At 41.6% G+C, this 72,089-nt stretch overlaps 2 protein-coding genes, 2 long non-coding RNA genes and 1 other non-coding gene across 8 annotated transcripts; 3 read left to right on the plus strand and 2 right to left on the minus strand.

Moving 5' to 3' along the window:
- Window positions 3,862–4,339, plus strand: LOC110431627. Its single transcript, XR_002449043.1, has 3 exons — window positions 3,862–3,952; window positions 4,042–4,125; window positions 4,256–4,339. It is a non-coding gene; the product is annotated as an uncharacterized LOC110431627 (long non-coding RNA).
- On the plus strand, window positions 19,432–22,007 carry LOC110435015. 3 transcript variants are annotated; one of them, XR_002452668.1, is made up of 3 exons: window positions 19,432–19,877; window positions 20,499–20,665; window positions 21,709–22,007. It is a non-coding gene; the product is annotated as an uncharacterized LOC110435015 (long non-coding RNA). The 3 variants fall into 3 exon arrangements; XR_002452666.1 differs by lacking the exon at window positions 19,432–19,877 and having other exon boundaries at window positions 19,884–20,665; XR_002452667.1 differs by lacking the exon at window positions 19,432–19,877 and having other exon boundaries at window positions 19,884–20,665; window positions 21,714–22,007.
- Window positions 23,204–29,335, plus strand: LOC8062849 (hippocampus abundant transcript 1 protein). 2 transcript variants are annotated; one of them, XM_021458329.1, is made up of 15 exons: window positions 23,204–23,220; window positions 23,493–23,737; window positions 25,434–25,545; window positions 25,716–25,828; window positions 25,949–26,071; window positions 26,181–26,416; window positions 27,206–27,281; window positions 27,785–27,871; window positions 27,979–28,059; window positions 28,154–28,186; window positions 28,276–28,329; window positions 28,428–28,469; window positions 28,626–28,704; window positions 28,820–28,890; window positions 28,961–29,335. In XM_021458329.1, the coding sequence occupies exons 2-15, from the start codon at window positions 23,564–23,566 to the stop codon at window positions 29,021–29,023; spliced, it is 1,344 nt and encodes a 447-aa protein (XP_021314004.1). In that variant the 5' UTR covers window positions 23,204–23,220; window positions 23,493–23,563; the 3' UTR covers window positions 29,024–29,335. The 2 variants fall into 2 exon arrangements, with proteins under 2 accessions (XP_021314004.1, XP_002465000.1); XM_002464955.2 differs by lacking the exon at window positions 23,204–23,220 and having other exon boundaries at window positions 23,357–23,737.
- On the minus strand, window positions 32,610–35,214 carry LOC110431960 (DDB1- and CUL4-associated factor 8-like). Its single transcript, XM_021451826.1, has 5 exons — window positions 35,024–35,214; window positions 34,342–34,593; window positions 34,100–34,243; window positions 33,287–34,012; window positions 32,610–33,033 (listed from the first exon to the last, which is right to left on the minus strand). Exons 1-5 carry the CDS (start codon window positions 35,153–35,155, stop codon window positions 32,791–32,793), a joined length of 1,497 nt encoding a protein of 498 aa, XP_021307501.1. The 5' UTR covers window positions 35,156–35,214; the 3' UTR covers window positions 32,610–32,790.
- Window positions 49,891–49,963, minus strand: TRNAA-AGC. The gene has a single exon. It is a non-coding gene; the product is annotated as a tRNA-Ala (tRNA).

Raw genomic sequence — 72,089 nt, forward strand, 5'->3', positions numbered from 1 at the left:
TTATGTTATACATATTGATGTTTTTTTTCTACAAGGCCACTCACAATGCAGACTCTATCATAGAGTCTAAAGTTATTTATTACCTCGAACAATGTGGACTTGGAGTCTAAATAAGACTTGGAGTCTTATTTTTTCTACCTCTTTCTTCAATAAATATGCTGCCACATCAGCAAAATATCATAAATAATATGTAATTAAGTGTCTTGAACTCTGTGATAGAGTCTTGCATTGTGAGTGCCCTAAAGTTAGTCAAAGTTAAACAAGTTTGACTGGCACGGATTCTAGAAATTGAAGCTTTCAGGACACAGGGCTGACACCACGGCCACAGTTGGCCCCTGTTTACTTGCGCACTCACAGCCACGTGTAGCGTCTGTACAGCGTGGCAAACAAACATATGGATCTCTGGCCTCGTGGGGATGAGGAGGATCAGATGAATTTTCTAGTAGTAGTAGCCAGTAGTGGCTGCATAGCCCATGCTCTGTTGCCGGTGGACCTGGCTTCAGACCTTCAGTGTTCTGCAGAATAGATGATTGCCACGTCGTGGTGCATCTTATGGAGCAGTACTGTACTACGTATTTGAGACGTACTGGTAGCCGGGAACAGGCACGAAGCCAGCGGTGGGGCTAGGGGGGCTCCAGCCTCTCTACCGCTGCTGGCCTAGTGAAATTTCTAGTGTTTTTCTTCTAATTTTAGACATAAATTTATAAAGTAGGGTGGGCTGAGAAATTTATTTTTTAGATATATTTTGTGAATTTCATTATTGGTCTATATTTTTAATCTAAGACTACTTTAAACTAATATATTTTTTTATTACAAGAGATAATAGTAGAGCTAAGTTGATGTAGAATTTTTGTTCAGCCCCCTAAATTTTTTTCTGGCTTACTCCTCGACGGAGGCCAGGTGCACCGAACGTGCGCCGTCGTTTGATGTGGGGAATGGAACACTGGGAAACAAACAAGTGGAGTGGTGGGCAAACAAATGGAAATATCTTGTAGACAGCTCAGTAGTCAGTACTATGCACCTTGTCGTGGTCCTCAGACTCAAAAAAAAAAAAAAGCCCGACAGTGCTAGTAATTCCGGAGCCTGTCAAATTTATCTCAAGTTCCTTTTTCAAAAAAAAAACCAAGTTAACTATCCTACTCTTGACACAATTCATAAAGAATAACAATAATATTTACGTTATCAAATAAGTATTAGTGAATACGCTATGAAATGTAGTTTCATTTTTTATGTGATACATTGTACGTGTTAGGCTTTGTTTAGTTCCAAAATTTTTCAACGTTCCTCGTCATATTGAATTTTGCGGCCCATATATGAAGTATTAAATATAGATAAAAAAAATTAATTGTACAGTTTGTCTACAATTTGTGAGACGATCTTTTGAGTCTATTTAGTCTATGGTTGAATAATAATTGTAAAATATAAACGAAAGTGCTACAGTAGCCAAATCTAAAAAATTTTCATGAACTAAACAAGACCTTGATACTCTTGTGGGTTTTGGACTGAAGAGGGCTTCAACTTGGGAAGATTTCACAGGAAGGAGAGGACAGTACTAGAGCAGGCGGCTCCAAGGCGATCCTCAGGCCAAAAGCCTACGCAGATCCCAAACTATGAAAGTTTAGGAGAACTGTCAGTGTAAAGATCATTTTGTCCGTGTATATGCAAAGAATATTATTTGTAAAACCTAAGTTGAAAGGGAGGGCATAATGATCAACGAGAAGTGTGTTTTCTCGTCCTAGGAGTCCCTGTTGATATCTTGACAGCCGCAGCGACATGATGTCACTACAAGAAATTCCCTTATACGTGATGGTTTGATTGTGACCTTCTAACAAATCATCACAGAATGTAGTCATCCATGACGGTCCAAATCCCAGGTGATGATGCATGACGATTGGTTGAATTAATGTCATAAGTGGAACGTCACGGATCATTTTACGGATCAATTTAGTCATCTAAGAGCATCTCCAACAGTTTGGCAAAAACTGTTTGGCAAATCTTGACTTTTGGCAAGTTGATAAAAAGAATGGCAAGTCAAACCCTCTTGTGCGCTAATAGAAAGTTTCTTGTATACCGGTGGAAAGGAAAGTTTCATGTGCGCTAGTAGAAAGTTTGGAAAACCTCTTGTACGCTAATAGAAAGTTTCTTGTATACCGGTGGAAAGTTTCTTGTTTACCATTGGAAAGTTTTCTGTGCACCAGAGAGATGCTCTAAGACGAACTCATTGGATGTTGATGTAAGCATGGGACCCACCTGTCAGTGAGGGATTTAAATAGGGAAGGTAAATGCAAAAAAAAGTGACACAAGTGGGATTCCAACCGTGGCCGTTTGCACCGTTCCCAACTGCACAAAGCTAACCAATTGGTCATCGATTGTAATATGCATAATGTTGACTTGTTTTGTCTTTTGTTCCCATCTAAGGCCCAGCCCTGCCCAGTGACACAACCCTAACCTAACTCCCTCCACTCCCCAGTCCCTTCCGCGCTCAGCCTGGCGGCGCCCGCGCCCCTATCCCTTCTCACCCCCGTCTGCTATCTCTCTCCGCCTCTCTCCCGAGGAGGCGATGCAGGCCGCCAGCCATGGCGGCGCGGGACGAGCGCCCCTCCCCCGATGCGGCGGTGTGGAGCCGGTGCGGCGGCGCTGGGGCGAGCACGCCCCCCTGGCGGCGGCGCAGGGCCAGCGCCTCCCCTTTCCCGGTGCGGTGGCGCGGCGGCGCCCCACAGGCGAGTGCGCCCTGGCCCCAGGTGCGGCCTCTCTCCCTTCCTTCTCTCCTTACTTCACCGGCTCCAGAGTCGAGCGCAGCGCTGGCGTGCTCCGTAGCGGTGGCTGTCGCCGGCGACGGAACGGCGCGACCGAACCCTAGGTGCGCCAACCCCTTCTCTTCTCTGCTTGTTGTCCAAACCCTAGGATGCCACGACTAACTCAGCTTCATAACATTGAAATGATTTCAAGTATGTTATGGCTGTCAGATTTGTCGTAGTGTGGTTAATCACCAGTGAACTTTGTGTTGCCTTGACATGTAACACACTGTTTTAAAATCTGCTTTGTAAATTTGCTGCTTAGGTTACCGTAACTGTACCTATGTGAAGACAACCTCACAACCTGATTCAACCTTGTAGGAAACTATGTATCCTCTACTGTCATATGATACAGGGTTTCTCACCTATTACTCTTCATTCTATGCTACATGGCTTAGTTCCCATAAAGCTTGCTGATTCGATTGACATTATACAATTCTAGGTGGAATAGTAATTTACATTTAGTTATTATATTAGATGCTAAATAATTATCCAGACGTCGCTTTCTAGCTGAAAAATAGTAAGCTGTCAGATTTGTAGTAGTGTGGTTAATCACCAGTGAGCTTTGTGTATGGATTTAGATTATGCAAGCAAGTTCAGTTACCTGATCGCAATTCACAATTTGACTATTTTTATTCTAAAATTGTTCCAGAGGTGTTGTACGTAAATTTATCACTAAATTTATGACTGGTGGCTTAAATGCAGAATTCATGGGTCCACGAAGACACAAATACACAGGTAAGGTAAATGGCATTTGCTTACTTCTTTCAATTTCTAATCTCTATGTGACTCTAGAGTCTAGAGAAAAGAACATCAATACTCATGGTTGATGGTTGGTGTGAAAACAGAAGCTTTAGAATATTGCTCATGCACTGTGAAGACCTGAAATAGTTTATTGCATTGGCTTCTATGTTTTTTGTAGGAAATATGATCTACCACATCAAGCATTTCATATTTAAAATTTTGAATAGTTTTCCCATATTAAAAATTTTGAATATTTTTCCCATATTTTTATAGTAAGAATTACCATGAATTTTCTCTTGGTTCAAGCTAACATTTAAAAAAACATTGTTCTCACTCTGTTTACAGGAGTGACCTCCAATTCAGATGCTGCACAGCTTGCAGAGACCCTTATACAGAATAACTGTAAGACCAAGGTATAACTATTATTAGTCTAAACTGTTTTAAATGATCATATTCTTCAAGCACACCAAAAATCTCTAAGAATGCAAAACTCATTAAACAGGTCGTTGGTGTGCCAGTTTCATTGAATGGTGACCTCAAGAACCAGTTCGTTGAAACAACAGTTGGATTTGATACAGTGTGCAAGGTAAAACACATAGTCTAGTAGACATTTTGCATAATGTGTCGATCATGATTCGTGAAGGGCTTGGAATCAAATATGACATATCACTGTCGATCTGTCACTAATGTCATTTTGTGTGGTAACTACTTTACAGGTTAATTCACAGCTTGTAAGCAATGTTTGCCTCGATGCAATCTCAGCTGGAAAGGTTAATTCCGCTCATATTTGTACCTCTTCACCATGGTTAGCTATTGCTCTCATTTTTGTTGAAATTAGTTGTCACTTCTTTATAATTGAACAATGTCCATGCACGATGTATGAAAATTATAGAGAAATTAGATGTAAAGTTGTAGACAAATTACTTGTGAAAATTAGCTGATGGCCTTTCTGTTTGGTTCTTCATTACAACATTAAACACTAGGAAAGAACGTGCAATAGGTACACATCTAAAAGTTCTTTTAGGTTGTGCAATGTATTTGCAGTTTTTTACCTATGGCACCTTTCCATATAACTTTGTTTAGACTGCTTTAGTGATAAATGGAACCTTTGGTTTTCAGGTGAGAATGAGCTTAGATGCAGAGTGGTGCAGCAAGAGGATCAAAATGCTCATGGTGGCTATTTTCGAAAGATTTTGTTATGCAAGCAAATCATATGAGTTGTGTTGTGCAAGCTACCCTCTTAGTTTTGTAGGTACTTGCGTGTAGCTTGCTTATTGCCTATGTATCTCCTATGAAAAATTGTACAAGTACAAATGTTGATGGTTTCAATGAAAAGATGAGCAATATTTTGTCAATTGTGAGAGTTCTTCCAATTTATGTCTGTTTAATGAGTGTGTTATAAAACCATGACGATTCAGTTCATCACCATAGTCTCTTCCTATAGTTGCCATCTGGTTCGTCCATGACGATCCAAAAAACCAACCCGTGACGTTCTATTTTGGTCCAAACAATGTATGACGAGGAATAGATGACGTTCCTAAGGACCGTCATAGATAGTTAACCGTGACGGATTTTTGCTTGTCCATGACAGAATCAAACCGTCATGTATAAGGGAATTTCTTGTAGTGTGTACTGTTGATATCTTGATTAATACCACTACCAGGAGCATTCATCAATTTCACCTTTGCATCTCTGTCAAGTTCACAAAAAACCCCAACAATGATGTCTTATAAAACAGCCGACTTTGACACAGGTGCTTGTATTTTTCTGCAGTGGTAGGCGACGTATATCAACAACGAGATGACTGTGATGACTTTATCAATCTCGAAATTTGTCAGTTTAACTTAATTCTTTGGAGGTGCTCATAGAAGTAGGGTGTGTGCGCGTACGTTCATAGAGGTGAGTGTGCACTCGTGTATGTGAGCGTCTACGTCTATAACTGGGTCTCACAAATAAAAAAAACTTCAAACATGATGGATTTTGTTCCTTTATTTTCATCTAATCGTGCTCTAAAAACGAGTTCCATTTTTTACTTTTTGTTAAGAAAAACAAGTTATGGGTTGAGCACTGTCCAAAGCTGCAAGGGTGTGTGCATATAAAAAACGGCTTTGTGAAAAAAATGATCTCCATTATAAAAAAAAAAGATAGATACTGTATAGGGTCTGCTAGACTTCGTAGTCATTTATCCTTGTTTACAATGGGCCGCATAGGAAAAACGGCCCGTTAGTCTCACACAATCCATCCCGAGGAGCGCACGACCGATTTTCTCTCTCTCGTTTAATTCTGCTTTTGCTTTATTTTTGTTTCTCTATATATATTCCTCCGTGCTTCTTCCTTTTCTTCTTGATAATCCTTTCACTGTCTTTGACGTCTATTTGTATTTCTATGTTTATTCATTTTCAACAATTTCTATTTTTTTCTCAGACCATCTCTATCTGATGCTGAAAACACCCATTTTCTTTGTTTGCACATTTTATACTGAAGGAAAAGTATTTTAAAATACGTTGGAAACAAATCATGTTTAATTCTAGAACATATTTTTTATTTAAATTGAGATATTTACTTTTTTAAGGAAAAGTTGAGATATTTTCTACTGAGTTGGTAATTTCTAAACGGAAATATATGGAACAAATCACAAATATTTCGTCTAGAATATCTTTTGCTGAAGTACAAACATTTTTTCCTTTCAAGCTACATATATAGTTCTAGGACGTTTTTACTCGGAGTTTTTTTTTTAAAAAAAAAACACCAAGATTACCTTGTAGCATTTGTGGACTAGTGAGCAGGAGTAGTACTTCTCTCTTTCTCCTATGAGAAGGTATTACCAAGAATTATCACAATTATATAAAACAAACCGCTGTAAAACTCTCAGTTGAACATGCATGATTAAAAGAGGAGTTACAACAAGCATCAGGAGTGCAGAGCAGCAGCACTTCCTGCTGGAACACAACACGCACGCCGTCACGACGAGAAAGCACAAATCTCAGCCATTCCGAAATCCCAGCCCGGAGCTCAGTTACCTCGGTTGATTTTATTCGCCGAAGTGGGATCACCACATGTGCTCTCGGTGCGCCGGCCTTTGCTCGCTCGCAGATCGCAGTCGCAGCGACGACGACGGCGCTCTACGATTCCTCCGGTATGCCGTCCAGCGCGGGCCTCGAGTCGTCGCCGCGCCGCGCACCGCCCGCGCCCTCCTCCGGCTCCGAGCGCGGCGGCGGCGGCGCGCGCACCACCTGCTGCCCTTCCAGCGACACGGCCGTGACTACAATATGGCGGCGGCGGCTCGGCGCGGCTCCGGCTCCGGCTCCGGCTCCGCTGCACTGCCTCCGCGTGACGCCCGCGGCGATGCGCTCCAGCTCGCCCCTGCTCACCACGATCTTGGCGCGGACGCCGCCTTCGCCGCCTCGTGACACGACGGTGACGCCGCCGCCGCCGCCGCTGTGAAGCGCTTGCCGACCACGCCGAGGGCTCCCGAAACGGAAGAAGCAGCTGTGCATGCTGGTGATGGCACGCAGCAGGTACCTCTCTTGTCTGTGGCGAACCGCGAACCTACTGGCCATGGCGCAGTTTGCTCGAACCTATATATAGACGCGTGATGTACGTACGCATCGGCCGTTGACGGTGGCGTAGCTACAATCTAGAGCAAGAATGATCTATTTTAAATATGTAAAACCAAATTATAGAGTAATATGTGTAACTTTTATAATTTTAAAGAGCTTGTCTACTATAGTTTAATCTCACCTCATGATCACGAGGCATGATCCGGCCGGCGGTATGATTCGTCAGTTGACTTTTGGGATTGAGAATGAAGCCGGTGAGGGTCAAATGAGGCTTTTTGGCTCGTCCCTCCGCTACCACATGACTGATGCATGGTTGGCGAGATGATTCCAGTTTATGTTCGACTGCCTGGATGCCCATGTCTACTACGTGATGCCACGACAGGTTGGTTGGCGCCGTTCTCGCCCAATGATTTGCATGCGTCGCCGCGCCACGAGCTTACCTGACGATAGATCATGCTTGTGTATGTAAGGAGACAGTTTTCATGATTGTGCATGCATCCTAGTCCACTCATAGCCTTGCATTATTGAACCCTGAACTCTTATTTACTCCCTCTATACCTAAAAATGATGTTTAGAGCACTCCCAACATAGGCTCTACGATAGTTTGTATCCCTACTTATTATGCTGCCACATCAATATTTTGATAATCTGAAAGATAATTAATTGAAGAAAGAGAAGGAAACTGAGTCTTATTTAGAGCAACTCCAGTAGAGCCCCCTACTTGAACTCTAATAGCTAAATATGAGTGCCTAAGTCAAAAATCCAACTCCAGCAGGACCCCTACTATGGATCCTAAATTTGTTGGCCAACAAAATCTTTCCACCAGCTCTATTCCTGTTGGGTCACCCCCAGCCCCTATCCCACCGTTCTCGTATGACTCTAGCAATGGACGCAGCGGCTCCTCCTCCCTCTAACGAGCAGCTGCCCCGCCGTGCTAGCCTCCTGCCTCTCCCCTCCGACGTGTGGCCCACTCGGGCTCTCTGGCTCCCCGTGGATCTCCGTTTACGCTCCTTAGGCTTGTTCGCATGGAGGATAGACACTAGCACTGGGGGAGAAGAAGAGGAAAGGTGGTTGCATGACAGGATCCGACCGCAGCCACATGAGCAAGCCCCACCGTTGCTCCACCCCGCACGGGCCATGGGTCGCTGCCTGTGCTCCTCCTTGTGGGTCTCTGTGTGTGTGGAGGATGGGGAGAGAAGTTTTGACCTAATGACAAATAGGTCCTCCATATTATTGTCTGCTCGGATGGATTTGGAGGCCTTTGTTTTGGAGCTACTGCTCGAGATGAAGCAAAATATTAAACCAACAAAAATAGAGGAAAACATCAAAATAAAAAGTAGAAGCTCTGATTTGGTTGCCCCTCGGCCACCCTGCCTGCGGTCGCCCCGGCTAGCTGCTTTGCCTAGTCGCGGTCGCCACCCGGCTAGCTGTTGTGCACTGGCCGCGCTCGCGGTGGCTCTACGCCTCTACCTTACCTGCCAAACGCCTGGCCTTGCCGCACGGCCACGCTGGCCCCGGCCGGCTAGCCGCGCGATGATGCTGGAGCAATAGCAAGCAAAGCGGAGGCAAACGAGCATGAGCACGGCAAGGCGATGACAACGGGGCAGCTCGCACGCGACGATATGGAGTCCGACAAGGGCAGGGTGCACGGGTCTGCCTGGTGTGCAGCTGTGTGAAGGAGCATAGGGCGGGCGTGAGGAAGATGCGAACTAGGTAGAAATTTTGGCCCTGGAGCGGCTCAAATTTGCCTCCAAATTAATTTAGTAGCTTTGATTCTTGATTTGTGGTTTGTTTTATCTGCTGAAATCTAGTGGAGTCAGGATCTAATTTCTAGATTTTTTTTGGGCAATGACTTTCTTGCTATCGGACGGCAAGGATGAGGACGAGGACTCACTGGCCGGACGGCCGCCCTGCATGTTGGGGGCTGAATACCGTCTTCCCCCGCTTGGTTGCTTCGGAGGATCACCTCCAGCCCGAACCTCCATCCGAGAAACCTTCGAGTACTGTAGTGCGGAGGATCTGGACAAGACTAATGTTAACGCATCTCGTGTGATACCGAGTGAATGCAGGGACCAAGTCGACGGCGGAGGTCGCGAGGAGAGAAGGAAGAGACCTTCGGATTTCCCCACGATGAAGGATGGGCGAAGGCAAGACAGAGGACGCGGCGGAGCCGACGAACCTTCGGCGTGCCTGAGCCGAGGAACCTTCGACACCTCCACGCCGAAGGTTCTGCGGCCGAACAGAGGATTCAAGCATCGTCGAGCTAGAGCCCCCGGCAAGGAGCGCGTGAGAAGCTCGTGGCGTGAAATTACTTAAGTGACTTGTGGTCAGTAGACTGTAACATAGGGATATGCCAGGATATTCCCCTACCGTTACGGGACATTTTTGTAATAGTCTTAGGTCGGTTTCCGAGCCCTATATAAGGGAAATGAAACCACACTTAAAAGGGAGAGAGCATTTCCCACCTACTGTCAAGTTCCTGCCCATTATCGCTAGGCCTCTAGCTGTAGCGCGTGAGAGGGCTCGTTGTGCATCGTGTTGCTGGGAGGTACAATACGTATTTCCCAACACTGCATCAACTCGCTTTGACCGGCAAGGACAAGGTTTGCGAGTATTGGTGGTGCAAGGGAAGGAAGAAGAGTGGGAGCAGAGGATCCAAATGGTGGACGCGTGAATGATTAGATAGACACTAAACCGAAAAGTTGCATTGTGAAAGCATAATTTCTTCATACAGTTTCCTAAGCTATATAAACTTTTTTGCCCTTATTAAATAGGTCGCATTCATTTTGGCGAGCCGAACCTAGGACATCGAGCCAATAACTTTAACCAAATAAATAAGAAAATCATTTAGTGACATTTATTTCAAATAATGACAGATGTGCATACAGTTTAGATGCGTATTGTGTCTTTTCCATAATGGGGAAATACGAATAATTTAAAGAAGATTTAAAAGATTATTTTAGGTTATTTTTCACTGAGGCATTTAGCTAGTAATTAATTAAATTATATGTATCTTGCTGTCAATTATATAATGCAAAATCTCTCAGAGGTGTTCATAGAAATAGGGTTTGTGAGTTGTGACATATGTTTATAGATGTGAGTATACGTACATATTGAGGTGTTTATAAGAGTAGGGTTTGTGACGTGTATTCATAGGTGTGAGTATATGTTGCGCGTCTACATCTGTACTTGTGTAATTAGAAAAAAAATATAAACTTGGTGGATCGATGTTTTGCTTTTATTTTCCAACCGGTTGCGGCCTAAGACACGATCCAACCAACCATAATCCGGTCAAGCATGATGCGCGCAGAAACCAGCCCATAGCAATTTGTAGGAAATCCTTTGGCCCAACATCTAGTTCATTCCCTGGCCCAATTAGCTAATTTTAATTTTCTTCTTCAGATTGACAGTATGTTCACGCCTGTTTTTGTTTTGAACGCAAATAATCTTCTTTCTTTTTTCACCAAGTTTTTTGTTATAGTGGTTTCTTTACATTGGGTCCCTCATTTGAATAGGATAAAGATTTTGGGATTTTGATTAAAAAGGTATATACACACCATCCAAATAGGGTAGATAGTAAAGCAGACTCTCAAAGTCTCAAAATCTTAGAATTTCCTTCACACTAGGCAATCCAGATTTCTAGAATCCCTAGTCACCCAAACGACATCTATAATGTATTTGATTTCTTTCTCTAAACCATGTTAACTTTTTTTATCTACTACAGTTTCTATTGATTTTTATGGAACATTGACCATTTCCACATACTTTCACTTTGTTGGAACAAAATGTTTGTTTATGCAATACATAAAATTACGCATACAGAACAAATCATACAAGCACAAACCCGCGGAACGAAAAAAAATCATGATGCCAAACATATGCTCAACAAGAACTATTCATATGAACAAAGAGATGAGCTATGTGGAAGTTCACAAGAAAATAGTTTCTAGATTCAGCCATTAAGGAGGAGTATTCTATCTTGTTAAGAAGACCGTTCTAGTTTTATGAGAAACCATTTCAAGCTAATAAAATGTTCAACTTCAGGGGAAAAAACAAAAGTGTAATAAAAAGTCGATATATGTTGGACATTACTACCTAATAAATCATGCAACTTGTGGAACAAAAATGCTGTGCACCTGAAACAAAAAATTGCGGATACATGACCTACACTATAAAATGATGGAGGAAAAAAACAGTATAGATTAATTAGAAGCTAAATACACACCGGCTGTACAAAATTATGCAAGATAGAAAAAAAATATTGGTTGATAGAACATAAAGCTATATAGGGTAAAATCAATCCACTTGCTTTGCAGGCCTAATCTTTTGGAGGTCTCTATAGGAGCAGAGTAAGTATGTGTGCATGGGTCTTTGTGTGACTAAAAAAATATGTAATAAGTAAGGTAGAGAAAAAATAAAAAAAAAGAGAAAAAGTTTCTGTAATAATTGAGGAAAAGTAATGAAAGAAAAAAAAGGAAGAAAAGCGAGAAAGTGGACCGTGACAAACCCCTCTACTATGCCTTGTGGGCGCTGCACTGATCTGAAATCTCAAATCCGTGACGTGGGTAACTCGGCAATCGGCAGTCCGGTCCGCAAGCCCGCGGAGAGCTCGAGACAGTGCATAAGGCAGTGTCAATGCTTAGTTTCACTATACGGTTTCTAAAAAGCCACATCAGTTAGAGTGGGATGAAACAATGAATAAAACTAGCCTTCACAATGCAGCGTTTCATTGTACCAATTCCAAAACTAAGTAAAACATTTAATTACTGTTGAATGAAGGGATCATATGCACCGCTGAATTTTGTAGCCATTCGCACTCAGGGACACACAAAGATAGCATATGATTATTCAGATAACCAGAATAGCAACATTCAACCTTCAGCATACGATTGTTTAAAGACAACTAGAACATACGACTGGAACATAGATAGTAAACTAAGATAGATAAAAAAAGTTCAAACAAGCTGAAGCCACAGCAAAGACGCATACTTTGTTTCTACATATATATTTTACAAAAATCCAAAACAAAAATATGGACATACTCGACCTCACCTGGGAGCGCCTGGGCGCCGTGGCAAAGGCCTGCAGGTGCCGGTCGTGTTCAGGTGCGGGCCCACGGGCTCCTTCCTGGATGGCGGCGCCTTCAACGGCCTGATGGGGCTCGGCAAGGAGAAGGTGTCCGTGGCCGGCATGCTCACCGCCAGCGGCCTCGTCGCGTCCGACAGCTTCTCCATGTGCTTCAGTGAAGATGTTGTCGGCCGCATCAACTTCGGCGACGCCGGCATCCGTGGCCAGGGCGAGATGCCCTTCATCTCCACCCCAGCTGCTCGTCTCGGCTGCACGGGAAGGGAAGGAGCACAGGCGGATGCGTAGGAAGGATTTGGGAAGAAGAAGAATGGCTGGAGAAGGAAAGATGGGTCTGGAAACGAGAAGGATGGCCAGGCGCGCGCACAGGATCAAGGATGATGAAACTTTCTCCCTCAGTGCTGGTTTCACACGGTTTCCCAGGAGTTGGAAACGGTGCACACTCGTTTCGTGGAGATGAAACGATTCCCCTCTCTCTCCTCCTCAGATCATGCAAAGATTCTATTTTTGCTGATGTGTCACCGTATTTAATGTGCATAAAATCTCCATGAAATGTCCATTGAGACTGGCCTAATATCCAGCCCGCCGCCCCAGAATCCGCAGCAGTTTTGCGTGCTGTCTGCCGTGCGCCCTACTACTCATCACACTCCCAATGCTAGAAACTACTCCCTCCGTCCCTGAATACTGCTATTTCTAGGAGAAAATTTTGTCCACATATACTGTTATTTCTACTAGCATACTCGGTCCACTAGCCCATTTAATTTCTCTTCGAAACTTTCATGGTCCATCAGCCTATTTAATTTCTTCTAGGGAGTAGTACTTTGGCGCATGGTAATTGTTGGAGTCTGTTTAGTTGGCATTAAATGCAGCTCGTTGGAACCAGAGAACCATGACTTAACGTGCATGATTAAATGGTGGAACCCAAATTAATTGAGGGTAGAATGGTCTTTTGTTTGCTACATTAATATGTCTGAAATCTGCTAGAAATAGCAGTATTTGGGGACGGATGGAGTACATATAGTTTTCTATACCCATTAAATTTTATAGACACTATATATATATATATATATAGAAACTATGGTCCCAATGGATAGTTTCTATACAATATTTTTATATCCAATCACATTCATTCTTTCTCCATTCTTAGCCAATCATATCACTTTATGTCTTGGATTTTGTATAGACATGGTTTCTAACTTAAATCCAGCTCCAATAACTACATTACCACATCAGCAAAATGCTTAGATGACACTGCAATTAATATTTATAGAAACTATAATGGTTTCATACATTGGGAATGTCCCTTACTACTTGTCGTACTAACCTGGTGATGAAGTGGAAGCTAGCTAGGCGACGGCACTGCGGCCAACGACTCAACACGAGCAGCGTTGTCGCATGCATCTCGCCACTCCGGGCAACCCCGGGACGGCCTGTCCTCGGCTATACACGATCTCGTTTCGTTTCCTTTCTTCAACGCATCCATCAATCACAATCACATGCAATACCATTTTCCTTTGCATTATTGGCCGTCACAATGCAAGTGCGGTCGTACGAGCAGAGCAGGAGCAGCACCGGCCGCGCGCGGAAATCTTCCGGTCCGAACATTCGGACCGAAGACACCGTCCGACGATTCCCGCCCAACGACTCCCGCGCGCGAGGGGTTAGCAGGTACGTACGTTTCCTTTTTTGTTTCTTTTCTTTTTTTTCTTTTCTTTTCTTTTCTTCTTCTTTTCTTTCTTCTTTTTATGTTTCTTTTATTTTTTCCCTCCTGATCGTTGCTGTTAGTTTTCTTCTCTTTTTTTTTCTTTTCTCTTTTCTTTTTTTTTCTTTTTATTTATTTTCTTTTCTTTTTCTTTTTTCTTATTTTATTTTATTTTTTCTTTATCTTTTCATTTTCCTTCCTGCCCGTTGTTGTATAGTTTTATTTTTTTGTTTCCTATTTGTTTTTTCTTGGTATTTTTTTTCTTTATTTTGTTTTATTTTGTTTTTTTCTTTTTCCCTAATTCATGTTTATAGATTCAATTTATTTTTATTTTTCTTTTATGTTATTTTATATTGTTATCTTTCTTTTATTTTTTTCCTCTTTATTTTTTTATTCCTTTTTGTGCTTCATTTTTTCCCTTTCTTTTTTTTCATTTTTTATTTCATTCATCTTTTTTTTATTTTTTTTGGCAACGCATTAATTTAGTGCTGGTTACAAAGGTGTTTATTAGATTATTTTTGTAGAATACATGCATGCATGTGATTCAAACGCTACAAACGTCTTGATATTGATTCTATTGTGGTTGTTTAATTTTTTTAGTAGACTAATATCATAGGAAGCGAGTGATATTATTTTTTGTTTCTGTTTCATTCAATTTTTCATATTATTTTTTATTTACTATCATTAATTAGTTTTATTTATTCTTTTTTATTTTTTTTTGTCTTTATGTTTTTATAGATTTTTTATTTTTCTACTTTATCTTACTTAATTATTTTTTATATTTACATTTTCTTTTCTATATTTCATGAGATGTGATGTAAAATGATGTTTTTTGCAACGTTCATGTGGTATACAATACCATGTTCTTTGATGTTTTTTATGATGTTTATGTAGTATATGTAATGTTCTATGATTTTTTATGATGTTCATGTGTTATACATGTAATGTTCTATGATATTTTTCTTATGTTTGTGTGGTATTTTTGTGATGTTCTACGATTTTTTTGTGATGTTCGTGTAATATATATCTGATAATGCAATATTCTATATTGTATTTGGCGATGTTCTATATTGCATTTGGTGATGTTCGATGGTTCATTTAGTGATGTTCACTTAGTATATATGATGATGTACATAGTGATATTCACGTAATATATATGTGATGTTCTATAGTGTATTTAATGGTGTTCTATATTGTATTTAGTGATGTTCTATGATGTATTTAGCGATGTTCATGTTAATGTTCGATAGTGAATTTAGTGACGTTCGTTTAGTATACATGTGATGTTTTTTTATATATTTAGTGATGTTCAGATAATATATATATGATGTTCTATAATGTATTTAGTAATGTTCTATGGTGTATTTAGTGATGTTCACTTAGTATACATGTGGTGTTCTATGATGTACTGAGTGATGTTCATGTAGTGTATTTGTGATGTTCTATAATATATTTAGTGATGTTCCGTAATGTATTTAGTTATGTTCACTTAACATACATGTGATGTTTGCCTTTTATTTTTTCCATATTTCATTGTATATAGTATACACATGATGAATGAGATACTGTATGATTATCTTTAAGTATTTTTACAACATATTATGTAGTATTCATACAACATGTTATGTAGTATTTTTCCATATTCCATTAGTTATATTATACACATGATGTTCTAGTTGTGTAATATTTTTTACTATATAATTCTATATTTTTATTTTATTTATTTATCGGTATTATAATACAAATCATTTAAGTGTGTAAGTTTTCATATAAAATATTGTTTTATAATTTAATTTGGATACTTGATTTGCTAACCATAACATTTTAAAGGTTATAGAACTATTTATATACGGTGATGTCAGCAATTTTGTTTGTTGGTGTAAAAGGAAGTACAGGACTCACTACAGCTCTCAGCTAGTGCTGTCAGGCCCCGTTTAGTTTTCCACCCAAAAATTTTTCATCCATCCCATCGAATCTTTGGACACATGCATAGAATATTAAATATAGATAAAAAATAAACTAATTACACGGTTTGATTCAAAACCGCGAGACGAATTTTTTAAGCCTAGTTAGTTCATGATTAGCCTTAAGTGCTGCAGTAACCTACATGTGCTAATGACATATTAATTATATTTAATAGATTTGTCTTGCCGTTTCCTGACGAGCTATGTAATTTGTTCTTTATTAGTTTTAAAAAACCCCTCTCGACATCCTTCCGACATATTCGATGTGACATCCAAAAAATTTTCATCTCCAATCTAAATAGGACCTCAGCCCTTGAATCCTGTGCGCGCTCTACTTGTGTGGGCACCGGAAAGCCACGTGAAAATAACACGGAAATATATATGTGATATTATATGATTTATTTAGTAATATTTATATAATATATATGTGATGTTCTGTAATATTTTAAGTGTTGTTCTATAGTGTATTTAGTGATGTTCACTCAGTATACATGTGATGTTATATAGTGTATTTTAGTATGTCTGAAAAGTATACATGAGATGCTCTTTTTAATTTTTTTCTCTATTATATGTTTTTATTTTTTCCTCACACATTGCTCTAAATTTTATTTGTTTTTATTTATTTATTTATTATTTTTATGTATATTATAATTATAATACCAATACGTTTCTTAGAAAATTTTATTATGAAGATGGAACATTATTTTTTAAACCTTAAACGTCGTCTAAGCTCAAAACAAAACTGTTCTATCTTTATATGATAACTTTATATGATAATTATTCGTTATTAAAATTTTATCTAAATATATCGATGTGGGATCTTGTTTTGAATGATTTATTACAAGAAATCAAATGGTGTAATCAGAATTTAATTTGGATATTTTGTTTAGGAGTTATGACTTTTTTCATTAAAAGCATGCGTTGTAGCTAACATGGATATGTTGCTGCACTATCTCCTCGCACCAGCTACAGCTACGCATGGTAAAGCCACGAGCTAAATTTAATTAGTATGGATGAGAATAAATATGTACCAGCACCGGCCATAGAAAAAGTACATTAAAGGTCTAATTTGGAAACAGTCTAAGAACGACGTACGCTGCAGAGGTAAATGTAATTTTCAGCACTAAAACCAGCGGGAACCATCAGACGAGAAATTATCGGACTCTAAGAGCCCCCTAATTTTCGGATGTCTCTTCGTTTAATATTTTTGTTTGAGGATTTGTACCATAGAATGTTAGGATTTTTGGATATCATGTACCATGGCTGTGCTTAGTTGGCGAACTAAAAAATTTCGTGACACTGTAGCACTTTTGTTTGTTTGTGGTAATTATTGTTCAATCATGGACTAACTAAACTCAAAAGATTTGTCTCGTAAATTTCGACCAAACTGTGCAATTAGTTTTTATTTTTATCTATATTTAATACTCTATGCATGCGTCTAAAGATTCGATGTAATGGGGAATCTTGAAAAATTTTGGATTTTAGGTGGAAGTAAACATAGCCCATGTAACAAATGATATTTTTTAGTGACATTTGAATTAGCATATAATATTTCTCTTCATTTAATGTTCATACTAAATATGAATTGATGTCCGTTTAATATTATTATCAACTAATTCATTCAATAGCAGTCATTTAGAAAATATATAGCTCGCTCAAAAGAAACAGTCCGAAAAAACAGTAAAAACAGTCCGGCCAGGCCAACAAACAGTCCACGGTACCATTGGATATGGTACACGCGGAAGAAAACGAATCGTCGTGCTCCGTTAGTTAGCAGTTTTATTAAAACACCGCGCGGGAATTCGGGCGGGAGTCTGCCGGACGACGGCTTCCGTCCGAACGGCCGGACCCGACGAGCCCCCGGCCGCGCGCCGGGTCGATCTCGGACGCGGACGGCGGGAAGCCCCACGTACTACACTACTGCGCGCTGCAGCTGCAAGGAGTACGTACGAGCACACACAACACACCTGCAGTGGGCACTGGGCAGGCGAGAAAGCTATATAGCCCGGTGCGCGCGTTCCTGGGGGTGCCTGTACTGAACGTATGTCGCTCGTCGCACAAAATTGGAGTGGACGAGCTGTTCTCTCATGCATGCCCACTACACTACGGGAGAATCAAAATTTTCCAGGCTTCCCGAGAGCCAAAAATCGAGCACTCGGGGAAGCCAATCTTCTCCGACTGTTGCACTCGGGGAAGAATTACACTCGGGGAAGAGAGGCTTTCCCGAGTGCCACAAAATATCTGGCTCTCGGGCAAGAGCAACACTCGGTAAAGGCCCTCTTCCCCGAGTGCAACACTCGGGGAAGAGCCACACTAGGAGAAGAAAAGTGTTACTTGACGGCCTAACTCAACGGTGTCGTTAAACTAAAAATAAAAAAAATCTTCCCCGAGTGCCTTGCTTAACTCCCGGAGAAGAAGCCCTTTCCCGAGTGCCATGGCATAGCTCTCGGAAAAAATGCTGGCTTCCCCGAGTGTCGTGGGCCTAGCACTCGGGGAAGGGTCTCTTCCCCAAGAGTCAAGAAAGACACTCAGGGAAGAATTTTTATTTTTTTTATTTTTTTTCTCTATTTTTTTCTGAGGCCTTCCTCACATTATTTAAAACTTCTTGTTCAAATTTGGGAAAATTTAAACTTTTTTTAAGTATATTTCATTAGTTTTTTTCGTTTCCTTGAATTTTTTTGCATACTTCAAATTTGAACTCCAGGTTCATGAAATAATAGAATTTATTGATTCAAAAAATGATATTCATGATATTTGGTGTATGTTGAGGCCGTATTCAGAAGCTCACATGAAATGTCGAGCATCTTGCTGTCGTAACATGAAGAACAACTTATAGATAAAGTGTTTTTAAATTATAAAAAATTCGAATGAAGTCTGAAAATCACGAAACTTGTCTGGGCGTTATGTTATTGCATGTAGAGGCTATGGTAAAAAAATTGAGAAGTTTTCGAAGAAGTTGTGACGTCAGATGTCTAAAACCCACATATCTCTACATGTGATCACTTATGATCACATACAGAGATGTCTGAGTTTTAACCATCCAACATGACACCTTATTTGAAACCTTCTCAAATTTTTACCATAGCCTATAGATGTGATAACATGACACCCAATCAAGTTTCATGATTTTTAGATTTTGTTCGAATTTTATATAATTTAAAAACACTTTTCCTACAAGTTGTTCATCATGTTATGACAACAAGATGTTCGACATTTCATATGAGCTATTGGATATGGCCTCAACATATACCAAATATCATGAATATTATTTTTTGAATAAAGAAATTCTATTAATTTATGCACCTGTAGTTCAATTTTGAAGTATGTAAAAAAAATCAATAGAACGAAAAAACTAATGAAATATATTAAAAAAGTTAAAGTTTTCCCAAATTTGAACAAGTGGTTTTAAATAATGTGGGAAAACCTCACAAAAAATAGTGTAAAAAAACACAAAAAATAAAAATTCTTCCCCGAGTTTGCTCTCGGGGAAGAGGCTTTTTCACGAGTGTTAGGATAAAGAACTCGGGGAAGAATTTTTTTTAAGAAAAACTAGCCAGCCCCAAACACTACTGACCCACCCCAGCCGCCCTCAAACACCCTTGCACGCACTCGACCAGCACGCACGCACCGCTCACGGACTCCCCCGCTCGGCTCCTCACGCACGCACGCACACGCTGCGCCGCCGAGCTCCACACGCATGCCCGCCCCGCCGCCGCAGCAGCTCTGCACCCATGCCGTCCACAGCAGCAGCTCCGCACCCATGCGTACGCAGCAGCAGCTCCGCACCCATGCCGTCCGCAGCAGCAGGTCCGCACCCATGACGTCCGCCGCAACCAGGTCGGCAACCTCTAGATCCGCGCCCCTGCCAGCCGCCGCCACTGATTCGGCGCCCTCCGTCTCCAGCCCGCGACGGTCGCGCCCCCTCCCCAGCCCGCCGACGGCCGCGCCCTCCTCTCCCCATGGGGATTTGGATTGACGGCGGTGGGATCTCGGGATCTCGATCCCGGCACAAAGAACTTCGATTTAGGTAATGGGGATTTGGATTTACAGCAGTAGGATCTCGGGATCTCGATTCCGGCATGAAAAACCTCGATTTAGGTAATGGCGATTTGGATTGGGGCACTAAAAAACTGGGGTTTGGCTGATGGGATCTTGGCATTGGGGAACTCGGATGATGTTCAATCCGGTGTTTATAGTCGGTGTGGATTAGGCCTCGTGCGCGTATGGTGTAGGAGGAGGGCGTCTCGTCATGTGATTTTATTTACTACTTGTTTAGTATATATTATGTTTCACATATTTAGAGATTGGAATCATAAAGTTAGTTCTTTCATGATTACAGTTCCCTCTAGTTCGTGTAACTAATCTGTCAATTAGTCAATTAGCCTAGTTCCTGATTACACACTCTTTTTTATGTTTTATGTCAGGCCCTTGAGCAGGTTACTCTGTTGCTCTGAATTTTAAGTTGTGTATTCTGGTGCCGCGCTCCCCATGGAGTGTGTGCTTATTTTTTTTATTTTACCTTCTTAATAAATGTACCAGATTTGAACTTTAAATTTTATTAAATGAATTAATAGTATTAAAATTTAATTTATGGCAAGGTTTACTACACTGACTATATCACAGTTTACTGAAACTCAATCACTTTCAGGTGACAACTTTTTCAAAGATGTGAGCTATATTATTATTATTAGTAGTATTGAGGTTGTATGTGTTGAGCCCTTCTCTGCTTGAAAAAAAAAGAAGCCATGAAGCATGGAGGCAAACATAATTGCAAATCGATCTGAGCTGCCTAAATTTGAGTTTGAGTATTGGGAGGTACGCAGTTCCCTTTAATGTATTTTATTTATACAGGTTCTCCATTTATAATAAAGCCATAATTTACCCTGTTATTTCATAAAAATTTCTCCATTTATAATAAAACCATAATTCACCCTGTTATTCCATAAAAATTTCTCTGCACATACATATTTGTAATAATTTTAAGTGCATGCTCTTCATGTCCACGTACAAAGGAAGAGAGTTTCATGACCTTCAAAACTACATGTGTGTAATGGCTAGAACAAGTCTTCAAATTTCTTATGCTTCGTTTCGAGTTTGGTTCATCTATACATTACACACAAATTCCTGTCAATTTAATAGATTTGGTATTTATTATAGTGCCCTTAGCTTTATTTAGAATTCATATTTTTTGGGGATGGATGGTCCAAAATCCTAATTCAGACTTACTCTACACAAAGTGTTGCATGCTCCATTTTATATGAGACTTGATCCAAGATGCTGATAAATTGTGGACCAATAGCTGACTCAGTTCAGAGAGATGGCTACAGAGCTTAATATGCTTGTCGTCAAGTAGGTGGGCACAACAAAAATAAGCAATATATCTCTGCATACTCTGTTGTTACTGCAATTTCAATTCTTTTTACCGTTGGAGGTGAACCAGGAATCATTTTAAAATGATTTTACCTGCGGCAGTTGGTTGAGTAGAGAACACCATCTAATTAGCAAACTATTTTTTAATGTTCCATTTGTACATAGTTGTTTGGTAAAAAAAATGTTTTACATGAGTTGCTTATGAAACAAAAAACTTCCTTGGGTGGTACTGAGGATTGTTTGCTTCTTACCTGACGTGGTGCGCTAGAATGGGTTACTTTCATAACATCTGTACTTACCGTACCTCCAATCTTAAGTTTTCATAATACACTTTTTTATATTGCTGTTAAAATCTGTGACATTTTTACGCACTGGGTATATGATGCAGCAGTAGCTTTTACTATAGTCTTTGTAGTAATAACTTTAGTGTCATATGTTCTACTGCAGTTATGATATTTATTATGTTGTGATGTGTTTCTTATTTGTAGAGCAGGACCTGTCGGATGGGACCCAAAGCACCTTAGTGACCCTGATCGTCTTCGCCGGTGCTGCGGTCATGCCTGCACTGCTTCGCCACGCCGGGATCACAAGCTGGGGCGTCCCAACCCTCACCGGCATCGCACACTGGACCGTCACCGTGAGCCATCTTCAGAGTCGTTTTTATGTATTGAACTTGTGAACTTGGAATAATGTGTACTTTTGAATGTGTGGTTTGTAATATATTGTGAATTTTGTACAAATTTGGTCGTTTGTGATATATAAATATATATAAATATGGTTTGTGATATATTAATGTTGATTTGTAGTTTATGATATATATATATATGCTTTGTTATTTACATGGAGAAGCAAAAAATAATAAAAAAAGATTTTCAAAGTGGCTTCTCCGAGTGTCTAGGCTGCAACACTCGGGGAAGAGGGTTTCTTCCCACTCGGGGAAGAAAATAAAAAAATAATAAGAAGGAAACGGCGCCGGCTGGCAACCAACGACATTAATCCTTCTCCGAGTGCTAGAACGACTCTCGGGAAAGCCTTCCCCGAGTGTATGATTTTCGGCTCTCGGGAAATACGTCTTTCCCGTGAAGAGATACCCTGAAGGCTCTTCCCCGAGTGTTGCACTTGGGGAAGGCTTCCCCAAGTGCAATTAGACCTTCCCCGAGTGCATTTGGCACTAGGGGAAGCCACTCCCTGCCGTAGTGCTACCTGGCTAGTGTACAAATCAAAAGCTCCCCCATCTATCTATCCGCAGTCGTAAAAGATGCGCGGATCGAGCGGATACTTAGCTAATCACACACTTTCACAAATCACACCTACTACAGTATCCCTTTTATTTATACAAAGTAGAAGACGCTTTGCACGCGCCCTTTTCCAAAATATAGTATATACAGTACAGTATTTTTTAAAAAAACACCGGGGGTTCTCTCTGTATATACGTATTATAACTGATGCTTCTCCCTAACATATATACAAGGTAGCAGCTCATGCATGCCGTCCTCGTGGACGCACGTAGCACGTTTTAAAGAATTCAAAAGGCTAGCTGCCGCTTTACGTACTAACTGATGATGCTTCTCTTCACCGAATATATGTATCAACAAGCAAGTTAATTAATATATGAAAAGGAATACAAACGAAGGTGAAAGGCACCACCACCAGCGCCAATTTTCTTCTCCCTTCGTACGTGAGCAATGCAATGCAAACCGACTCTTATATACTTTATATGCACTGCATTGCTTTTCTACCCTGTCTTTTCCTTTTTCCCCTCTCGCTATACTACTGACCCTTTTTCTAATTTGGATTCGACGGGCGGCTAACCTTCAAGAAAATGCTACACACAGATCCGATCCGCAATATCATACCTTTAGTATTGTTACCTTGCTTTTCCTGTGTGTAGGAGTACGTGCTGGGCTCTTGTCGACTTTCCTTGCTTGTTGGGCTAATATCATCGATCGACCGTTCGATGATGCATCCCTCCTCTCTCACCTGTCGGTGACATATGAGACGTACGATTCTGTTTGCGTGGTATTTTTTTTTTGGTTGATGTTGATCGATTTATTGTAAAAGAAAAACAATTTTCTGTAAGTGAAAAAAAATAGCAGCTAGCCTTAGCATATCTGGCCTTCTTCGTCAAGCCATCATACAGCACACAACACAACACAACACAACACAACACAACACAACACAACACAACACAACACAACACAACACTTATAAAACCAGCCGGACAGAGCGAACGAATGAACCTAATAAGCTCGGTATATATATATATATGCAGGAAGGAGGGCAAGAAAGAATAGAAGAGATCGAGGCCGCCGGGGGAACGGAACTGAATTGAAGCAGTGATACATGACGAAGGTGGAGGAGCTGGCGGGGCTGGGGCACCTGCTGGTGTTCGCCTTCCTCTTCTGCTTCTCCGCCTTCATGGTGGCCCCCGTGATGACCGACGTCACCATGGCGGCGCTCTGCCCCGGCCGCGACGAGTGCTCCCTCGCCATCTACCTCACTGGCCTCCAGCAAGCGGTAATTATTAACCAAGCTCTCCCTACCCTACCTCACTGGCCTTCAATCTTCATCCTTCCCTGCTTTGGCTTCTTCACAATTTCACTGCATCTGCAGTTCTGCATGCATGCTTGCTTGTTCACTGCTGGGCGTGTGCATGCTGGATGCGTCGATTTTGATTTCCTTCTTTGTTTAATATAGCTAGTTTAATTATGCAGCTCCACCTTGGACCGCCTGTCTCTACCTAAGCTAGCAATCGATAGCCTGATCTGCTGCCTGTCTTTTTTTTTTCTTTAGATGTTTCTTTCTCTGTGTACCAGTCAGGATGCACGACAAGTCATTCACTCTTTTCTTCAAGCCGATTGATTATAGCACGTACGGTACGGGGAGTGTGGAGGTTATGGTTGCTTGTTCCTATTCTCGAGTTCTCGTCCCACTCGAGTGTTCCCTGCCTGAGCGCGGAGAGAAAAAAAAAAGGCCTCAATGCATTTCCGTCCATGAACATGGAGATGCATGGCATAGACCATGGAGATTTAGCAAGTGCGCAGTGGGGATCGACATCTGGCCCACTGATGATCACCACGCATGACGCATCTCCATCAACTTTCTTTAATTAATTCCACTTGTTGCCTACCTCAGTGCCCTGAATTAAACAAAGCTCTACTAGTACTAGACACAAAGCGAGCGAGCGAGCTTGCGAGATGCCGGCTTACAATTGGCAGAGAGTGCGTGAGGTAGACTAGACTACTAGACTACACTAAACGTGACGTGAGAGAGCGTCAGCTCAGCTGGCTTCCTGCCTCCGATCCGTGCGTTTCTCCGGGACCCCGGCGTGCTTTAGCTTTCCAATGTCGCCGTCTCCGTCACCGTCACCGTCGCGATCGATATGGTGATGGCGCTGTTAACCGCCATGCCGGTCGCTTTACTTTGAGCATGCAGCTAGCGGCCCATTATACAGTATATTGTCCTTGTCGCCCGGCCCTGGTAACTTTTCTTTAGAAGAGCTACGACCACTGCGCGCAGTTGAGAGGGAGATCCACCACCGGCCAAGTGGCCGCCGCGGTCCATCGTGGTACGTCACGAGGCCGGCCGGCCATTTCTAGCACCACGCACGCACGCATGCAGGAGACTTTTGCCGACGTCTCAAGTATACAAACGTCGCACCGACCACCCTTCTTTGCCATTGTTTGTTACGTTTTCCCCGGTCTGGTGTCAAATCTCAAAAGCAAATTAAGGCACACCGTAGCACGTCTTGAAGCTGGTAAAAACGGGAACAAAAGTCGCCGCCTAGTACTCTAGTACCCGACTGGGAGTAAATGGAGAATTTATAAAGAGAAAGCGTGAAAGGAGCAGTGCCCGGTCTCTCACGCAGCGGTGGTAATAAAAAGCTATAGTACTAATGCGTGTCAAATCTGCCGGAAAGGCGGGCGAGGCCGAGGCGAGACCGCGACGCATGCAGATGGCCGGCCACCGCTGCAGTAACCCGGCTGTCGTCCAGTTGCTCTCGGACTCGATCGGACCACAGCGAGGCCGGCGTGCCGGCAGCACCACTCGATCCGCCACTAGCACACCCACTACTGCAGCTGCAGTCTCCACAAAAATCATGTCATCGGCGCCAGCCCACAAACGACTTTACCGATTTATTACGAGAGAAAAATCATGTCTGAATGACTGAATCTGAATTCGAATTCTGAAACATGCGTGTGTTTTGTTTCAGGTTACTGGTCTGGGCGCGCTGGTGCTGACGCCGGTGGTGGGCAACCTGTCCGACAGGTACGGCCGGAAGGCGTTGCTGGCGCTGCCGGCCACGGCGTCCATCGTTCCTCTCGGTAATCCATCCACCGAAGCATCATTCATTAATTCTTGCGAGCACTAGTGTCTCTGTCTGTCATCTGTCAGGTGATGCGGACTCAACTAAACTGAAGGTCGTTGTTTAACATTACGTACGTATTCTGTTCTTTGTTTCCGTGTGCGATCGATGTATATATATATAATGAAGGAATCCTGGCGTACGGGCGGACCAAAGGTTACTTCTACGCGTACTACGTAACCAAGACGCTGACGGCGATGGTCGCCGAAGGCACCATGATGTGCCTCTCGCTTGCTTACGTGGTATGGTACCATTACTATCTCTGCCTCCATCAAGCTGCCGTCACCAGCTGACAACCAATGCATGCAAGTTTGTTCATGCACTGATGTATGAACCCTCCCGTGCTCTGCTCGTCGGTGCAGGCTGACAGGGTGCCGGAGACGCGGCGCGCGGCGGCCTTCGGCGTCTTCTCCGGCGTCTGCAGCGCCGGCTTCGTCGCCAGCACAGTGGCAGCCCGCTTCCTCCCCGCCTCATCCACGTTTCAGGTCGGAAATGCAATGCATGCATCCGACATGTTTCTGTTCTGCCACTGCCACCCGATCTCTGGCAAACCAGCAGCAGATTATATACGTATTCTTGTTCTTGGTGCTGCAGGTCTCCGCAGTGGCAGCCGTGGTGACGGCCGTCTACATGAAGGCCTTCCTCCAGGAGACGGACGGCGGAGCCTCCATATCCTCCTCCTGCAGCAGCAGCAGCAGCAATAGCGACGAGGAGGCCTCCCGGCCGCTCTGCCTTCCCTCCAGCAGCAGCAGCGAGGAGGCGTCGCCGAGGCTTCCGCCACTTCGGAAGGCGCCGTCGCTGTCGGAGTTAGCAGCCACTCTTACCAGCAGGTGACGTCTGTTGAGCCTTTTCCATTCCAAAGCACTAGGGACACACCAAATACTGATAGGACTCTTGATTTCTTTTTTGCCCCCTTAACAAAAACCTGTAAATGGGCTGCATTGGGTCCCTGCAACCTGCATTATTGCAAAGCCCATTCACTGTGGCCGAAACCGATCGACTCTAGTTATAAACCCATACTGTTTCGAAAAAAAATCTATACTTTTTTGTGTAGTAAGCTGCGGCAAGCCTAGCTACACGATGGCAGTGCATAAGTTTCTTTCAGAGAACGACACAAAGTCACAAAGTGAAGTGAACGTCTATCCTATTGTCTAATAAGCGACAATAGATGATTAAATAAGATTTTTTTTCGCACGAGAGGCAGGTCATTGTATTAAATTAAAAGATAGAAAAAGTATGGTCACTAGAGCATAGCTAATTAAGGCCTTAGCTTGTTTAGATCCAAAAACTTTTTGGATTAGAGCATTTATAGCACTTTCGTTTGTATTTCACAATTATTATCTAACTTTGGACTAACTAGACTCAAAAGATTCGTCTCACAAATTACAGGTAAACTGTGTAATTAGTTATTTTTTTATCTATATTTAATGCTCCATGCATGTACCACAAGATTCGATGTGTGATGAGAAATCTTGAAAAGTTTTTGGATTTTGGGTATAACTAAATAAGGCCTAAATAAGAATACAACCACTTCATATGTCTCTATCTTAATATTCCCTCCTGAATGAATGCTCCAAACAACTTTTCTAAAATGGAGATGCTTCAAACAACTTTTGCAGCTCAACCTTCTCTAGGGCGGCCGTCGTCACATTTTTCCATGGCCTTGGTGAGACAGGCTTACTAAGTACACTACTGGTACACCTCTTTGCTCTCTGTTACAAAGCACACAGAAATTACACATGAAGATCGAAGAGTAGTATGCAAATATCATGGGATGAATACTATGCAGTTCTCCTGAAAAATTTCAGTTCGTGGATTCATGAACTAAACTTATATTCAAATAATGCCAAATATTGGCACTGTCATATAGTCCCTAAAAGAACGAAAATCGCACTTGCGAAGAAATCAAAAAGTTACAAGTTTAACTAGTTTTATAGAAAATAGTATCAATGTATATATCTTTAAATAGGTATTAGTATAAAAAAATATATTACATGATTAAACTAATGATAATACCTATTATGCATCATAAATACTGAGATATTTTTATATATTTGGTTAATAGACTTAGAATTGTTTGACTCATTGCAAAGGAAGATTTCCTTTCTTCTTAGGGCAGAGGAGTGTGGTACATCTGACTGACGGGCGTTTTTGAAAGTTACTTCTGACTCTTCTTCCCTTTGGGTTGCAAAATGCAGTACTTCCTGAAGGCAAAATTCCATTATAGCAAGGACCAGTATGCCAATTTGCTACTTATCATTGGCATTACAGGAAGCTTCTCGCAGGTACAATTTTATCTTGAATGTTTTTCCAAAATAACTTTATGTGTGACCACTGAAGTGCTCAAATTTTACTTAGCTGTGTCTTAAGCCGTTTAAGAATTATGATGCAGCTAACTGTGATGCCACTCCTAGTGGCAAAGCTTGGTGAACAGAAGCTACTTGTCGTAGCACTTATAGCGAGCTGCGGGCAGGTAAGGATGCTGCTTAATTTGTTGGATGTACTGCATATTTGTCTTTGGTTAATTCAGCAATAACTATTTGATTTGCTCCGTCTTGGATGTGCAGGCATTCCTATACAGCATCGCATGGTCGTTCTGGGTATGCAAGTGTTCAAGTGGCAGTATTTTTTCTATGAGATATTGATCACATTGTTTGTTCTAAGTCTCACGTTGTGCATGGTTTTTAAGGTCCCTTATCTTGCCGCAAGCAGTGTAATACTAAGCATGTTGGTCACACCTTGTGTAAGTAATTCTTGTTATAATGAAGCTATCTAGTTTTGTTTCTGGTTCATCGCGACATATTGTGAACTGAACTTTTTTATTGACTATTTTTTCAACAGATAAGAAGCATTGTATCAAAGAAAGCGGGGCCTTTTGAGCAGGTAAAAAACATGGGTCAATCACAAGCAACTGATAGCTTCCGTCAATTTCCCACTATACATATGAACCAAATGAAGTTTCTTCACAATGAAATGGAAAGCTTCTTATGTTCCACACCACCATGTGACTCCTTTTGCACCATTTAATTTGCAATCAAGGGAATGGTCCAAGGGTGCATCACTGGAATAAGCTCAACTGCAAGTGTCATATCTCCTCTAATTTTTACTCCTCTCACAGGTATATGCATGCTTGACATTGAACTTAACTTATTAGCACATCTAATAAAACTAAGAACATGTAAGCTCTTCAGATTTTGTTTTCCATCCTAATTTGTCTCCACTTGGCTTCACAGCCTGGTGTCTGTCAGAAGCTACGCCTTTCTACTTAAAAGGTTTCAGCCTTGCCTGTGCTGGATTTGCAACGGTAGGTTCCAGTTGAATATGTTCATTGCTACAATAAAGCTGTTTTGTTCTTTGATATCAACTTCTTGCAGCTGGTAGCGTTTGCAACGAGCATAAGTATGAGGCCAGGTGAAGTGCAGACTGATAGGAAATAGATGACCTATTGACCTTTTTGTATTATGGGTAAAAGAAGGTAGATACATGCCTGTAATAGTCTTTACATCCTACACTTAGTCTTCTACTACCATTTACTATTCAATGTCAAATGGAGTGATACTCTATAACTTCCTTGCTGGGCCACATTATTAGTGGATCAACACACTGCACAGCGGCCAGCGGGTAGTATTGTAAATATCAGAAACTCTTCAGATGCTTGAGTACATTATATTTGAAACAGACCCTCAATTCTTTGCCTTGTAGGGAACGTACGTAAGGCTGAAATAACTAAGCAGTGCTGTACTAATTTCGCTGAGCAATTCCACTTTTTAACTCCTGATTCTAATGCGTATCAAATAATCAGTGGACAAAATATAGCAGGTTTTTAGAAAAACAAGAAAGCCTTTCTAGCTCATGGTCTTTCCACAGAATATTGTGCCCCCAGTTGTAATGCTCTGTCATATACCATGTGTCCTGAGACCTGACGCATGACTAATTGAAGAATATATAGTGAGAAATTGATGAGGAACACTGTCTTGTTATTGTTCAACTTTTGTTTCTACTTATATCTCCCATTTGCATAACTATGTAACAAATTTACTTATGCGAATTCCTTGTTCATTTACAAACTCCATGGCTCTAAGTTGATCATTTTTCTTCTAGCAATTATTACTGTTCGAGCAAATAACACCAAACTCCAAAGCACTTGTTAACCTGCAATCTTTAAATCCTATTAGTCGTCAGCAACTACCGCAGGAAATATATGCAGCAAACAGATAGATCCAGTGAAGTGATATGATTAAGCCTCACCTAAAAAAAAATCCTATTCAGCGCTCATATTCATTCAGTAATGTCGGTAAATACTTTGTATAAAGTAAAATAGACATCAGGGTAAGCTTCACAGGAATGAAGAATAGTTTTTTTTTTGTCCGACAATCTCTAAATACGATTCTTGCACCAAAAGCGGGCACCCGACAGTGATATGATTCCTGGAAAAAAAAACGGGCACCCGACACGTCACTCGCTAACCTGCGAGCCATTAGATAGAGCGACAAAGCAATATACGGATCGGTTCAGGTCTCGTACCCGCTTCGTATCCTTCGTGGGCCGCGCGACGCGTTTGTCGGCTGACTGTTTCCTTCTCGGCCCCTCCGCCGCCCCCATGCTCTCCACTCCGCCCTCCGCTTGCCGCGCCACCAGAGCGGGCTGGAATCGTGGCCACCAGCAAGCCGGCACAGCGCACGGGCACGATGGCGAGCTGGCGCTGCTGCCTGGCCCCCAGCGCGGCAGGCTGCTGGTGAGGCGGGGATCTGGCAGTGTGCCCTCGGCGCAACGCCTCCTAGCCGAGGCGTGGGTGTGGCCGGCCTCGGGTTGCCGGCGCTAGCGGTGACGTGCAAGCCATCGGCTCAGGTCCCTTGGCGCGGCAGGCCACCAGCGCAGATCCCTGCAACCGGCGAGCTAGCAAGGTAGCGGGCTCCAGGCAATGCGGCATCCAGACGCGGCGCCGGCTCCTCTGCATGGATTAGTGCCAATGTGCAAGCTCTTATTAGCTTGTAGTGTTTATCCTCTTGTCATAGCAGCAAAAGAATAGGTAGACACTATCATACTCCTGAACATAAAGCAAAAGGGCCTTGTGTTCGATCCCCAAACTATGCTCATTCGTGAGTGCCGCCACCCAGATTACTATATGTGGTGCTATGTCAATTTGCATTGCTTCAATTTCAGTACTACTTATTCCAATAGAAATTTACCATGTATTTTCAGGAATCATCATGAAGAACTGATCCCAAAAAAGTAAAGGCTAAGGAATAAAAAAAAGGTATGTAATTTCAGCAATAACTTTCATGTAATCTGGGATCAGTTATTTCTAATCTTTTGAATTTAGCTAAACTTCTATGTGAATCTGAATGGGTTAATTTAATTTAATTTTAGTTCCAGTTTCATGTGTACTACTTGTCTGTGAGATTGCGACAACATAATTCAGCTGAAATGCTCAATATATAATCCATTCTAGATAATGACCGTGCTGTGGTAGAGGTCATGCTATTTATACAGTTGCTTAACCTGTTTAATTTGGTACATCTTTACAGAACAAAACTAAAACATCAGGTTCAGCACCCTGAAAAGAAGGTGATCTGTTTTATCAGTTCCATGCATTGCAGTATGTCTTCGAGTTTGCCTTGCCACCCTCTGATTACAACATAATTCACCCATGATTTAGCTCCTGAAACAGAATACAATTATGTCATGCTGAAAATATATCGAGAATCGATAAGACTATAAATTTCTCAGTGGAATTTCAGCATGTCGGTGGTATATGAAAATGATATACCAGCAATGAGAACATTTCAAAAAGGGTATTATTTCAATTCTGAATATAAATACAAAAACCTATATCTTATCCCTATACTCATGATTCGTTAATTATTATAACTTCCCAATAGATTGCCATCTTAGAAGACACCAATTCAAAAACTGGAACTCCAAAGCGAAGACTACATGGAGCAAGGTGTTGAAGAAAAACTCTGTTTGACCTCAAAGGCTCAAACACATAGTTAACTATACATATTCAGAATAAAAGATTTCAGTGCACGGAGTTGCAAACTCTAGAATAATACTAGGCGATGATGGATATGACTGCACAAAAGATGGTTGCTCATGCAAGCAATATGATTGGAAGTAAGAAAACTCCTCCATAACTAGAGATGGCAACGGGTACAAACCCGCTGGGTTTTGCCATCCCAAACCCATGCCCGCGAAAATAAAATCTGTCCGTTAAAAAACCCATGACCCATCACGGGTTTAGTTTTGTGCCCAAACCCATGCCCATTCGGGTCACGGGTACCCACGGGTCACCCATGATATCAATAAAATTTAAACTTATTTCATAGATATTTTTTAGATATAAATATCTCATGTAGTTCAACTTTTTTGTCTTTCTAATCTAAGAAGAGAAAAATATTATAGATTTTAACTATTTGCCTAGGTATCACTAAATAGTATAGATTCCACCACTCTCTCCTCTGGTTGTCGATATGGGACTAAAAACATCATGTTGTGAGTAATAACTAAAAACAAACATATGTGGGCTCGTTTTCCTTGTTAAAACCCAGATAGACAACACCATCTCAAGCAAATGTGTAATGTATGGATAGTTGGTTTTGTTCTTTTGCCAACAGTAATTTCAGCCATAACTTTTTCGACCAGCCAACAGTAATTCCTATCGCTACTCCTTATGCTACATAGAAGACAACCTGCCGCCGATACTTGTTTGACGGATACGAGATAGATGAGCTATTGCTCGGCAGAGCAGCTCTCTCAACACAACATGATCCTTCATCTTCAATAGATGCTCTCTTTTGGGAATAATTTGATCCCAAAAATTTCATTACTAGGAACAAACATGTATTACTGGAAATAAATACTTATCCTACTACACTCAACAAAACAACTAATACAGAAAAACGGTCCATCAACACTGCAAACAATCCACACACTGGCCATACGCGGCAACACCACGAGCATTTCTAGTTAATTATATGGTGCAACACCATTGCAGATTTCATAAGATAGCACACAATTTGGTTAGTCAAATTTTTTCATTAAAATAGCCCACTAAAAACATACTTATAACATAGAAATGACAAGCTACTAAATCATAGTTGTTCTGTTATATCATCCATGAGAATGTGATGACTTATTAACGTATATATTTACAATTTTGAAACGGTACTGAAAGGTAGACAACAGATCGTTTGAGTCAACACTATTCAGAGCCATCAGAGGTCTCATCATCATCATCGTCATCACCATCATCATCAGATGACACACCTCCAACTGCAGCCCGTAGCACTAGATTAAGTAATCCTGTATTGTCCTCATGGTCCTCTGATGAATCTTCTTCAGCTGATCGCTGCCTATGTTCTGATACCAGTATGTGTTGGATCAACAGATCTGGTAAGTCAAAGCGCCAGAACTTGGCTCTTCTCTTGCGAGGTCTCGACTGGAGCTGCCAAACAAGGGAGGTACTCAATAAATTGTAAATGTTTAAATTTCAAATATCAAATGAAAATGGATGACGCTGAACTGGAAAAACGAAATCATGGAGAAAGTAGTGATGTACACATATACCAATGTCTCCACCAGATCAATAAATATGGCATCCTGACCGACAGATTGCTACAGTTTCTCCACTGTGAGGAGAATATATGTTGGCCAAAGGTAGAGATGATAAGGGGACATAGATGGCCAGGGGATATTACCTCATCAACATTTACCACAGGTGCCCGCTCAATTGCAGAGGGAGTCCAAACTTTGACATCATTATCAATTCCACAGCTCGCAATTGTCATAGCATGAGGATGAGGCTCAATGCAATTCACAATGCACTCATCACCCTCCATGGCTCGTAGAAACTTCCCATCTCTCTTTCTCCAAATAAACATCCGACCACAATCTGACCCACTGGCAACATATTCATCATTTGGCCCAATGAAACTCACACGCTTCACGGTTTCACAGTTGCGATGACCGACATATACCTGAGGTGCAGGTTGAGAAACATCATGTCCAGATGCTAACGTTGTTGATTTGCACCCTTCATTTGCTCCTATCTTAACAGATTTTTTGGGGTCAGATCCCAGCCCTCCATTTTTAGGGAATAGGTAAATATTCTCTTCATTGTAAGATACAAGCAACTCACTCAGGTGAGAGAACGCTAACCCTGTTATCCCAACACTCTTATCGTCAACTAGATGTGGTGGACAATAGCAGTTAGATGTGTGACCAAAATCAGATGATCCATCCCACTTGCACTTGCGGATGTCATACACACGAGCATATGCATTACTTCCTCCAACAGCAAAAAGATTTGGGTTCCTTGGATCTATTGCAATTGCATTTAGGTGGATACGAGTTGAGGATACTGATTTAATGAAGGAGCTTCTGCAAAGAAATAGTTTTGAGGCAGTATTTGTTCTGAGATCAAACTGCACAGGAAATAAATGGCTAATTAAACTTGGTTATAGTTCAGTTTACAAACACCTGAAATACTGCACCTGTTTTTAATGGCTTACTTGTTGAACAAGGCCATCCTCACCACAGCTGTAGAGGATATAAGGGCTACCGGGCTCTATAGCCAAATTGTGAGCCCTTCCCCCATGTTCACCAAGCAATGTTGTGGAGACGTCTCCACCATCCTGTATCTTGGCAAGCCTCACCTGGTAGAGGCACAAGAGCATCACAGCTGATGAAAACTGAGACGGTGAATAAGATCAACTAAAGTTGAACAAGAAAGCAAAGGAGCTAAGAAACCAACCTCGCCATCGGCAGCACAAGTGACAATGGTCTGGTCGTCTGAGCAGGGCATGAACCGTGCCTGGAACACATTGCCACCATGTCCTGAATGAAACTCTAATTTGACGGTGCCAGTGTCCCAGTCCCACAGCATCACCCTCTGGTCATCAGACCCCGATACGAGGATGTCACCGACCTCACTGAAGCTCACTGTGTTGACGCAACCCGTGTGTCTGTCAAGCTTCCGGTGAATCTGAAGCCGCATCACAAGGTCCTGTAAAGGAGGTAATCGCATCAGCCACACACACACAAAAAAAAAAAAATTGCATCCAGTATTCACTAATTCTGATTAATTTACTAAGGAACATGCTAGCAATGAGTTCGTGATTCGACCGTCCTGTTGATTGAACACTTTAATAGGGCACATAACCAAGCCAATACGTCAGCCAAACACCTACGCAGCACAGAAATCAAATCAACTGGCACCACCCAACGCTAAATGGAACTCAGCACGGCCCCCAATTAGCACCACACGGCCCGGGCCCGAGACCACGCCACGTCATTGAACGCCGGCCGTCCAGCCCGATCGCTGCGCGCGCCGATCCGCCCCCGCGACACGGATCGAGATGCGGCGGCGACGTGGGGATTGAGAAGGGCACAGTGCGGAGAAGGAACGGAACTACAGAAGGCAGGGGGGGACTGACCTCGGAACCGGCCGCGCGGCGGGCGAAGCGTCGCGGCAGGAGGTCCCCGACCTCGCGGAGGCAGAGGTCGGCGGCGCCGTGGCGCGCCGCGACGGCTGCCCCTGGGCCCGGGTGCCTCCACGGGCGGCGCATGGTGACGAGACGAAGTGTGGGTTGTGTTGTGTGGTGAATGCGAGCAGCACGAATCCTCCAGAAGGGAAGGGCCCGAGGAATAGGGGTCAAACGAAGGAAGTTGCGGCCCGCGCATGAGATTGGATGCCGTCATGCTACTGTCCTGCCGGGCCCTGCCGATGATATGTACACGTGTCGAGCAGACGAAGGTTGTCTGCGGTGAGTTTGGCAAAACTAGTACTATTTCAATATTTTAGCAAAAACAGAAAAAAACTTCCTCTAGTAGTTTAGTAAAATAGCTCTTTAAAAACAAAAGGTTGTTAAATATCTTTATTAACTCATAAATTTTCAAAGTCGAGAGAACTTTCTGTCTCTCTTTCTTACACATATTTTCATGTCCAACCACCATATGTACGGGTTTCCATTGCCGCCGTTCTATAGGTCAACGCTATTGCCTCATGCTTTCCTCTACGGGTGTTATTATCTTTTGTTCGAAAGCAAGGTATGTTGCCTTCATATGTATATAGTCTGCTATCTTTATATATATATATATGCTCATCGCTTGTATTAGGCGGAAGACATGAATGCTAGGCATGCCTTGCTAGCCGAGTGGTCATACAGAGCTAGTGCTCACATTAGTGCGATGCCGAGAAAAGATATAATTTTCTTTTCAATTTTTTATAAACAATATAATAAACCAAAGAATATTAAATGTGGGTCCTATTATAACTTTTATAAAGTTGTTATAGGAGACTCTTGAAGAAGACCAAAAATTAAGGTTGCTATTTCTTTTATTAACTTGCTAAATTAATTAGTTTAGTAAGTAAATTATACCAAACTCTTTGAAATGCTCTAAGGGGGTGTTTAGTTCCTCTCATATTCAAAAAAATTTTGAGTTTTGGTTTATCATTTTGCAAAATGGAACTAAACACCATGCAAAATTTTTGGCAAAATGGTGGTTATTCTCCATTTTGGATTTCGACCTCAAGAGGCCGAAAAAACCTAAAAGAGCCTCATGAGGATCTCATGAGGACAATAAATTCTGTATTTTGGATGGAACTAAACATGACCCTAAAAATTTTGGCATTTTGCATTCCATTATTCCAAAGTAGTTGGCATTTTGCATTTTTTTAGGACTTGTTTAGTTTCTAAAATTTTTTGCAAAAAACTTTAGATTTCCTATCACATCGAATCTTATGGCACATGCATGGAGCATTAGATATAGATCAATTTAGCAAGTTAATAAAAGAATTTTTTTGAGCATTAGATATCGAAATTTTTGGAGCATTACATCGAATGTTTAGTTCTGTTATACAGTTTGTCTATAATTTGCGAGACGAATCTTTTGAGCCTAGTTAGTCTATGATTGGACAATATTTGTCAAATACAAACGAAAATGCTATAGTGTCTATTTTGCAAAAAAAATGGAACTAAGCACCCCCTTAGTTCCCCTCATATTCCAAAAAATTTTAGGTTTTGGTTCATTGTTTTGCAAAATAGAACTAAACATTATGTAAAATTTTTTAAAAAGGTGGTTATTCTCCATTAGCCTCAAGAGGCAGAAAAAAAACCCAAAAGAGCTTCATGAGACCCTCATGAGGGCAATAAATTTTACATTTTGGATGAAACTAAACATGACCCTAAAAAATTTGACATTTTGCGTTCCATTCTTTCAAAGTAGTTGATATTTTGCATTTTGTATTTTTTGGAACTAAACACCCCCTAATAATGGGAAAGACGATGGAGGTGAGAAAAAACTAGGTAAAGGGTGTTTAGTTCTCCTTATATTCTAAAAAGTTTTGGGTTTTGGTTTATTATTTTACAAAATAGAACTAAACATCATGCAAAAGGATGGTTATTCTTCATTTTGGATTTTAGCCTCGAGAGGCAAAAAAAAAAAGACCAAAAGAGCCTCAAGAGACCTTGACGAGGGCACTAAATTCTGCATTTTTTATGGAACTAAACATGATCCGAAAATTTTGGTATTTTGTATTTCATCATTCCAAAATATTTAGAATTTTGTATTTTATATTTTTTGAACTAAACACCCCCTAAGTACCGTCTCTGTCAATACGTGGTGCGGATTGTTCGGCCGATACGTGGGTCACCTTATCATTTTAGGGCCTGTTTAGTCTTTCTTGCTAAATTTTAGTTAGCTATAATAATTTTAGTTGCTCTTAAAATAACTAGTGGGACTAAACTATTTTAGCTTTTTTTACTCAATGTATTTGGAAATTTAGTTACTAAAGTGATTAAAGTTTAGACGAGTAAAATTTAGCAAAGGGAAATAAAGAGGCCCTTAATCATATGCATGCTAAATTAGATGCTTCATGATTCACACATCAGTTGGACATCCGTATCATGGCCAGTTCCAAAATTTTTTGCAAAATAGAAATAGTAGCACTTTTGTTTTTATTTAACAAATATTGTCTGATCATATACTAACTAGGCTAAAAAGATTCGTCTCGCAAATTACAGGTAAACTGTATAATTAGTTATTTCTTTCACCCACCGCGTGCCTCGACGCCCTGTCCTCCACGCCTCCCCTGCCTCGATGTCCGTGCGCTGCCGCTAGTAAGAGAGTCCAGAGGAGAGAGGAGGCTGAGTGGAGGTGTTGGGCTGGTGTTGGTATAAATTAACTGTACTCCTTTAAATAAGATTTAAGTAAGATTATCCGCAAGCGCACAGATATCGTACCAATGTCACATTTTACCCAGAGGTTTTAAATATCGTATCCATAGGGAATAGTTGTGATGATGACCAAGTATATCGACTTAACCCTACAATTAGGCTAGATCATATCAAGAAAAAGGAAATCGCTAATGCACTATGGTTCTAACTACGGTAAACTTTGTATGATATCGTCTTATTGGACAAGTAACCCGAATAGGAGAAGAAACAGAGTAATCTCCTACCAGGCACCTATAAGCCTATCAGTCCTATCAACGGGAAGTGGACTATAGAGGAATCAACGTAGCTATAAAGTCACCTATGCGAGCTACCACTGTCCGCCTGATCAGGGGACATCCATAAGTAAACCTAGTCTAGGCACCACGCCTACACTACGAAATACTACTTCAACCAAGTAATTACTAAGATCAAAGCATTCAATATGAGTTGTGAACCAAAGAACAAATAAGAACAAGTTGCTTACTTAAATCGGAATGGTAAGTACAAAAGTACCTCAGAACGTAGCTCCGGGAGAGGGAACTGGATCGAGACGAATACAACCACGAAGAAGCGCTGACAGGCCGGAACTCCTCCAGAATCTCTACTCCTCTACTCAATCTCTCTAATATCTAAACAAGACTAGATCTAGAAGAACTAGTCTCTTCTAATTGGTACATCTAGATGAACTAGAACTAGTTCAACTAGAGGGACCCTAACCCTAATTATGTAGAGAATATGAAGCACTGGGGTATAGAATGCCTCTTAGGGGGAGCCTTGGGCGTCATTATATAGGCCGAGGTGGAGTAGGGGTCAAGGAATCGCCACGTCAGCGATCGGCGTCTTCACCTTGTGTGCACCGTTAGATCAAACCGACTTAAAATCGACGAAGAGATACTTTGCTTGGCTTCCAAGGAGGCGTAGGAGGAAGACTCCAGAAGGCGGTGACCATCGGGCTAAATAGGGCGCCGACCAGCCCCAAGGTGGAGCCGGCCGGCCCCACCTTGTTTCCTCTGCGGGTCTCGTTCCTCCAGGTGTCTTCTAGACCCTTCCTGAGTCTTCTCGTGATGTTTTCCGTCGCGGATGAGTGTCGTGGTAAATATGCACTAGAATCCCTCTTTTCAACTTTTCTAAAATTCACCCTAGAAAATACAGAATATGCAAAACTCGTGGAAATTGTCAGATAAAACTCTAGAATAGTGTGTTTTCATGTGTTCCCTTGTGTCTAAAGTTCTAATAAATATTGACGTTATCGACCGTCAACAATACCCCCAAGCTTACCTTTTGTCAGTCCCTTGGCGAACTACCCAAGCCTAATTATTAATATATTTGCATCAGGAGTTGCTACAATACTTTTATTTCTTTTAAGTACACTTGCTTTTAAACATAAATTTTTCTCTGGTCTAACTTCCAAACTTACCCACTTTACCTTTAACCATGGAACTTTACAACTTTTGCATAAATCTTGAGTAATCGAAAGATAGAACAATCAAGTCAAACACTATGTCTCCAATTCTTTACAGTACTAATATTCCAGAGTTTTGTAAGTTTTCAAAATAAAGCTCAGAGCATAATTGTATGACACCCTCAAGTCTCTTATTATATAGTATTTATGGATCTCGCTGAGGCATTAAAGAGGTTATGCCTTCCTACAACTAAGGATATATAGTGGAGCTTATAGGAGTGGCAATAACAAGGATGAGCATACTTGTAATTCATATATTGTAAAGTCAAACAATGGATCCATAGAGAATCGAGGCATACAATCAAACTAAGATGTGTATGTGTATGGAATAGGTGTATATAGAGTATTTAGTGGCTAATCCTAATTCTACTTTTGCTCTTTGAAAATAACTCCCTCCTTTAGAACTTTTTGCAGGAAAACCATGGGCTATTTTATTCTTTCTTTATTTCTTATTTTTTCCTTTCTCTTCTCTCTTTTTTAATCTAAGAGGCGGGCATCTATGTACCCATTGTTTTAATTGTTGGACACTTGTCCATCTTTTACTCTCCCTTTTTTTCTTTTTAAATATTTTTGCATAGCCACATGCATCCTTTGAATATAAATCATTAGAGAGATAATGATAAGAACTTAGAGCAATTAAATGGGAGCTGTCCTATAGGGTATTTTTTTGTTGTTGTTTACTCCCACTGTTGGAGAAAACATTTTTTAAGGTGGATCTAGGTGAAAGTGGAAAATAATTGCGCTTACTCCCAGAGTAGGAGCAATGCAAATGTAGGTGTAGTGCGTAAGTGATCTTGATTTTAAAAGCATGACAAGACTCTCATAAGGTATACAACAAAGGTTGACTAAACTCAATGCAAAGTAAGCAGCATTAATGCGCAAAGGTTTTCATAACTCTAAATGTATCATATATGGCTTTGGTAGGAATTTAAACTTTATCATACAAGAGCTCATCATGTAAGATTTTGTTTTTTTTTGAAAATAAATCTCCAGAACTTAGTAATGCTAGGAATAAGATAAATAGCAGCTTAGAACTTCATGTATAATATCAATTACCTAGACTCAGCTTAAACATATGCCTCCACAAATTTTAGGTTCAGAGTAAATTCTTATATTAAAGTGGTCATGTCTAAAACTTAGGAGAATTCATGGTTGAAAACTAGGCACTTGAAAGAAATTACTGTAGAGCAACTATTCATCATCTCCAAGACAAAATTTTATTATTCTCTAATTTTTATTTGACTCTAAACTACACTATATGATCACACCTTAATATATAGATACATATTTTGTTTGGTTGTTATTCATTTCTATTGGACTCAGAAGACTCTAAAGATATGGACGTTCATGTACCCATATATTTTTGGTATTTTTAATTCTCCCTTATATTTTCTTATGATACTATTCTGAACCTTCATGTGCTCACATATTTTTGATATTTTATGACTATATAAAATAGACTCGATAATCGCCTAGGTATAGTTACCTGATAACTAGGGGATACCTCCAAGCTAGATGTTTGCAATAGTTGGTGTTGATGATCTTCAGAGTGAGCTTACCGGCAGCGCTCTAGGTGGGTGCCACTAATAGACTCTCTCCTTGTCATAATGTTGTTTCTGCATAATTACTCTAAAAAGAAAACCAAAACTCGAGGCTTGAATTTGTTAATAGGTTAGCGGTCAGCCAAAGAGTAATTGATCACCTTTAAGAGCTAGCTTTAATGTTGTCTAATTTAAACAGGATTTCAATTTTCTCTTATTTTTGATTTTTCTATTTATGATGCAGGAATTTAAATGCTATATTTTTGTTATTTTTATTTTATGCCACCACAGCGGATATTCCTTTGAAAAATACCATAGGGTATCCCCATGGAGTTTGTGATGCCATAAGTAATGCAGTACATATTTTTATTGTTTTTATATCTTTTAGTGTGTAAACAAAATTATGCTACTAAATAAATTACAAATGCATTTAAAGAGATAACTACCATTCTAACCTTATGGCTAGGGTACGGTGTTTTTAGTCCTTCGAACTGGGCTTCTTCTTTCACTTTTGTGTATCTCTCCATCTTTAGAGATGGAGGTCTTGTTAGTTGCATACCTTTAGTGATAATGATGTCACCTTTGTTCTTTGATTTGGCCAGTAGGTTGAATGAGAGTTTAAATAGTAGCTGGCAGCATCTTGCTCAGTGTGCATGTTCACAGAACTTTTACTTGTAGAATTAATAAACTTTGCTTGATATATTATCTTGTTTGCAAAACTAAGGTAGAGATCAAGTGCATGGACTCTGCTAGTGGAAAAACACCAACATAACCAAATCTATTTCTTTATTTAATTTTCTCCATCCTTAGGCACATTAAACAAGATAAAGTTGGGTTACATGATTTATTTATTTATGAGTGGTAAGATCAAAAGATCAAGCATTTAATGTTGCATTTAAGTTCACATGACAGAAAAGAATGAAATTGCTTAATCAATGGAAGGATTGTCTATCTCTATATAAATTTTCAAATAAGTATGTCTATCATCTTCCCAAGATTAAATATAATGTTTTAACTTGTTTAGTTAAGACTGAGATTAAGGGGACGGTGTCATAAACAATCTTAAAAGACAAATCATGTTGAGTTAACCAGGTTAATCAATTTAAGTTGTAACTCTAGCATGTTTGTGTTTTAATTTATGTGCACACCAAGATCAAGAGGAGAGAGTGACCACTTACCTTAGAATATTACCTTCATTATTAGAGCGTGATGACACTAACTGATGGAGGGTAAATGACTGGTGGTCTATCCTCTTGCATCTTGAGTTGTTCATAGACATCTTGTCTCCTCTATTGCGCTCATTCTTTTGCCATCTTTTGCTTCTTTAATCTGTTGACTCTTTTCACTCCAGTCATTATTATGCTTGCAATAGATTAGTGGACAACACATACCCGAAGGAGTATACAAGTTTTTAACATAGGTTGCTTGTCCAGTATTTTATTTTGCTCTATCTATGCTAATGAAAAGATAGTATTAATATTGTTTTAGCATAGATTATGTTTTATACAGACATGGCTCGAGGCAAAGTAACTTGTAGTAGAAGATAAAGTGAATGAATCATTAATGTTCACAGTTCTTTCATTCATGATGAATGACCCGTGTCTTCTTCTACAAAGTTATCGAAGTTTATGATGTGCTCTGTCTTAAATCTAAATTCATCTCCTCACTTACCCAAATTAAATTTAAAACTTTTCCTCTAGGGGTTAGTCCACAAAATATCTATTGTCTACTACAATATATTATTAGTTCAAAATTCAACCTAGACACCACGTCTAATTTGATTTAGGAAGGCATTTTAACCTAAGCACCACACTTAATTCAAAAGGTGTATGAAAATACTCCAAACCTTAAGGATACTATAGCAAACAAAGGTAACATGAAAGTTTATAGAGTGTTATTCAAATGGAGATGAAAGAGCATGATTAACAAATTGCATAAAGGTAGAGACAACCAATATTAGCAACATAAGATTTTCTAAATAAGGTCATTCCCCCAAGCTAGAATTTTGCAAAGTAAATGTAAACTTGAGTGGATGTAATTCAAAATTGCATAATGATAGGTTAGTGATACTTGGTGCTGCCATTATTAATTTTCTCACTTCAAACCTAAAATGATTAGTGACAAGAGTATTCATAGAAATATTTTGACAATTATATTTCTATGCTAAAGGTGCAAGCTTAATTCATTTTTTTAAGAGTGGTTATTTTAGACCACAAAGTTGTTCTTGGGAAAGCTTCTGATTATTATAATTTGAGTTGGTGAGGTGGTTTCCTCTAGAACATTAGCCTTTGTGCACCTATATCCAAATTACAACAGATCTATAATAAACATATGCATCTACAACCACCCTCTTAATGATTTTATGAATAGGTAGAATAAGGGGTTGAGGATATCGTTTGTGATAATATTAGAGACTAATTGATCCAGGAGATTTCTCATATCAGCATGGGTCTGATAGGGTGTTTAATGAAATAATTCACATGCTCGACAATATGATCTCCCTTTACAAACTCCAAGGGTGTCTCTTCATGGTTGTCTATAGGCAATAAGTTTGCCTCTATTATTTCATGCCTATGACATTTATTAGATATTTTATTTTCTAGGATTGCCCATGAATTGATGTCCCTAAGGTTGGTCTCATCTAAAGCTTTCTCTAAGGGGTGGGTTTTGTTTATCAAAGAAATTGATTTAAGCTCAACATTTGAATTTAGACCAAGTTTAGATGCTAGTTCTAAAACTTCATCGTCTTCCATCCATTCTTTGACAATAGCATATGTATTTCTCATATGTTCTACATATTTATGCTATTGCCATTGCTCTTCTTGGGTATTCCTATAATTTTTATGACTCCTATTCTTAGGATGTCTTGATGGATTTCTAGGGTCATTATAAAGTTTAGTAGAAGGAGAATAAAAAGATTTATTGGGGTCAAGGATGGGTTTAGAGATAGGTTCAAAGACATTTAATACGGGCATAGAAGGGGAGAAGATAGAATTTATTTCTAAGTGGCTTGGCTCTCCGTCTATGGCATCACTTGGCATGCCATCCTTGAATTCTTCCCAATGTCTTTTTAGGAAGGAAAGGAAGTTGATGATGCTTTTTCCAAGATACTCTTCTAAGAAGATCTGATATGCATTGATTTAGGAGCATCTTAGCTAATTGGAAGTCTAAATCATTAAAGTGGAATTTAAAGGTTTAGGATTGATAGCTAAATTTTGGGAATGAAATGATTGTGTTTTAGCTACGAAGACTTCCGTTTTTAGTTTGGATAATAAATCCTTTTCTTCTTTTGGGGAGTTCAGAAATAGCCAGAGCAACTCTTTTGAGCATAATCTCTTGCTTTTTAAAAGATAAGAAAGAACTCTCGAGAAGATAAATCAAGGGATTCCTTGTAACTCTTGGTAAGACCCAAATGTTGAATAAACATGGGACCTAGCAAACCAAGATCAGGATTAATGATCCCATGATATATTTGAGAAGGGTTTATTATATTATGTAGATATGGGCATAGCTTATAGATATTATGATAAGGTCTATGGTTTAAGGTTTTGCACATGCCATAAAGATAGTTGTGGAATTTAAATAAATATCCATAAACACAAAAAATAATGAAGAGACTGCGATAAAAACAGGACAATATAAAAGTATAATACAAGATTAAGCTAAACTAAGTCAAAATCAGCAAACTATTTCCCGGCAACGGCGTCAAAAATGCTTGTTGGTATAAATTAACTACACTTCTTTAAATAAGATTTAAGTAAGATTATCCGTAAGTGCACAGATATCGTACCAATGTCATATTTTACCCGAAGGTTTTAAATATCGTATCCATAAAGAACAGCTGTGATGATGACCAAGTATATAGACTTAACCCTACAATTAGGCTAGATTATATCAAGAAAAAAGAAATAGCTAATGCACTCTGGTTCTGACTCTGGTAAACTTTGTATAATATTGTCTTATCGGACAAGTAACCCGAATAGAAGAAGAAACAGAATAATCTCCTACCAGACACCCATAAGTATATCAGTCCTATCAATGGGAAGTGGACTATATAGGAATCAACGTAGCTATAAAGTCACCTACGCAAGCTACCACTGTCCGGCTGATCAGAGGACATCCACAAGTAAACCTAGCCTAGGCACCACGCCTACACTACGAAATACTACTTCAACCAAATAATTACCAAGATCAAAGCACTCAATGAGTTGTGAACGAAAGAACGAATAAGAACAAGTTGCTTACTTAAATCGGAATGGTAAGTACAAAAGTACCTTAGAACGCAGCTCCATGCGAGGGAACTGGATCCAGACAAATACAGCCACGAAGAAGCGACGATAGGCCAGAACTCCTCCAGAATCTCTACTCCTCTACTCAATCTCTCTAATCTCTAAACAGGACTAGATCTAGAAGAACTAGTCTCTCCTATTTGCTACATCTAGATGAACTAGAACTAGATCAACTAGAGGGACCCTAACCCTAATTATGTAGAGAATATGAAGCACCGGGGTGTAGAATGCCTCTTAGGGGAGCCTTGGGCATCATTATATAGGCCGAGGTGGAGTAGGGGGCAAGGAACCGCCACGTCAGCAATCCACGTCTTCACCTTGTGTGCACTGTCGGATCAAACCGACTTAAAATCAACGGAGAGATACTTTGTTTGGCTTCTAAAGAGGCGTAGGAGGAAGACTCCGGAAGGCGGCGGCCATCGGGCGAAATGGGGCGCCAACCGGCCCCAGGATGGGGCCGGCCGGCCCCACCTTGTTTCCTTTGCGGGTCTTGTTCCTTCAGGTGTCTTTTAGACCCTTCCTGAGTCTTCTCGTGATGTTTTTCGTCGCGGATGAGTTTCGTGGTAAATATGCACTAGAATCCCTTTTTCAGTTTTTCTGAAATTCACCCTGGAAAATACAGAATATGCAAAACTCATAGAAATTATCAGATAAAACCCTAGACTAGTGTGTTTTTATGTGTTCCCTTGTGTCTAAAGTTCTAATAAATATTGACGTTATCGACCGTCAACAGCTGGCCAGGCCGGCCCAACACCGGTCGAGAGCAGAAGAGGGATGTAGATTTTTTTTATTTAGTAAATTTATTTTGAAGCCCAAATTAAATGTTTGATGCATGAAAAATTGATTATATTTATGTATGATGCATGGAAAATTAATTAGATATACATATGATGCATGGGAAATTAATTATATATATGTATGAAGCATGAAAACTAATTATATATATGTATGAAGCATGATAAATCAGTTATATATATGTATGATGTATGGAAAATTAATTATATAAGTGTATGATGCATGGAAAATTAATTATATAAATGTATGATGCATGGAACATTAATTATATATATGTATGTGCATGAAAAATTAATAATATTCGTACAAGGGAAGTAGTCACAGGCTTAGCGATCCTAGGACGACAATTCCTTGGTCGGAACATTCCAGAAGACTACTGCAGGGTAGAAGTATCGATGATCAATTGATCATCCAAGGATACGAGGACGACATGCTAAATATCCCTGGTCCTGAGAGTATTGAGAAACTCAGATAGGCTATCAAGAATTTCATCTTTTGGCCTCGACGGGATGTCTGGTTGAGTGAGCCACCACCAACCTCTAAAGCCCTGCCACTAACTCAGGAGTCATCACCTACCGATCCTCTTCCTAACCCACAATCATCATGTGCCCAGACTCTTTGTAACCCACCATCGTCATTGATCATGTCTGATCCTCCTAACCCACCATCATCAACTAACTCACTAACTTTGCCACCAACATTGCCATTTAAGTATCCACCTTCACCACCACCCAAAGATCCTGAACAAACGATTCCACCACCATCGTCGCCAAAGAAGAAAGCAGGCAAAGCTAAGAAGAATTTTTCAGTATCCAGATTGGTTTCCCCCTTGAAGCCAAGAAAAAAACTACTATCATGACAATTTTTTTGTTAGGAATTGCACTAACCCGCACGTCACGTGTTGTTGACATGGCTGAACACAAGAAGTCAGTGAAAAAGCTAGTGGTACGACGACTATAGAGATTAGGAAAGCAACGTGGAATGATACTAAAATGTCCCTAATAAATATGTGCCACACAAGCCTCTACTCAGTTGGGAAGAACTCAAAAAGGTCCTAGCTGGTATAAAAAGAATGCATAATTGGTACATGAGAGCATCTTTTGTTAGCATCAACACAATCAACATGTGTATACCACCATTTGCTTTTGTTAGTGGCCGTGAAACAACTATTGTTACCTTTGAGGACATGTGGTTGATGATGAACCTCGAGAGACTTAACGTACAACTTGTAATGGTGTTTGCATTATAAGTATTATTCATACTTACGCATGCATGTGTTATTATTATTGAGTTATATATCAAGTTTCAATCTCTAACATGCATGTGCAACTTGCAAAAATGCAGTATGATGAACAGGAGATGTGTTACAGTCCCGATCCTTGTTCTAATGCTAGTAAAAGGGTTGAGTACTCGACCCAATAAAAATATACAAGGAGCAGCACACATTCTCAATCAGTCCGGAGCATGAAGAATTACAGAGGAAGACACCTGAAGAAGCTCAGAAGCATATAGCAGAAATGAAGAAGACATTTGATGCCAAATACATCGTCTATCTAGGACTAGGACACACAATGCTTTAGTTTTAAGACAGGGCATCCGTAGTGGCCCTGTTCAACTTTAAATAAGTGTGAGTTTGCATACATCAAATTAATAATTTCAATACACATGCATTGTAAATTTGATTCATATAAGGACCACTAGATCTACTTAATCATTTATCCTAGGGATGGAAGGGTGCTGGTCCTAAACTCCATAGATTATGAGCCTTCAACTTATGCACTATTCGTGTTCATCTTAGAGCGCTAAGCCTAGATATTCATAAATACTTTTATCAATGAGAGTTCTATTCGAGATTACAGGGCATATAACTGGTACAAGCTTAAAGGTGGAAGGTACGACACGTCAAAACAAGGGCACCTATTGGAAGTATATTATAAGGGAACGTATCTAGTGCAAACTCATCTCCTGTGCAAACTGTGCAAACTCTAATCTGGACCATAGGATGTTGATCCAAGGGGCGCGGAAAGATTGGGTAATTTTGCACTTAACCGCCCGCTTTTAATCACACCTTTACAAATCTCTCCTTCCACCTCTCTCATGCGCCTCCTTGGATCAACATCCTACGGTCCAGATTAGAGTTTGCATAGTTTGCACGGAAGATGAGTTTGCACTAGATACGTTGCCATATTATAAATGGATGGTACATACATATATAATATATAGGACGATGTTACAACTAAATAACCACTTGCCTGTTATACAGTACCACAAGCAACCACCCAGATCTGCCCACTGTGGATTCTACATGTATGAGTTCACGAGAGAGAACGGACGATAAATTAGAACCTGATAAAGTAATATAAGTAATACACCCTCCGTGTCAAGATAGAAGGCTTAATTGTTTTTTCTAATGTCCTAGGATACAAGGCGCGGCTCTTTAATCCACTAGTTCACAAGCATGAAGCCATGCAATATTTACGGCACCTGCATGGTTTCTCACCTTTCTATTCACGCTTAGAGCAAGAATAATAGAAAACGCCGGGCTGCTAGAAGGCTGACAAGATAGTACTAGTATACTAGTAGGTTGGGAGAGTTGGCTGTATAGCAAGTTTAGCATTTAATGCTCTACCAAGCTGAGAGACGGAGGGATGCTCTTCGCCTGCCAAAAGCCGATCGAATGGGCTGCAAGCTGGCGCATGCGTCTTTTTATCTGCACTCGACGGCAAGCTTAGCGTCGACTAGCTTCTCTCTTCCTTTCTCTTTCTTCCACATAGGATTTTGATGATAGGAACTATCTTACAGCCTGCTGACTAGGATCTATAATACTTGCTCTTATGCAAGTTACTGTCTTTCTCTCTCTAGTGGGGACTGGTTGGCCTGCACTTAGCATTTAGTTGAGCGCTGGTCTCCATACGCATAGTACAAGAACAAAAATATCAATTTTGAGAGAGATCAGAAATTAAAACTTTTCTTGGTCTGCGCACATAAGGTAGTTGCGCCTTCTATCCTGAGACGGAGGGAGTAGTCATATATGTATTTATGTCATTAAAATTGCAAATATATTATCAAGTGTAAATATATGATGTTTATAATCTTGCTTTGCAGGCATATCAACTAAAAAGGTGAATCACATGACCAAAAGTGTTTTATACAACATAGTTGAGGACCTATGCTCATTCATCTTGAAAGAAGTTATTCTATGTGAAGGGAAATATCACGATGCTACTAGTGTCGTAGCAAGTCTAGAGTTTAGAGTGCTAATAGAGATTAGTAGGCTAAAACTTAGACAAGATGATTATTAGAGCATAGGTGAAAACTTTAATGTATATAATATGTGATGTATTTATGTGTAACTTTGATGTCATAAATATTTATAATTATCTCTATAATTTTGGTGAAATATTGTGACTCTCTGAAAAAATTTGAATGACTTAAAATTTGAAATAGAGGGAATATATTATTAGTATCATTAGCTAGATCGTTGAATCTAGTTTTATAATAAACTTATTTAAAGATATAAATGTCATAAATATATATATACGTTTGATCAAACTTGAGATAATTATTTTATTATATAAATTTAATCAAACTTGAGATAATTTGTCTCTCTAAAAAAATAAAATGACTTATAATTTAGGATCGAGGGAGTACTATATATATTATAAATATTTATATTCTTGTTTATATTTGGTCAAAATTAAAAACGAGAATGATAGTTTAGCACCAAGTGAGTATATGTTAAAACAAAGTGGTCCATCCAAGGGAAAAAAAAGATTAAGATTCCAAGATAAGACGGCAGAAGAATGCATTCAAGAAATATGTTTTTTTTAAAAAAGAAAGAGAAGAAAAGAGCATGCATGACACATTATTTCATCTGCCCAGAAAAGCAAGCACTAAATACTGTATTTTGCAAGCAGGCCGACAAGCGCTCAAAGGCGCTAGATGCGGGTTTTCAGAATGAAATGCGATATCAATTTTTTGGGGAAAAACAAAAACGAGTGGAGATGCGGGGTATCGATCCCCGTGCCTCTCGCATGCTAAGCGAGCGCTCTACCATTTGAGCTACACCCCCAATGTGCTTAAGTTTCGATACAATATTTATTGTCGATATAGAACATCTCTGATGTACTCTCCTCGATATATTCTATACTTCTCGAACTCTTCCCAGTTTGAGGTTCTCTTGATGGGCCGACCCACGTACGTCGTAACAGCAAGAAAGGCTCACGATCTGGCTCGGGCGCTCGGCCCAACACACTTGCACGAAATCACAAATCAGGCCAGCGCTAGTCACACTGATGGTTAAAATGGGCTACTTGGCTCGAACCCTGATACATTACGGCCCCGGCAATCGATCACTTTGGAGTTGCTTTATTTGTTTTTTTTTGATATCATCGTTCTTGTAGAAGATCTGATTGTAACAATTGTTTTTAAGTACCAGTGGTGGCTCTGCTACCCACCAATCTTGTAGAAAACCTGAAAAAAAGTAATAATCAGTTAGATGCAATTGGTCTTGTGGATAGCAAGGTATATAAATGTTCGTCTTGAAACTTTGTACTCCCTCCGTCTTTCAAAACTTTAACTTCTAGAGTTGTTCTAATTTAAACTTTTAAAATTTTGATTGAATTTCTAGAAAAAACGCTAAGATTTATAGTATCAAATTAATACTATTAAATTTATCATAGACGATTCCACCTTCTCCGTGCGCAGAACAAGGCCGGATGACTTCATTGTCAGATTCACAAGATAGGAGGACCTCGACATCGTGCTACGCTCTCCTTGGCCGGCGGCGGCGCCTTTCCAGCTGCGCTGGCGGCGTTGGAGCCGCATCATTGCGGCCTCGGCCGGGTCATTCAGGTTCCGGGTTCTCGTCGCCATCAAGGGAATCCCCGCCCACGCTCGTTCCATCGATACAGTTCAGGGCCTCCTTGCCTCATCCTGCGTTAAGCCGAAGATCGCCGGTGCGGAGGCGCTCCCCGGCGAGGACGACGAGCGCGAGATTTTCGTCGCTGCGTGGTGTGTGCACCCCGACCTTGTCCCTGACGAGATGGTGCTGGCCATTCCAGAGCTAGAGCCGGTTCATGATGGAGGGCCACCTCTGTTCCTGAGGCCATGGGAAGTCATCCACGACGAGGTTCCAGCTCTTCGATACTGGATCCAGATCCGGCTCGTTGAATTCCAGGACTAGCACACTCCGCCTCCGTCGTCCGAGGATGGCATGGTCAGCGATGACAGCGACGACAGCAACTTCAACGGCTACCACCCCGGCGAGCGTGGCGGTGGCGGAGGCGGCCGGCGGCCGCGCACCTCGTGGTTTGGGCGCAACAGCGATCCTGCCCTAGGGCTGGGCTCAGGGCCCGCTTGCAGGCAGCACCGGTCACGCCAGACTGTTCTCATCGGTCGCATCCCCTGCCACTTCGACAACGACCCCATGCCCTGTCGCCTTTTCAGCAGCAGGATTCTTGCTGCTACAAATCCGGGTGCAGGAGGGGCGCATGCGCTGATCGAGGCGCCGCGCGTGAACACATCTAGCCCACGTCATTTTCAGGCAGTGGACTATGCAGATCGTCAGGGTGCTGGGGTCACTGACCTGCTTCTGCGGGTGGGCCCTAGTTCGGTCGCAAAGGAATACCTCCCTGACCCCATGGAGGACGAGGCAGACATGCGCTCTCTACAATGCATAAAGAAGGTCAGGTCGCCAACAAGTGTTGATATTTGGGAACGCAATAAGGAATTGATCCGCAAGCGCACGGATATCGGTGAGCACTTCACCCGGGAGGTTATCCAGAGTATCGTATTTATTTTTTTACCACTAGGAGAAAGAGTGCATCTGACTAACCGGTCTATTACTACTAACCTTTTAGGCACAAAGAATGTCTTTCGATGTGAGTGATAAATAGAGAAGACTGCAACCGTAGTCTCCTTCTAACCTTGGTAAGGATGATCTACTGTTCTAATGGGGAGGCTAACGGAATCTAGACACCACAAAGGATGTTCAACCCGCACCTATAAACCCTATCCTTCCTGCTAACGAGATGTGATCTACAAATGTAGCTCGGAATTGTCACGTTCCTCACTACTACCACGGTCCAGCTAGTCAGGGAATATCTATGAGTACCCCAGCCTAAACACCATGTTTACGCCAGCAATGATTACTCTAAACTCTACGCGAAGAGATTAAAGTAAACTCATAAACCATAAGAACAATAAAACAAGAACTTATTAGAATTTAGAAGTCGAATTACTGAAGAATCCTAGGAGCAAGCTTCGGGTTAGGAGAACTTGATCCCGCAGGTACAAGCTTGGAGTAGACACCGACAGGCCGGGCTTCCTCCAATCTACACCTCCACTCTATCTCTCTCAATCTAGTAGAAACTAGAAGATCTATTTCTACCTTACATTGGTTGATAAGCCTAAAAAGAAATATTAATTAGAGAAGAGGTTTTCCTTCGAGGGCACCCCTCAGTCTCTATGATAATTTCTTCATGTCTTCTCCAAGGGCCAGGGGGGTCTCCTTATATAGTCCTCCCCTTCTATGCGTTTTTGGGTCGATAGGCGAGGTGGTACTATGTTTTTCTTGATCCAGTAGGTCGGTGGAATATCCCGAGCGAAGAGAGTCCTGGGAGCACTCCAGCAGGGGGCGGGCGCCCTGGGCCTGGCCCCTTTCGGCCTCCGTCTTCTTCCCGTGGCTTCTGGAGTCTTCTAGATGGTGGAAAATCGCGCGGTGCGTTGATATCTCTATGTAATCCCGACATGTGGGCCTTTCTTCCTTATTTCCTGATAACCCCCTGCAAAAACTCGTGGAATTCTGTCAGATCAAACCCTAATTCTAGGTGTTGGTTGCATATTGGTCCTTTCTCTTGTTTATTTGATAATTAAAATTGATACTTAAGAACCGTCAACAAATACCCCCATACTTAGGCTTTTACTCGTCCTCGAGAAAAGGATGGTTAAGAACAATATCTGGGGTAAAACATTTTAAAGCATTCTTTATATAATTGCAGGGTGTTAAAAATTCACTGTGTACCATAGTCAGGGAAGTATATGGTTAAGAGTAAAGATCCTTTCTTCTCAATCCTGTCACTTGGAGTTTTTGTATATTTTTGAAAGAAAGTTAGCATACCTTTTTATCCTCATAGGTTCTCTCAAATCACTCATTATCTTTTATATATATCTCACTGAGGCTGTTTTATTTTTGCAAAAATTCTCAAGCATACTTACTTTGCATTTTTTGCCTGATCAAAACGGGATCCGAGGAGGAAAATGTCATACTCTTAGATCAAAGACTTTGGAAATTAAAATCTTTGTCAACTCTTGCTGGCCTATTGCTTATTAGAGGGACCATGGGCTATCATTTTTTCTCTTTTCTCTCTCTCTCTCTCTCTCTCTCTCTCTCTCTCTCTCTCTTTTTTAAGTGGATACCGAGGTACCCCTAATTCTACTGCCGGACACTTGTCCATTTTTCTGCGAGGTTGTCGAGCACTTGCTCCTTTTTATTTCCTCAAAATATTTTTATTTTTGCATAGCCCATGCCTCTAATGCAATAATACTTCGTAAGAGTGAATCTTTCTGAAATAATGTCTTGATCTTAGGAGCATGATAAATCTCTCTACAAGGGTCTAACTCATTTTGAACAAACTCAATACAGAGTAGATAGCTTTTATAATCATAATTAATATTTTCAGTCTTATCAGGCATAAAACACTGAGGATGGTAGCTAGGATTTATTTTGAAATAAATTCCCCAAGTAGCAATGATATCAAGAATAAGAAACTCATACTCTACCATCACATATTCCATATTGACTTAAGTGACACAGGGTTTTAAAATGATTTTTAATAATTGCAAGTTTTTCAGGAAATATCACAGATTGAGATTAACCATGATTAGAAATATTTTAATCTTTTTATTTTATCATATCAGAGACAATAATCTGCATAATCCAAAATATATATATGTGTAAAGTAAAGTGTGCAGAGTGTGTACCTGAATCGTGGAGTGGTGTAGTCGGAGTGTGTTTGGCATGTCGAGGGATCTCCCCCATACTTGTTTTCTGCTTTCTTGCACAAAAATAAAGTAGAGACACACAAGACATAATAATAATAATACTCTTTATTGATCTTGAAGCATTTATTACAAAAGACTGATAGCAAACTGATAATAGTAAACCTAAACCGAATTTAAAGATAAATGACTAAGATGCATTGCCTCAAGGTCTAATCTAGATAACTTAGCGACGCTCTAATTCCTTGATCTTCTTGTTGGCACTGGCAAGATCTTGCCTAAGGCCTAGTATAATGGTGTTGTGGTTAGAGAGCTGCCTAGTGAGGGAGTTGATCGAGGACTGGAGGTCTATGATAACTCTATCTAGCCTGCGAACTTCCTCATCAATATCCATTATAGTCTTGCGACGCTTGGGAGGTGTCTCAAAAGCATTGAGAGCGTGCTTCGGGGCTGCCTTTGGAGGGATGAAACAGACTTTGGCTGCTCTAATCCCTTCAAAGTAAGGCCTTTCCTCCTCCGTAGTGTAGTGAATACTGCTGATCTCGCCGCTCCGGTTGGTCTTGACTCCAACGACCCTCTCATTGGGTCTAGGTGGAAGGATCCTCGTGCCGGTTGGCACCGTGATAGTGGTCTTCGTCTTGGATGATGATCCTTTCAAGAGTAGGGGTTGTGGTGGTGCGGTGAGAACTGGTTGAGCATGGTAAGATTGGGCGGAGCTGCGTTGGCGTAATGGCATGGCTTCTAGCTGTTGCTCTGTGTTGGCCGGGACGAGAGCACGGGCATCGGGGTCTTCCACAGGCTCTATGTTGAGGTTGAAGGGGACGACTTCCCAATCATCGTGGTACTTCTCGGCCATTTGAGCAGCAAGGAACTAATCAAGCTCTAATTGAAGGAGAGCTAATCAAGCTCTAATTGAAGGAGAGAAGGCTTGGTGGCTTGGTGTTTGAAAACTGAGGTCAGGGGTCTGTTTATATAGGGGTCAAAAGGGTGCCTCTATGGGTTGTTCGGGTTGCTCCCGTCGACGTGCGTGGAAAACTTTCCATTCGAGGGATTATCGAATTACCATAAGTGCATTTTCCATAACAGAGAAAGTCGGGACCGAGGGGGAACAGGAGCTGGGCGCCCGCCCAGTTGATCTGGGCGCCCGCCCTCTCTTTGGCCCCTCTGTGGGCCCAATTTTCCGAGCGCGTTTCTAGATACGAAATTATTTAGAAAAATATATATATGACCCAAAATCATCAGACTAAAAAGGTCGGGCTCTAATTCATGGGAAGGTAAAAATGGACTACGTCTATTTCTTCAAATTCCTCATTGGGCTCTAAAAATAATTTAAGACGTTGACCATTTACCTTGAATAACGTACCTTCGTCATTTTGAAGTGTGATAGCTCCGTGGGATGATGAATTAATTACCTTGAATGGTCCTTCCCATTTGCTTCGGAGTTTTCCATGCCCGAAAAGCTTCACCCTGGAATTAAAAAGTAATACCTTATCTCCGGGTGTGAACTCCTTCTTCTTGATTCTCTTGTCATGCCACCTCTTGACTCTTTCTTTGTAGATCTTTGAATTGTGATATGCTTTCTCTCTCCATTCTTCCAATTCTGATAGTTGCATTCTTCTATAATCTCCAGCAACATCTAGGTCCATATTCCATCTCTTTATGGCCTAGTGTGCTTTGAACTCTAGTTCAACAGGTAGATGGCAAGTCTTCCCGTACACCAATTGGTATGGAGACATTCCAATTGGGGTCTTGTATGTTGTCCGGTATGCCCAGAGTGCATCAGGTAACTTGTCTTTCCACGCCGTTCCCATTTCATTTACTGTCTTCTAAAGAATATTCTTGATTTGTTTGTTGGAAGTCTCTGCTTGGCCACTTGTCTGAGGATGATAGGGGGTAGCGACGTTGTGACGGATTCCATGTCTTGATAGATATTGCTTGAAGCGTTTGTCGATGAAGTGTGCTCCTCCATCACTTATCACTACTCTGGGGACTCCAAATCTTGGAAATATAATTTCTTCGAACATCCTCTTTGAACTGACATTGTCGGCATGTTTGCAAGGTAATGCCTCTACCCATTTGGAGACATAGTCAACCGCCACCAAGATGTACTCGCACTTCTTTGATGGAGGAAATGGACCCATATAGTCTATTCCCCAGACATCAAAGAGCTCAATCTGAAGGTTGTTGGTGAGTGGCATTGCATCCCTTGTATTTATATTTCCGTGCCTTTGACATGGCCCACATCTTCTGATATATTGCTTCGTGTCTTCATACATTGTAGGCCAGTAGAATCCACACTGCCAGATCTTTGGAATGCTCCATAGTGACCTCCATATGGTGATGAATGACATCTGTCGATGATCTTCCATCCTTCCTCAGTGGTCACACATCTCCTAAGTAAGCCATCAGAACATACTCGGAAGAGGTATGGCTCATCCCATATATGTGAACGACTTTCTTGAATAAGCTTCTTCTTGTTTGCTCCTGGTGGTACATACCCTGAAACCATAAAATTAACAATATCTGCATACCAGGGGTTAGACCTGTTAATCCCGTAGAGCATGTCGTCCCGGAGTGAATCATTGATGGGGGTTTCCTGTGGACTCTTAAAATACATTCTAGACAAGTGATCAGCAACAGAATTTTCTACTCCCTTTTTATCTTTTATTTCTAAGTCAAATTCTTGGAGTAATAAGATCCATCTAATCAGACGAGGTTTAGCATCTTTTTTAGTGAGCAAATATTTTAGTGCAGCATGATCAGTGAAAACAATTATTTTAGCTCCAACTAAATAAGATCTAAATTTATCAATGGCAAAGACAACAGCCAGAAGCTCTTTTTCAGTGGTTGCATAGTTAAGTTGAGCTCCTGTCAAAGTTTTATTGGCATAAGCAATTGCATGATGCTTTTTATTTTTAGTTTGTCCCAATACTGCCCCCACAGCATAATCACTAGCATCACACATAATTTCAAAAGGCAACGACCAATCAGGGGGTTGAATGATTGGTGCAGAGATGAGTGCTTTCTTTAATAAATTGAAAGATGTTAAACATGCATCATCAAATTCGAAAGGAGCATCCTTGGCTAGCAAAAGAGTAAGTGGTCTAGCAATAAATGAAAAATCTTTTATGAATCTACGATAAAAACCAGCATGGCCAAGAAAGCTTCGAATTCCTTTCACATGTGGAGGTAGTTGTTCAATTACTTCAATTTTAGCTTTGTCTACCTCAATACCTCTTTTAGACACTAGGTGTCCCAGCACTATTCCTTCCCTAACCATAAAATGACATTTTTCCCAATTAAGGATTAAGTGCTTTTCTTCACATCTTTGCAAAACCTTGTCTAAGTTTTCAAGACAACTATCAAAACTTTTTCCATAAACAGAGAAATCATCCATGAAAACTTCCATGATCTCTTCAATCATATCAGAAAATATAGACATCATGCATCTTTGAAAAGAAGCTGGTGCATTACATAACCTAAAAGACATTCTACGGTAAGCATAAGTTCCATATGGGCATGTAAAAGTGGTTTTGCTTTGATCATCGGGATGGATCGGGATTTGATGATACCCTGAATATCCATCTAAGAAACAAAAGAATGAATGGTTTGCTAACCGCTCTAGCATCTCATCTATGAAAGGTAAAGGAAAGTGATTGTTGACGGTCCTTAAGTATCAAATTTAACTATCAAATAAACAAAGAAAAGGATCCAAATGAAATCAACATCAAGACTTAGGGTTTTATCTGACAGAATTCCACGAGTTTTGGTGTTTGTCTATTTCTGCAGGGGGTTATCAGGAAATATGGAAGAAAGGCCCACATGTCGGGATTACGTAAAGATATTAACGTGCTGCGCAATTATCTTACATCTAGAAGACTCCAGAAGCCACGAGACCGAAGCGGAGGCGAAACGGGGCCAGAGACAGGGCGCCCGCCCACCTCCTGTGGCCAATCACGCTCAATCTCGCGGATTATGCTCCACCGACCTAAACGATCAAGAATAACCGTTCAATCAATGTCGGTTTGATCCGACGGCCCAGGTTCACTTGAGGGGACTATAAAACCAGACCCCCTGGCCCCTGGAGGAGACACCCCTTGATCATTATTCATTATTCATAGACAGAGCAAAAGTTAGGGTTTAGAGATGAGAGCTCTCCTCTCTTCTCTAAACTAGAGTATATCTAGATAGTAGCGAGATGGAGAGAGAAGGAGGATTAGAGGAGAGGCCGGCCTGTCGGTTCTTCCTCCGGTTGTACTTCGCCATGATCAAGCTCTAATCAAGCTTGCTCATGGGATGACTCTGGTAATCTACTTCTAATTCATTATGCAATTACTAATCATGTATGTTCTGGTTCACAACTCTTTTGAGTACTTCTAATCTACAGGACCCTATAGGTTAGAGTTGTAGTATAGGTGTAAACGTGGTGCTTAGACCTAGATTACTTGTGGATATCCCCTAACTAGCTGGATCGTGTGGTAGGCCGCGTAGGTGACAGTTACGTTGGTCCCCTGTAGTCCACCTCTCGTTAGCAGGACGGGTAGGGTTTATCGGCCTATGGATAAGCATCCTTTGTGGTGTACTCTTATCACGTGGTTTGTCCCAGACATAGACATACCCCTTTGAAGTAGAGAAACCATAGTTATCCTCTCTATTCTGCTACCATCGCCCATATACTAGAATTGTTCTATTCTCTATTCTCATATTATCACGCACTGTTATCTTACCTTTAATATTGTTCTTATTCGATTCTACCATCTTTCCTATTCACACCTATTTACTTATCTTGGTTAAGTTAGAGCGTAGATCAGTTCTCCCGTTTCCCTGTGGATACGATAAAACCTTTAACCGGGTAAAAGCTTCAACGGTATCCGTGCGCTTGCGGATTATCTGTGTGCGTATAAATACCATAGTACACTCTAGTGCCATGCTGGGGATGACAACCTAGTATTCAAGTGGTGTTAGCAAGTGTCAACAAGCATTTTTGGCGCCGTTGCCGGGGAAACGGTTGCTGAGTTGACTACGAACTAGTTTAATCATTTTATAAAAAAAATATAACAAAAAAATATTTTCCTTTTATCCTTTGCCTCATCTCTGCTTTCTTCTTATCTAATCCTTGATCTCTGGTCTATTATGAATTCAAACATGTCTATCTATGAATTTCATAGACCTATGGGCACACATCTCGAACCACCAAAATCTTCAAAGCCTATCATAGCATCTAGTTTTGAGATAGACCCCGAATACATAGAATTTATTCAAAAACAACCTTTCTCAGGAAAAGGTGAGGAAAACCCATACACACACCTAAGAGAGTTTTATCGAGTCTGTGACCTCCTTCGCATAGAAGGCATGTCCGATGAGACCCTTAAATGGAAGTTCTTTCCGTTCTCTTTAACGGGAAAAGCTAGACATTGGTATAAACTCAAAGTAGGGAGTGTTCATGGAGATTGGAAGGAGTTATATAGTAGTTTTCTTTCTAAATATTTTCCAATCTCCAAAGTGGTGGAACTTCGGCGTGAGATTCTTTCTTTTAGACAACTGGAAGAAGAATCTCTTGGCAAATCATGGGACCGCTTTATTAACCTTACTCTCACTGGCCCAAAACTTTCTATTCCAGAAGAAGTTCTTCTAATTCACTTTTTTGAGGGCCTTAGTAAGGAAGATAAGCAAACCCTTCATGCGGCCTCTGGAGGATCTTTCCACCACCTATCCGCTAGTGAAGCTTGGAATTTGATTGATTTAATGAGCGGAAAGTCTCCTAGCTTTTATATCCCTGAGAAAGAGAAAGAACCAGTTCCTAGACAAGAAGAAGAAGTTTCGATAGCCAGATTACAACCACTTCAATCCCAAACTTTAGCTATCGATCCTAAACCATCAATACCCTAAAATTCTCCAAGGGAGGAAGGAATTCCGACCTTAAACCTTTTAGATGCTGATGGTTTAGACTTCTGGTTCTATAAGAGACCTTCAAGCAGGGATAATTCAAATCATTGCAATAATGTTTCTCTTAGAGAATGTCCTCATTCCTGTTATGAAGAAGTCGAGGATGACATATCAAGTGAAGGAGAGCTTAGCCATATTGAAAATTCTAACACCTCCCCTTTCCTGATCACAAGTTCTAAATGGCTAGAATGTGTAGAATGGATGGATAAGGAAGAAGCCTTAATGGATTCTGACTTTGGCTCAATTTCAAATGGTGAGTTCTTGACTCCCTTTGAAGATGAGATTCATCCAACTATAGAAGAGGACATAAGTGAGACCAATCCAAGAGAAATTCTGAACATTCAGATTGGAGACGAAGATAACATTAATGAGCATGGAATTTATTTCATAGCCACTTTGTTTACTCCATGCTCATATGCAACATCTTCCCAATCTATTGGTCTCTCCAATATCACCACATTTGAGATCTCCAACCCCCTCTTCCTTTCTATTTATAAAAACTTTAAAAGGACGGTTGTCGATGCATATGTCTATAATAAATATTGCAGATCTCGTTGAGTTGATCTTGATTTAGGTCAGCGTCGGAGGGGAAACCACTTCGCCAACATAAACTGATGGTTTCCCAAGGACAAGCTTAGTGTCTTAAAATAAGCATTGATCAGATCGTAACATTAGCTTTTAATTATTTGCAACATTACCTTGTGTATTGAGCATAGAAGGATAATTGTAAAAAAATATTCCTTCGGGTATTCTTGTCACTAACCTTTCTAGGATTGGAGCAAGAAGATCGGATGAATGACAAGCACAAGGTATGTCCAACCAATCATCTATTCATCCAAACTTGAATTTTGCAAAATTCAAGCTTGGGGGAGTACTTTACATAAAAACATCCTTTGCCATGTTGCTATGCTGGTTGTCCCTACCTTTGAGACATGCTCAATTTGTTAAATACTAATCACACTACTTCATCTCCACTTGAGTAGATCTCTATAAATGCTGTCATGCTACCTTTGTTTATTTACTAGCAAGTGTTGGTTTGGAAGTACTCGCCATACTTCCATTGGCATTTAAATTAAGCATGGTGCTTAGGTTAAATAGCCTTCCTTAATCTGATTAGACATGGAGTCTAGTTTGGTTATTGAACTAAAAAAAACTGCTTGAGTAGATATTGGTATATTTTGTCCGACTAACCCCTGCAGAAAAACTTTCAATATCGATTTGGGAAGTCCTGAGATAAACTCACATCAGAGACGAAGAGAGTGACACATGAAGTTTAACAATTTGCACAAGAACATAGCTCATTCGTCATAGAGAGATGATCCATGGAGGGTGCCACGAACACGATGCACAACCGCTAAGAAAGGAAAGCTTCCACAAGGTGATACTGTACCATCACTTTTCAAGCAAGGTAACATCCTAAGGTATTTGACTATCATTTTTATAAGCTTCTCCTTGGTTCTGGCGTTCATATAAATAAAAGAGACAAACGTGTATGATTTACAACTCTAGATTAACCAACCCAACTGATTCAACATGTTTAGTCGTTTAATCCTTGTTCTTAGTACTACCTCCATGATCCCACACTCCTAATCATATGAGCTAAAATGTTACACATTCAATCATTGAGAGATATAAAGAAAAAGACATGTACATAGATAGATTATCTTTCCATAAGGTTGAGCGATCTGATCTGACAAATGTTATAAGTGCTACACTCATGAACTTATCATCCATCAACTTTGTCTTGCTCACTATGCTTAAGGTTAGAGAAGAACAAATACACTTTTGGTTCTGTTGGTGTTTTCCACCAACAGGGCCCATGCACTTGATCTCTGTCTTGTCTCTATGAGCAGGTACACTACGAGCACAAACACACTGAGCAAGATACTGCTAACACCTCACTTCGAACTGCTGGGCAAACGAAGAACATGGGTGACACCGTATTAAAAGGTGCAGACGTCAAGGTCCGCACCTGAATCAAATGACGCACCTGAAGAATGAACACGGTGAGAAGTCTTGTCAAGAAGACTTAAAACATTGAACCCTCGCCGAAAGGTAAGATTGCTAGTTATCCATATTTATCCTTTCTGCATTCCCTTTTCCCTTTAATTATTTACTTGCCTTAAATAGATTATTAGTTAATCATGCTATCTTGAAAAGAAAATAAAAATGTTAAAAAAATACTAAGCCCCATGTGAGTATACGAGTGGCATAAAACCCATAAGTACCTTCACTGTGGTGGCATAAAAATAAAATAAATATTTCTTTTTTACTTTATAAAATAAAAATATAAAAACAGAGAGTAATATTTATTGAGGAAGCTCAACGTGATGAAGGCTAGATATTTATGCTAACACTTAATTAGTTCCACAAGTTTTGTTGTCTATTTGAGCTCCACAGAATTTAAGAATCAAGAAGACTAGCAGATGGAGGAAATTCTAATCGCTGTCAGAATGCTGCTGACTTTCAAATACACCTCTGCCACCTGCTAGCTACATCAAGAGAAATTACGTCAAAATTCAGCTTGGGGGAGAGCACCCCTATTTATCTCGCTAAGTATTTCTACCTATCTTTATACTTATATTATATTAGAATATTAAAATACATAAACTATGAAAAAACCAAATAAAGATTTTATGCTTATATATATATCTTTTCTTAGTTTGCTAAATAAATAAATAAATAAATAAATAAATAAATAAAGTTTGCTATGAATCTTAATAATAAAACTCTAGCATGGATATGATGAATAGTTGCTCTGCCTAATTTGCAAATTTAAAGTTCTCTCTCAAGTTTAGACATAACTGTTATAATTTAAAGCTTGCTCTAGATCTAAACTTGTGGGATGAAAACTTGATCTGAAATCTAAGTTGTTAACGGATAAGATATGAGAAGGTTGAGCTGCTGTTTATCTGTTCCTAGAGATGCTAGAATTCTGGAGAATTTTATCTTTGAAAATCTTTAAAATGTTGCATGATGAGTTCCTGTATGATGAGAGTTTAAATTCCTACCACAGCCATATATACATGCTTGCTAGACTTTGAGCCACACATTTATGATTTACTGCTTATGAGCATTGAGTGTGGTCAAGCTGTGTAGACCCTTAGGAGCTTGTCATATGGTTAAATCAAGATTCACTTGCACGTTCACTCATATATGCTACTTCTACTCCAGAAGTACCATCCACATATATCCATTCATTTCCATCTCCAGTTGCACCCAAAATCATTCTACTCCTAATCCGGGAAAGAATAGCCAAAAACATTTTCCTATCCCTGTTATTCCCTGTGAAATAAATGCTCCATATTTTGGTTACTACCACTTGCTACATTATTTCAAGAGATGAGTGCTCTTAAAAAAAAGAGAGAAGAAAAGAAAATAATAATAATAATAAATGAGGAAATAAAAAGGGCAAGTGCCCGGAACCTCGAAAGAAAGAAAAAGTGAGACGAGAGGTAAAAATGGACAAGTGTCCGACAGTAGAATTAGGGGTACAAGATACCCACCTGAGAGGAAAGAAAAAGAAGAGCATCTCATTTTCCTCATAAAGTTTCAAAAAGCAAGGAAGGTATGTATCCCCTCATAAGAGCAAAAGTAGAATTAGACTTTCACCATTGTTATCACCATCATCACCATACATCATTCATTCGCCACACATGCACATCTTGATTTGACTTATTGACTTATTTCTTTGGATCCATGGTTTGACTACACAATAAATGTCTTGTAAGTATGTATACTTTATCTCCCACCTATGAGCTCCAGATATTAAAGCCTTATTAGAGTAGGGTGAGAGAGAAGGCAATGTCACTATGCCTTATACCACAAATACCACATATTTTGAGAGAAGGCATATACCATCACTGCCTTGGTAAGGATCCAGAAATACCACAAAAGAGAGATATGAGAGAGTCATACAAAGAAATCTCTGAGTTTTATTTGAAAATCTGCAAAAACTCCAGAGCTATAGCTGATCAAGAATAAGAGACATGGCACTTGGCTAGACTGTTCTATCTTTTAACTACTCAAGACAGAAGTGACGGTTACAAGTCCCATGGTGAAAGGTAAAGTAAGTAAGTTTTAGTTCTTGACAGTTTACTCTAACTTAGAGATGAGATCTTATTTAAAAGCATGTGTACCGTTAAATTTTTAAGATATTGCAACAACTTCTGATCCATTGCTGAGTCTATCCTTGCTCAGGGACGAGCAAGAGGTAAGCTTGGGGGAGTTTGTTGACGGTCCTTAAGTATCAAATTTAACTATCAAATAAACAAAGAAAAGGATCCAAATGAAATCAACATCAAGACTTAGGGTTTTATCTGACAGAATTCCACGAGTTTTGGTGTTTGTCTATTTCTGCAGGGGGTTATCAGGAAATATGGAAGAAAGGCCCACATGTCGGGATTACGTAAAGATATTAACGTGCTGCGCAATTATCTTACATCTAGAAGACTCCAGAAGCCACGAGACCGAAGCGGAGGCGAAACGGGGCCACAGACAGGGCGCCCGCCCTGTCCTACTGGGCGCCCGCCCACCTCCTGTGGCCAATCACGCTGAATCTCGTGGATTATGCTCCACTGACCTAAAGGATCAAGAATAACCGTTCAATCAATGTCGGTTTGATCCGATGGCCCAGGTTCACTTGAGGGGACTATAAAACAAGACCCCCTGGCCCCTGGAGGAGACACCCCTTGATCATTATTCATTATTCATAGACAGAGCAAAAGCTAGGGTTTAGAGATGAGAGCTCTCCTCTCTTCTCTAAATTAGAGTAGATCTAGATAGTAGCGAGATGGAGAGCGAAGGAGGATTAGAGGAGAGGCCGGCCTGTCGGTTCTTCCTTCGGTTGTACTTCGCCATGATCAAGCTCTAATCAAGCTTGCTCATGGGATGACTCTGGTAATCTACTTCTAATTCATTATGCAATTACTAATCATGTATGTTCTGGTTCACAACTCTTTTGAGTACTTCTAATCTATAGGACCCTATAGGTTAGAGTTGTAGTATATGTGTAAACGTGGTGCTTAGACCTAGATTACTTGTGGATATCCCCTGACTAGCTGGATCGTGTGGTAGGCCGTGTAGGTGACAGTTACGTTGGTCCCCTGTAGTCCACCTCTCGTTAGCAGGACGGGTAGGGTTTATCGGCCTATGGATAAGCATCCTTTGTGGTGTACTCTTATCACGTGGTTTGTCCCAGACATAGACATACCCCTTTGAAGTAGAGAAACCATAGTTATCCTCTCTATTCTGCTACCATCGCCCATATACTAGAATTGTTCTATTCTCTATTCTCATATTATCACGCACTGTTATCTTACCTTTAATATTGTTCTTATTCGATTCTACCATCTTTCCTATTCACACCTATTTACTTATCTTGGTTAAGTTAGAGCGTAGATCAGTTCTCCCGTTTCCCTGTGGATACGATAAAACCTTTAACCGGGTAAAAGCTTCAACGGTATCCGTGCGCTTGCGGATTATCTGTGTGCGTATAAATACCATAGTACACTCTAGTGCCATGCTGGGGATGACAACCTAGTATTCAAGTGGTGTTAGCAAGTGTCAACAGTGATCTTTTCTCGTGGCTTTGTTTAGTTTTCTATAGTCTATGCACATCCGCCATCCTGTGACGGTGCGTTGCGGAATTAGCTCGTTCTTTTCATTCATAATAACAGTCATGCCTCCCTTTTGGGCACAACTTGTACTGGGCTTACCCACTCACTGTGCGGCACAGGATATATAATCCCTGCATGCAGCAACTTTATAACTTCCTTTTTAACTACCTCTCTCATAGTGTTGTTAAGTCTACGTTGGGGTTCTCGAGAGGGTGTAACAGAAGGATCTGTTGGAATACGATGGGTACAAATCATAGGACTGATTCCTGTAAGATCTGGAAGTGAGTAGCCGAATACTGAGTGATGTTTTTCAAGAATGGTCATTAATCGCAGAGTTTGATCCTGAGTGAGTTTATCGCTAATGATTACAGGGAACTCTGGATTATTGTTTAGAAAAGCATAGGTAAGACCGGGTGGTAAAGTTTTAAGCTCTATGGGGGGTCTAGGTGTTTCTGCAAACTCATCTAAGGGTTCAGGCTCAGACGGTTCGTCTTCTTCTTCTGTGAAGAAAGGAGTTTCGTCTTCTAAGTCTGGTTCATCAAAAAGCTCTAGAGATGCAGCCTTTACTTCCTCCATAGGATCAGGCAAAAGATATGACTCGGCCTTATTGTTTAAGGAGTGTGAAATTATTATTGGGAATTTAAAAGTTTTTCCAAAAGAAATGTGTAGCTTTCCAGTATGACCTTCATAAAGGAGTCTTCTAAAAGGTTGTCCTATTAACAGGTCGAAGTCCCATGTATCAAAGATATAGAAGTTCAAATGAACCATGGAGCCTTCTACCGTAACACGTAGGACATTAATAATTCCAAGACTGGGGACTAATCGTCCTGAAGATTCCTTTATGACCTTTGTTGTGGGGGTTAAGACAAGATTTTTAAATAGTTTAAGTGCAAAAGATTCAGACATGATGTTGATCCCCACAACAGGATTATAGAGAGCATTAAATCGATCAGAATTATAAGCACAGCGTATAGTTATAGAGGGTGTGTCCAAACGGATCACATCAGAGGAAAGCTCTGATTCCTCCAACCATTCGCTACTCATTACTGGGATAAGCTCTCTCAATTGATATTCACTTGGTAAATAAATGCTAAACTGGCCGTTTTGGGGTTTGTCAATAGAATGGTAGTTTGAAATATTTCCAAAATCGGCAAAAAGATCAGATTCTATATCCAGCATGAAGTCCGGTGGTGGAATTTCTTCCTCTTGTGGCTCAGAACTTGGGATAGCTAAAGTAGATGAAGAATTTAGCAGAGTGTCTACTTCGGCTTCGTTGGTTTCATCATGAAGGGTATTATCCATCTCAGCTACTAGGATTCTATCTAGGATCACTCTAGCTTCATCAGCAGGGATGCGAAAGAAAGAACCTCTAGACATTGTGTGAAGCATTTGTTTGTGATTTTTATGAAGACCTCGAAAAAAGTGAAATAAAAGAACAGGGTCTTCAAGATTAAGGTTTGGACCAGATTCTAAAAGATCAGAAAAACGTTTCCAGGATTTCCCCAAAGTTTCATTATCTTTTTGTTTAAAAGATAGGACTTCGAGTCTAAGGTCGGCTATACGGTCAAGGTAGTAGAAATCTAGACAAAAGTTGGCTCGTAAAACTCCCCATTCACCTTGTTGTTGACTTACCTTCTGACTGTACCATTGTCTAGCTTCTCCCCTTAAGGAAAAAGGAAAAAGCTTCCAACGTAAAGTTTTATCAGAAATGCCTTCAATGCGAAGACAATCACATGTTTGCTCAAAATCTCTAATATGAAGGTAAGGGTTTTCGTCTTCCTTTCCTGAAAAAGATAGGTTTTGAATCATGGCAATCAACATAGAACTTAACTTGTACTGGGATGTTTGGATAGGCTGTGATGATTCCCATGGTAAAAGGTCAGTTGCTAAAGGGATTGCAGATTCATGGATCGATTTAGAATTTTGGTTTTCCATAAGGTAAGAGTAAAGAAAATAAATAAAGAATATAAAAGATAAAACTATAGATACAAGCTAATAGTAAGACTCAGGTTATCTCAGCAACCATCTTTCTCCCCGGCAACGGCGCCAGAAATGCTTGTTGATATTTGGGAACGCAATAAGGAATTGATCCGCAAGTGCACGGATATCGGTGAGCACTTCACTCGGGAGGTTATCCAGAGTATCGTATTTATTTTTTACCACTAGGAGAAAGAGTGCATCTGACTAACCGGTCTATTACTACTAACCTTTTAGGCACAAAGAATGTCTTTCGATGTGAGTGATAAATAGAGAAGACTGCAACCGTAGTCTTCTTCTAACCTTGGTAAGGATGATCTACTGTTCTAATGGGGAGGCTAACGGAATCTAGACACCACAAAGGATGTTCAACCCGCACCTATAAACCCTATCCTTCCTGCTAACGAGATGTGATCTACAAAGGTAGCTCGGAATTGTCACGTTCCTCACTACTACCACGGTCCAGCTAGTCAGGGAATATCTATGAGTACCCCAGCCTAAACACCACGTTTACGCCAGCAATGATTACTCTAAACTCTACGCGAAGAGATTAAAGTAAACTCATAAACCATAAGAACAATAAAACAAGAACTTACTAGAATTTAGAAGTCGAATTACTGAAGAATCCTATGAGCAAGCTTCGGGTTAGGAGAACTTGATCCTGCAGGTACAAGCTTGGAGTAGACACCGACAGGCCGGGCTTCCTCCAATCTACACCTCCACTCTATCTCTCTCAATCTAGTAGAAACTAGAAGATCTATTTCTACCTTACATTGGTTGCTAAGCCTAAAAAGAAATATTAATTAGAGAAGAGGTTTTCCTTCGAGGACACCCCTCAGTCTCTATGATAATTTCTTCATGTCTTCTCCAGAGGCCAGGGGGGTCTCCTTATATAGTCCTCCCCTTCTATGCGTTTTTGGGTCGATAGGCGAGGTGGTACTATGTTTTTCTTGATCCAATAGGTCGGTGGAATATCCCAAGCGAAGAGAGTCCTGAGAGCACTCCAGCAGGGGGCGGGCGCCCAGGTCACCAGGGCGGGCGCCCTGGGCCTGGCCCCTTTCGGCCTCCGTCTTCTTCCCGTGGCTTCTGGAGTCTTCTAGATGGTGGAAAATCGCGCGGTGCGTTGATATCTCTATGTAATCCCGACATCTGGGCCTTTCTTCCTTATTTCCTGATAACCCCCTGCAGAAACAGATAAACAACAAAACTCGTGGAATTCTGTCAGATCAAACCCTAATTCTAGGTGTTGGTTGCATATTGGTCCTTTCTCTTGTTTATTTGATAATTAAAATTGATACTTAAGAACCATCAACATCAAGCTGCTCCCCGGACCACACGCGACGTGACCGCTCCGGGCCTACTGCTCCGGACCGCGAACGTCAGGGTGCCCGTAGTCGCAGGGCTCCTGGGGCACGGCCCGCTCCCCTTAGTTGTCGTCACGGCTCGCTGTCTCCGGCAGCCACCACCTCCGCGAGATCCGTCTCCACTGGTCGTGATACGTCAGTTCCGCCGGTCTGCGCCCCGCCTTCTCCGCAGGGCCCGCGCACGCTCGTTGGCGCTTCGGGGACGCACAACCGGCCTCCTGCCCACGCGGAAGATGATGATGGAGCTATGACCGGTCAGGGCTCCGGATCCTTGCAGATCCGCGACGCCAGCACGGGCCAACACGCTGGCGCCGGTGCTGAAGAGGGCGAGGCGGGGCCTTCCCGCGGGGGTCGTGATGCGCGTCCAGCCAACTCTCTACGCCCCGCCATGCAGCCTCCTGCATCACCGCGCTCCAGAGCGAGCGCACCCATGCTCGGCATGGTCGTGGTCCCCAGAAGCCCGGAGCTGCAGGCCCAGGAGGACGCGTTGTCCACGGCCTTGCTGGCGCTCGTTCTCGGCACTCGCCTGGCGGTAACTACAGCAATGGTCACGAACCAGCTCCGCGGCCACTTCGGCATTGACGATTCCACCTTCTCCGTGCGCAGAACAAGGCCGGATGACTTCATTGTCAGATTCACAAGACAGGAGGACCTCGACATCGTGCTACGCTCTCCTTGGCCGGCGGCGGCGCCTTTCCAGCTGCGCTGGCGGCGTTGGAGCCGCATCATTGCGGCCTCGGTCGGGTCGTGTCGGTGTTTTTTTTTTCGGGGGGTCACACCAACGAGTAAATTTGTATGCGTGCTCCCCTTTCCGGATGGTGATGCAAGAAGACACAGAGATTTATCCTGGTTCGGGCAAGAGAAGGCCCTACGTCCAGCGGGGGGAGAGAGTTTGTATTATCTTGCACCTAAGTGCTTGTACAGGGGCGAATACAAGCGTGGTATGAAGTGTGTCGCTCTACTACGTGTGTGTGGGTTCTTGTGTTGTGGTGATGTGTCCCTCTTCTACTCCTGAGTCCCTCCTTTTATAGCTCCAAGGAGAGACACAGGGTACACGCATAGATGTTAGAGTAGGGATCGATAGCCGCATGGAGCGCTGACCTACTCGAGGCTTCCGTACGGCATGGCCTCGAGCCGTCCCATCTTGATAGCTTGGTGATGATTACGCGTGCCCCTGTGTTCTGCCCTGCCAGCCGCCTTGTGCTGGTTCTGAGGTCGCACGCTTGTACGGTATGGTGGCGGACCCGACGGGGTAGCTGTGATGAAGTCAGTCGACGCCCAACTTATCCCTAGGAAGGGGACCTGTTTGGTCGAGGGTCTGACGCCGTGTAATATGCCCGTATCTGGAGCGCTGACCTTGGGTGTCTCGAGGGGGTCCCGATTAGACGTTCCATCCTTGTTTCCTGTGTCCTGACTCGCCCTGGGTCGTTCGGTGGGAAGGCTGCAAAAAGAACGATGGGACAGAAGCTTGCTCCCTATCACGCCTTCCGTGACCTGCGTGTTAGGTGGGGAAGCGTCAGGTGCATTTAATGCCCCAGCTCGCGTGCGCGCGTCGGGCGGCGGACAGTGTCCTCGCGCACGACACCTCTCGGTTCGCTCGAGCCCGCTTCCGCCATCGACGGCAGTCGTCGCTCGAGTCCTGAACTGATTCGCTCGACGCTATTTCCGTCTTCGAGGCTGCGACCGTCGATGGCGGAACATACGTGAGATTAGAGCGTCGAATTAAGGTTCTCGACCTTCGTACGGGCAATCTCATAATGCGCATCGCTGAGGGTACCCCTTACTGATACCCTCGACAGTAGCCCCCGAGCCTCCATTCGAGCGCTAGCGCTCGAACGGAGGTTTTGATTCACGGTCGAATTTCCGTGGGGGCGCGCGAGCGACCCCGCGGGGTAGCCCCCGAGCCCTCGGAGGAGTTTTTAACTCCTTTCAGGGTTATGTTATCTAATTCGCAGAAACGCTTTCGACACCAGTGGTGGAGGGTTCTGACTGGCTCGTTTTTGCCCGGGGGTTTCGACGTACTCTCGATAGAGCGAGCGTCTTCCATCCCAAATTGAGTTCCTAGCGGGTAGTCCAAGTGAGAACCTGTGCCCCTTTCGAGGGGGTCAGCTGTAGCCCGGAGGCGTCCTCATAAAGCAGGGTCGACGTGGTCGGGGATACTGGTCTCATTCGATAGAGTCCAGCGGCTCGACGCCTCCCTTCGGGGGGATTCCTCTCGACTGTCTCGACCCTACCTTGAACATCACCAGCGAGTCCTCGAGGCGGGCCTCAATCTTCGACCGCTCGCTGGGGATCCCTGACTCTGGCGCTCGAGATCGGCTGTCGAACCCTTTCGGCGTGCCAGCCATCGACCTCTCGAGACTTTTGCGGTTATGTCCCTTGGCTTACGAGGGAAGGAAACTGTCGTGGCGGTTCGCCTTTCTGCCCGTTGGGCGCGTCTTTTTAGGCGGATGACGTTACGACACCGTATCGGCGAGGAATTCGGAGAGTCCGGCCTGTGAGGAGAGAGAGAGAGAGCTGTCAGGCGGCGCATTTATGGGGGGAGTTACCTTACTTCTCGGATCTGTCCGTTGGCGGACAGCTGCCTATAAATATGTCGTCGCGTCACCGCCGTTCCTCTCCCTTCCGCCTTCTCGCTCTCGTTCCTTTGCTGCCTTTGCTTTTTCGTCATCTCACGCGCACACGCCCCCTCGAGCCGTAGCGAACCCACCGCCCCGTTAGCCGAGATGCCTGTAAGACTCGTCGCCGCCGATGACTGGCGCCCGTCGTCGATGACGGAGCGCCGGCTGTTGGAGCTCGAGAAGGAGGGACTGCTGCGCCGCCGCACCTCGCTGTCGTCGCCAGAGTGGATCGCGCCGCCAGCGAGCCACAGGGCGCCTCAGCCACCCGAGGGCTACGTGGTGTCGTTCGCCAAGTTTCACCGCCACGGTCTGGGCGCGCCTCCAAGCCGCTTCATGCGGGCCCTCTGCTTCCATTATGGGGTGGAGCTGCAGCACTTCTCTCCGAACGCCATCACCGTGGCGGCGGTTTTCGCCGCCGTGTGTGAGGGCTTCCTAGGGATGATGCCGCACTGGGAGCTGTGGCTCCACCTCTACAGGGGCGAGCTGTTTCACGCCTCCACCGGAACCACGGGCGTGAGGAAACCCGTGCGGGCGGGTTGCCTCAATCTGGTGCAGAAGACGGGGAAGACGGACCGGCCGCGGGAGTACATCCCGGTAGGGTTGTCGACCAACCACGCCGGTTGGGACTCCCAATGGTTCTACCTGCGGAACGACGACAACCTCCTTCCTTC

Source organism: Sorghum bicolor, chromosome 1, assembly GCF_000003195.3.
Source record: "Sorghum bicolor cultivar BTx623 chromosome 1, Sorghum_bicolor_NCBIv3, whole genome shotgun sequence".
Classification (NCBI taxonomy): Eukaryota; Viridiplantae; Streptophyta; class Magnoliopsida; order Poales; family Poaceae; genus Sorghum; species Sorghum bicolor.

Bases quoted from the DNA above. Each gene is read 5' to 3' on its own strand.
- LOC8062849 (XM_021458329.1), top strand. From the start codon at position 23,564: ATGACGAAGGTGGAGGAGCTGGCGGGGCTGGGGCACCTGCTGGTGTTC. The intron at 25,546-25,715 runs GTAATCCATCCA...TATATAATGAAG, and splicing joins GGCGTCCATCGTTCCTCTCG to GAATCCTGGCGTACGGGCGG. The intron at 28,060-28,153 runs GTAAGGATGCTG...TTGGATGTGCAG, and splicing joins TTATAGCGAGCTGCGGGCAG to GCATTCCTATACAGCATCGC.
- LOC110431960 (XM_021451826.1), bottom strand. From the start codon at position 35,155: ATGCGCCGCCCGTGGAGGCACCCGGGCCCAGGGGCAGCCGTCGCGGCG. The intron at 34,594-35,023 runs GTCAGTCCCCCC...CCTCCTTTACAG, and splicing joins GCCGCGCGGCCGGTTCCGAG to GACCTTGTGATGCGGCTTCA. The intron at 34,244-34,341 runs GTTGGTTTCTTA...TGCCTCTACCAG, and splicing joins CTTGTGCTGCCGATGGCGAG to GTGAGGCTTGCCAAGATACA.